Here is a 72089-nt window from a genome sequence, read left to right as displayed (position 1 = left end):
TGTTGCTGCTGCTGTGCACTTGCCCTTTGCACTGCTGCTGCTCCCCCTTTCCCTGCTGAGCATCTGCTGCTGTGCACTGCTTCTGCTACTGCTGAAGCCCAAGGCTCAGTTCAGTCCATCACTGTTAGGGTGCCCAAGGCTCAGTTCAGTCCATCTGTAGTCCAAAGGCCCAAAGCCCAGTTCATTCTTATAGAATAAGGCCAAAGCACAAACTCAATCAAGAGCCCAGTGCACTTCAAGGGCCAAGCCTAGTGCACTTCAAGACCAACTGAGCCCAAGCTCAGTTCACTTCATTATCAAACAAGCCTATAATCCAAAGGTACCCTAAGCCCAAAGCCCAAAAGGCTTCATAGTTAACCAACAACAAATTTAGAGCCCAAATAGCTAGAAACTCCAAACACTCCCAATCTCTGTGGATCGACCCGTACTTGCACGAGCTACAACCGACGACCGTGCACTTGCGGTATTACTGTAGGCCCGTTTTCATTTCGCTTCAATTTCACACGCTTTCCCGGGTCCACCAATACAGATATGTCTTTCTCAGTATTTTTTATACAAATATGTATGTATATCAAAAGTACATATACAAATTAATAGTACATATCAATATAAAAGTGTCAATTGAGAACTCACCTAAGATTTTTTGCATTATTGATGTATGTGGAAAGAGTACTCTTTTGTTCATCGTTCATGTCATTATAAAATGGTGATTTAGTCAGTTTCCGGAAATACTTGCGCAATTTAAGCTTTCTCTTTTTGTTTAGCGGTATTGCTTATGCTGCTCCAGCTTTCGGTCCTTTATATGATGGTGAGAACTTACTTCCACTCTCATAAATATCATCTACCTTATTTGCAGGATGGGAACGAGTAACAGGTCTGGTGGATGTTGTTACCTGCTACTTTTCGGGCTTTGAAGCGCGCTTTTTGTTCACTTTTACCATTTTTTGTTTCTGGCTTGGGCTAAACTGTTCCTTCATTTTTAATCAACATAAAAAAATATGTAAATATCTATATTGCATAAAACATAGTTACATCACCTAATCATTTTTGAAAGCATGTAGTGGTATATGATTGTATGGTATAGTGATTTCTAGTGCTATCATACTGATATACATATCAGTATGTAGTGATTTGTATTGTAATATTAACTACACAAAATGAGATTTTTAGTACATATCATTCACCTGTGATGGAACCTCCAAAACATCTTGCGAGGGGACATCCAAAACATCTTGTGATGAAACATCCAAAGGATCCTGTGATGCAACCTCTAAATGACTTTTTGAACTGGTTGTAGGTATGTATTCTTGTTGCTTACCTGTAACTTCACCTGCATCTTTCGGTTCAATGGGTTCTTGTTGCTCAGTTGTTTCTTGTGGAATTTGTAAAGGCCGCAAATCTGTTCCAAACAGATTATCAAATTGTTCCCGTAAGTTAATACCAAAAAGACCATCGTTGTTATCTGGAAGGAGGTCTGCAAACTCTTCGACATAAACACCAATGCCAGAGTTTGCCATTTCTATAAAATCTGGCATAGACAACTTTTCAATGTGTTCCAAACTCGACATCATAGTAAACAAAGGTACATCCAGCAAATGAAACTCTTCCGCCGCCAATCCGGCGTTATACTCTGCAAATTTCTGAAAATTAACTACAACTGAAGCTTCCATTTCTAGCATAGTTGTAAGAAACTCCTTTGCTGCTTCCTGCCTAACTTCAAGTTGATCAACCTGCAAAAATCAATTGAAACTGTCAACAAAAACCTACTTAGCTTGAGTTTTTGCTATGTCTACCACCACAAGAATGTACTATTACATATAAATATGTTCCACTACAAGAATGTACTGTTACATATCAATATGTAATGGTAGATACCACTACATATTGATAAGTAACTGATAGATATTGATATGTAATAGATAGATATTGATATGCTACTTAGACTACGTACTGATATGCTACTTACCTGTGTGTTTTCTTTGCACTTTTTCTCTTGTATCTCTTTGACTTTTTCCTCCAAATTAGATTTAGCCCAATTTTTAACCTCAGAACGCAGAACTTCAACATCATGGAACTTCAATACTGAAGTTGTTGACAATTCAACCTCAGAGGTGGCATTAGCATGAGTTTAATCTTTCGGTGTTGACAAACCAACTCCAGGAATGTTGACATTAGCATATGTTTGATCTTCCGGAGAACCTTGCATTTCGGTCTCAACTATTTGGTCCACAGTCAACTCTTCATTGGGGTTGCTTGGAGTAGGTGTACATCCCAAGCTAACATAATATTCCTGGCTGGCTTCTCTCTGCAAAGGGAAAGCTTTCCGGTAAATATCATGCAACATGAACTCAAGCTTTGAAACGTCAACCGATTCGACCTCTTGTTGCATTGTGTTGAATTCACTCCACTTGGCAGATATTGTACTCCTCAAATCATCGTATTTAATCTTCCAATCTTCTCCCCACAATACTGAATCCTCTTCTTCTTCTTTCTCTTCTTCCTTCTCTTCTTCCTCTTCTTCTTTCTCTTCTTCCGATTCAGAATTGTCATCTAAACAAAAAGCATCATCATTTGCTTCCTGTTGAATCCTTCTTGAAATATGATTAAGGATTTGTCTTTCTTCGTGTGTGATCTCGTCTTTGAAATCAACATGGAACTGGTACAAATCAAATAAATGTAAAAAAACAACTACATATTAGATATTACCGGAAAAAAACATGTCGTAGTTCTTTCTCTATTAGATACACAGGGAGAACTACATATTGATATGCTAATAACTACATATCAATATGTATCACCACAAATTGATATGCTAATAACTACTACATATTCATATGCTAATATGTAGTAGCATATTGATATGCTAATAACTACTACATATTGATATGCTAATAACTACATATCAATATGTCGAACTACATGTACTTATCAATATATATTTTTATTATGACAAAATATGTACGGCAAGTTTACCTGATACTCAGAAAGATCAATATCCTTTAGTAACCCAGCACATATCTTTATATGATTCCACCTAGCCACTCTTGACACATACATTCTTGCAGGTTCTGTCACTATATCCTCGGGTGCCACCAAATGGGTATGCTCCGCAAACCATGGCTGCAAAATATTGATATGAAGTATTAAATATACTATCAAAATGTAGAAAACACATAAAACAAAAACATTTTGAAGTAGAATAAACAAATAAATAGATTCTTACCAACAAATAAATAACACAACCATTTGTGCGTTCTACGGATTCCACATTTTCATTCAGCTCTTTCTATAAATGAGAATGGATGAGGTCAGGCCATGAAATATTCTTAGCCTTCTCAAGATCAAGAACGAAACCAATATATTTTTCAGTCAAAGCGTTTGCATCACTTGTAGCGAAAAATAATTAAGTGCACATATACAGGCAGATAAGCCTAACAAAATCTTCGACATCTTCCTCGTCTTCTTCAGAATCTTCATTTGATTGATCACCCACGCTTTGCAGAGACTCTTCATAAGACTTCTTATTTTTCAGATTAATTGGTGTCAGTTTAAGAATTTTCAAGATTGCCTCACAATCATTGGCCTAGTCTTTATCACCATCTTTCATATCAGCAGGAAAAGTCCTTTTGAAAAAATTTGTTGCACGCCATCCACTTTTTTTATTGACTTGTGTAAGCCTATAATCAAGATATTCCCTATTTGGAATTCTCGGTATCCCATAAATAAGTGCACTTTCTTCTGGTGTGGATACCAGCTCATTCGGTTGGCCATGCCTTTTAAAGACAAATCTAAGCTTGTTTGGATCTTGACCCCTAACGTAACAGCGTAACATTTTCGTCATTACGTCTTCAATCTTCAACCAATGTTCCAACTCAAATCTTGTGTACCAGAACATTAGGAACAGGTTACCGAATGATGCTTCAGAAATCATCTTCACCTGCAACTCACTCAACTCAAGGTTTTCAGTGGACTTCGCAATAGCCTTCTTATTGGTCCTAATAGTCTTCGCAAGTCCCCACAATCCCCTGAAACCGCCACGGTATAAACTTCGTGGTTTTCCAGCTCCTTTCTTACGCTTATTAGCACCTACACAATAACAAGAACCAAAAACTATTACAGTACATATCAATATGGTATATCAAATATGTAGTTACATCATCAAATATGTAGTTGTAATATCTACCAAGTCTTGAAACTACATATTATTAACAGTACATACGAGAATATAAGTATCTACCTCTACATATTGATATGTAATATGTTATGAGAATATAAGTATTTACCTCTACATATTGATATGTAATAGTAGATACCACTACGTATTATTTTAACTACATATCGATCTGTAATAGTACGTATGGCATATGTATCTGCTTTGTATCTGTAATAGTACGTATGGCATATGTAAAAATGTAAAAACACTTAATACCAAAAACAAGCACAACAATGCATCATTACATACTCATAAACATATGTTATTAAGGATACATATTATTCATACGCTTTGTTCTTATATGTCGTTGTACTACATACCTTCTACATTTGATTTCCCCCCTTTTGCTTTTGGTGAAGGAGTAGCATCTCCCAGGGCAAGTGCATTTTTCCCCTTATCTTCCCCTACACCATATCAAATATGTAGTTAATGTATCTACCATGAACATGAAACAACTACATATCAGATACCACAACATACTTGTATTTCTATAACTACATATGAACCACAATTTACGGGGGTCGAGGGGGTATCGCCCCCTCGTTATTAAGAATTATCTTCACTTTTAACATTACAAACCTTCTTTCAGGAGCGCTTTTGCTTTCCCCCTTTTTGCTTTTTCCTTTCCTTTTAGAGAAGGAGTAGCAGCTCTCAGGACAAGTGCTTTGTTCCCCTTTGCTGGTGGTGAAGGAGTAGCAGCCTTTGTCACTGTTTTTCCTTTTGCTTTAGTAGTTGCCGCTGCTGTTTTTCTTTTGTTTTTTGCTTCAGGAGCAGCAACTGCTTTCTTTCCTTTGGTTTTTGTTGTTTTTGTAAACCAAAAGTTTTGTACACATTACATATTACAGGCAGATAATAATATGTAGCACACATATCAATTTGAGATGCTCTCATTACATATCAATAAGTACAAATTGCAGACAACATATTGATATGTAGTACAGATATAAATTGACACGCTTTAATATGTATTAGTTAAGCAGCACTACATTTCAAAATGTATTACACATATCATTTTTTGAGATGATATCATTACATATCAAATAACAGCATTACATTTCAATATGTAATGTGTACTACATATAACTTGTCACTACGAAGTACAAATTGAAGACAACATATTGATATGTAGTACACATATCAATTGACATACTAGATTTTAGTATGTGTAAGTTAAACAACACTACATTTCAATATGTAAGAGTACATATTTCAGGTTTTGGAAATATTGCATGTCAATATAAAGTAAAAATTAGGCTTATGAATTGATTTACCTTCTTTCTGAGGAACCTTAGTCATACTTCTTGTTGTGGGAGATTTAGCAGGGGAGGGTTCTGTTGGTGAATCATCGGAAGATTTCCTTCTTATTTTCACTGGTGAAGGAGATTTAGCAGCAGGTGAGGATTCTGTTGGTGAATCATCTGAAGATTTCTTTCTTCTTTTCGCTGGTGAAGGAGATTTAGCAGCAGGTGAGGATTCTGTTGGTGAATCTTCGACATATTTCCTTCTTCTTTTCGCTGGTGAAGGAGATTTAGCAGCAGGTGAGGTTTCTGTTGGTAAATCTTCGTCGGATTTCCTTCTTCTTTTCGCTGGTGTCGCTGGTGTAGGAGACACTTCAGTAATTTCTTCTATAATCGTCCTCTTAATTTTTTTACTTGTACCCATTTCTTATTCAATTGAATTAGGTCAAGAACTGAAATAGGAGATGAAACTAACCAATTTTGATTTGAAAATGACCTAGATTCTGAGATGAAACTGAGATGAATTGAATTAGGTCTGGTGTAGGATTGAAAACTGTTTTTAAAGGTAACCTAGTAATTTGAACTTCTTTTAAACTTTTTTGGACCAGCCACTAAATAATTTTTCCCACTGGACTAGCCACTAAACCGGGTCGGGTCCAAAAAAATGGCTAGTCCAGTGGGAAAAATCATTTAGTGGCTGGTCCAAAAAAGTTTAAAAGAAGTTCAAATTACTAGGTTACCCTTTAAAAACAGTTTTCAATCCTACACCAGACCTAATTCAATTCATCTCAGTTTCATCTCAGAATCTAGGTCATTTTCAAATCAAAATTGGTCAGTTTCATCTCCTATTTCAGTTCCTGACCTAATTCAATTGAATAATAAATGGGTACAAGTAGGAAATTTAAGATGACGATTACAGAAGAAATTACTGAAGTGTCTCCTACACCAGCGAAAAGAAGAAGGAAATCCGACGAAGATTCACCAACAAAATCCTCACCTGCTGCTAAATCTCCTTCACCAGCGAAAAGAAGAAGGAAATTTTGTCGAAGATTCACCAACAGAATCCTCACCTGCTGCTAAATCTCCTTCACCATCGAAAAGAAGAAGGAAATCTTCAGATGATTCACCAACAGAATCCTCACCTGCTGCTAAATCTCCTTCACCAGTGAAAATAAGAAGGAAATCTTTCGATGATTCACCAACATAACCCTCCCCTGCTAAATCTCCCACAACAAGAAGTATGACTAAGGTTCCTCAGAAAGAAGGTAAATCAATTCAAAAGCCTAATTTTTACTTTATATTGACATGCAATATTTCCAAAACCTGAAATATGTACTCTTACATATTGAAATGTAGTGTTGTTTAACTAACACATACTAAAATCTAGTATGTCAATTGATATGCGTACTACATATCAATATGTTGTCTTCAATTTGTACTTCATAGTGACAAGTTATATGTAGTACACATTACATATTGAAATGTAGTGCTGTTATTTAATATGTAATGATATCATCTCAAAAAATGATATGTGTAGTACATTTTGAAATGTATTGCTGCTTAACTAATACATATTAAAGCGTGTCAATTTATATCTGTACTACATATCAATATGTTGTCTGCAATTTGTACTTATTGATATGTAATGATAGCATCTCAAATTGATATGTGTGCTACATATTATTATCTACCTGTAATATGTAATGTGTACAAAACTTTTGGTTTACAAAAGCAGCAAAAACCAAAGCAAAGAAAGCAGTTGTTGCTCCTGAAGCAAAAGAAAAACAGCAGCGGCAACTACTAAATCAAAAGGAAAAACAGCGACAAAGGCTGCTACTCCTTCACCACCAGCAAAGGGGAACAAAGCACTTGTACTGAGAGCTGCTACTCATTCTCTAAAAGGAAAGGAAAAAACAAAAAGGGGGAAAGCAAAAGCGCTCCTGAAAGAAGGTTTGTAATGTTAAAAGTGAAGATAATTCTTAATAACGAGGGGGCGATGCCCCCTCAACCCCCGTAAATTGTGGTTCATATGTAGTTATCAGTATGTAGTTATAAAAATACCAGTATGTTGTGGTATCTGACATGTAATTGTTTCATGTTCATGGTAGATACATTAACTACATATTTGATATGGTGTAGGGGAAGAGAAGGGGAAGAAAGCACTTTCCCTGAGAGATGCTACTCCTTCACCAAAAGCAAAAGGAGGGAAAGCAAATGTAGAAGGTATGTAGTACAACTACATATAAGAACAAAGCGTATGAATAATATGTATCCTTAATAATATATGTTTGTGAGTATGTAATGATGCATTGTTGTGATTGTTTTTGGTATTAAGTGTTTTTACATTTTTACTGTATCAAAGCAGATACATATGCCATACGTACTATTGCAAATCGATATGTAGTTAAAATAACACATAGTGGTATCTACTATTACATATCAATATGTAGAGGTAAATACTTATATTCTCATAACATATTACATATCAATATGTAGAGGTAGATACTTATATTCTCACATGTACTGTTAATAAAATGTAGTTTCAAGACTTGGTAGATATTACAACTACATATTGATGATGTAACTACATATTTGATATACCATATTGATATGTAATGTAATAGTTTTTGGTTCTTGTTATTGTATAGGTGATAATAAGCGTAAGAAAGGAGATGGAAAACCACGAAGTTCATACCGTGGCGGTTTCAGGGGCTTGTGGGGGCTTGCGAAGACTATTAGGACCACTAAGAAGGCTATTGTGAAGTCCACTGAAAACCTTGAGTTGAGTGAGTTGCAGCTGAAGATGATTTCTGAAGCATCATTCGGTAACCTGTTCCTAATGTTCTGGTACACAAGATTTGAGTTGGAACATTGGTTGAAGATTGAAGATGCAATGACGAAAATGTTACGCTGTTACGTTAGGGGTCAAGATCCAAACAAGCTTAGATTTGTCTTTAAAAGGCATGGCCAACCGAATGAGCTGGTATCCACACCAGAAGAAATTGTACTTATTTATGGGATGCTGAGAATTCCAAATAGGGAATATCTTGTTTATAGGCTTACACAAGTCAATAAAAAAAGTGGATGGCGTGAAACAGAATTTTTCAAAAGGACTTTTCCTGCTGATATGAAAGCTGGTGATAAAGTGACCAGGCCAATGATTGTGAAGGAAATCTTGAAAATCTTTAAACGAACACCAATTAATCTGAAAAAGAAGAAGTCTGATGAAGAGTCTCTGCAAAGCGTGGGTGATCAATCAAATGAAGATTCTGAAGAAAACGAGGAAGATGCCGAAGATCTTGTTAGGCTTATCTGCCTGTATATGTGCACTTCATTATTTTTCGCTACAAGTGATGCAAACGCTTTGACTGAAAAATATATTGGTTTCGTTCTTGATCTTGAAAAGGCTAAGAATATTTCATGGACTGACCTCATCCATTCTCATATAGAGAAAGAGCTGAATGAAAACATGGAATCCGTAGAACGCACAAATGGTTGTGCTATTTTTTTGTTGGTAAGAATCTATTTATTTGTTTATTCTACTTCAAAATGTTTTTGTTTTATGTGTTTTCTACATTTTTATAGTATATCTAATAATGCATATCAATATTTTGCAGCCATGGTTTGCGGAGCATACCCATTTGGTGGAGCCCGAGGATATAGTGACAGAACCTGCAGGAATCGTATGTGCCAAGAGTGGCTAGGTGGAATCATACAAAGATATGTGCTGAGTTCCTAAAGGATATTGATCTTTCTGAGTATCAGGTAAACTTGTCGTACATATTTTGTCATAATAAAAATGTATATTGATAAATACATGTAGTTCGACATGTTGATATGTAGTTATTAGCATATCAATATGTAGTAGTTATTAGCATATCAATATGCTACTACATATTAGCATATCAATATATAGTAGTTATTAGCATACAAATTTGTGGTGATACATATTGATATGTAGTTATTAACATATCAATATGTAGTTCTCCCTGTGTATCTAATAGAGAAAGAATTACGACATTTTTTTTTTGTAATATTTAATATGTAGTTGTTTTTTTACATTTATTTGATTTGTACCAGTTCCATGTTGATTTCAAAGACGAGATCACACACGAAGAAAGACAAATCCTTAATCGTATTTCAAGAAGGATTCAACAGGAAGCAAATGATGATGTTTTTTTGTTTAGATTACAATTCTGAATCGGAAGAAGAGAAAGAAGAAGAGGAAGAAGAGAAGGAAGAAGAGAAAGAAGAAGAGGACTCATTATTGGGGGGAGGATTGGAAGATTAAATACGATGATTTGAGGAGTACAATATCTGCCAAATGGAGTGAATTCAACACAATGCAGTAAGAGGGCGAACCGGTTGACGCTTCAAAGCTTGAGTTCATGTTGCATGATATTTACCGGAAAGCTTTCCCTTTGCAGAGAGAAGCCAGCCAGGAAGATTATATTAGCTTGGGATGTACACCTACTCCAAGCAACCCCAATGAAGAGTTGAATGGGACCAAATAGTTGAGACCGAAATGCAAGGTTCTCCGGAAGATCAAACATATGCTAATGTCAACATTCCTGAAGTTGGTTTGTCAACACCGAAAGATCAAACTCATGTTAATGCCACCTCTAAGGTTGAATTGTCAACAACTTCAGTATTGAAGTTCCATGTTGTTGAAGTTCAGTGTACTGAGGTTAAAAATTGGGCTAAATCTAAATCATTATTTTTAACATATTAATATGTGGGATCAACCGATAGCAAGGAGCACAGAGATGTGGACACGTCTCTTCAAAAATCAGCACTTATGTGGTCATTGTTCTGATGCTTCTGAATTCAGAGTTTAACAATGGTATCACCTTTAGAACTGGTTCACCAGTTTTAGGCGCAGCAGATTGCTTTGCCATTTGTTGTCATTTGCGCTTTAGCAGCTCTTTCTGCAGCTGACTTCTCAAAATTCTCTTGCCTAGATCATATAAAAATCACAATGAAAATTGTTATTAGTAGATTAGGCTTGTTCAAGGAATCTCATATTACAATAAAATCACTGAATTACTTTTTTACTTTAGAACCATTTGAAGATTCATATTAACAAAATTTAGTAACTTGAAAAACTCTGTAAAATTTTTAATTTAAGACCCTAGAAGCAAAAATTGCGATAGTAGATGGAAGTTAATCGAGGATAAAAAAAATAGAAAATAAACCTGGGCAGCTTCGGCAGCTCTTGATCGAGCTTCTTCGGATGCTAACCTCTACTCTTCTCTGTTTCTCCACCAACAAAGCACGAAAAGCAAAATCCCATCTCTTGGAAACTCTTTTTCAGTTTTTTTTTTCAGTTGACTTTAGATTGTATAATGGGAGGACTGACTACGAAAGACCTGTATAAGAATGAATTCGTATTACACCTGTATCTCATGCGGTTGTTTGTTGCAACACGTGTAAGAAGGTGCTCTTTAATTCAACCGCCCATTACATTACATACACACACCCATAACCGGATTTAATTCAACACGTATTTACAAAATCCGATTCTATGAACAATCGGTTTGTACGTGTCTACGCAAAATCCGATTCTCGGACCAATCGGTGCATACATACATATATAGAAAAAATCCGATTCCTTTAATTGATTTATTTGAGAATTTATGTAAACCGATTGTAGAGAAAAAAAATCACATAAAAATTCTTGAGTTTTATAATCGGTCTATGTTTTAAGTATTATAAATCGATTCTTACAATCGGTTTATGTGGACAAGAACATCCATCGATTTTGGACAAATTTTCTCAAAAAAAATATTTTTTCACTTTTTGATGAAGAATCAAGATTAGTTAATTTCTAATTTAATTTGATTAAACATCAATTAATCATCCGATTAAATCTAATTAATCAAAAGATAAATTAGCCATTTTTAAAAATAATTGGATAATGGGTGTTTTTTTTACTTTTCAATGACCATATTTTGTCATGTAATTATAGGGCTCAATTAAGTGGTATAGGCCCCAATTTAGCCAGATAAAAGATGTGCTACCTAGCTGAAAATTTCCGAAGAATAATAAATTACAATATCATGCAAAGAAACAAGCTGTGACAATTATTTTTACACACTATTTCTTGTTTGATTTTTCTGAATGGCTTTGTAAATTAAAACTTAATCGTAGTTCACTAAAATCAGTGATAGAAGGATCATTTTGCTCCATTATTAGTCGAAAGATCATGCGTCATTTTTCTTTTCATGGTCGTCCTGAAGGGGGCCCTCTTTTACGATTGTTTCGTCGATGCCTTGGACAATCTGCTTCCCGGCCTCTGTCTTCTTCGCATGGAGTCCTGCAAATCATTAAAGTTCCCGATTAATGCACCATCCATTAAGTTTATCGGAAAATGGGTCATTTGTCCAAAAAAAATTAAAACCTGGTTTAAATGGACGACTAAAAATTAGTATTAGTGAAATGGACAAAAAAAAAATAGCAAGAATGAAACTGGATTCATCGCGGCTTAAACTTAAAAAATAGCAAGGATGCATCCTGATATAAATTAAAAATAAGAAAAAATATTTGAAATGGGTAGGATGAAACTGGTTACATCCTGGCTATTTTTATTTTTTTGTCCATTTGAACAGTATCTTTTTAATTTTTGTCCATTTAAACAGTATCAAAATGTACAAGTCTTTTTTACCCAAAAATTATTGATTTTGATCTTTTTAACCAATTTTGTGTAAGCGTATCATCAAATAGATCAAAAACTAAGAGAACCTATTAATAGTGTGCCAAATTGATAATCGTCATTGTGGGTGAAATGTAATCAATCTTAGTGAACTAATTTAGGCGTTGTTTGATAAAACAAACGGCCAATTACAGAATGATCATATTTTTTGTAATTCGGTCACAAAATGATCATATTTTTGTAATTCATTTATAAAATGGTCTTTTTCCATCCGATTTAACACTTTTAAATAAAACGGTGTTATCTTTTCCAAATATACCCTCCCTCCAAATACCCTTCCTAGTTAATTAATTGGTTGAAGTGGTGGTGGTGGTGGTGGTCGAAGCTTAGGAATACCTGCTAAACCCCGGAGGGGAAGCGGTGAACCCGTTGGGTGAATGCGGTATAACGATCCTGAATGCGGTGTAACGAATCTGAATGTGGTTTTACGATCCTAAATGCGGTGTAACGATATGTAAGCGGCACCACCACCACCTACAAATAGCACCACCGTCAAAAAAAATTATTAATGAAGACAAAAGTTAAAATTGTGTGTGGAAGGATAATATAAAGGACATATAGATAATTTCATTAACATATTTAACTGTGAGTCACCAATTAACTTCCTTTTTAACGGAAATATGATCATTTTGTTAATAGTTGGTAACAGTAGGATGCTTCTGTGAATCGGGTCCTAATACTAGGATTGTTTTGTACATTTTCCTAAAACAAACAACCAAATTCTAGGATTAGGATAAAAACTTACAGACTCCAAGCGACTTGAGATAAGAGGAGGATCATGCATAATAAGCGAAGTACTTGAGAGATGTTCATCCTTATTTCCTTTCCTGTTAGTTTGGTGGTTGATTGAAACCGGAGACACAATTGGAATGAACCGGTCAACCCGCTTCAAGAAAAGAAAAAAGAATGAACCCGTTTTTTTTAAAACGCCAACCCGTTTTGAAAACAACCCTAGAAGAATTGGGTGATCAGTGTTGTGGTCCTAATTTTACTCCTAATCTTTCGCAGAAAAAAATAAAGCTCAGTCAAAAACCCTAAAAAATGTCTTCTTCTCATTTCTCATCAACACAGTCTCAAAATCCTACATCTCTGGGTATAATCAGAAAATCCCAATGGAGAGTCATCTGCAAAGAGAAAAACGTACATCAATGTGGAGTCTTCCATATGAGATTCAGGTAGATATTTTTATCAGATTACCAGTGATTTCAATCTTAGCTTGTAGATGTGTTTGTAAGATTTGGTGGAATCTACTTTGTGATCCTAATTTTATCAAGAATCACCTTATTCTTACCGGTATCAGCAGCAACCCTAGACTCATTTTTGGTCATTCTCGGTCTAATAAGAACCCTATCATTAACTCCATGGATTACAAATCAATTTCATGTTTCTCAAAGGCGAAACTTGTTTCAATGGATTACCCATTTGAAAATAAGAAAATTAAGGCTATTGTGACTCTCGGATCTTGTGATGGCTTGATTTGCTTAGGAATTTCTAGTGGTGGAATGGGTATTGAGGAGAAAAATTGTATTTGTATTTGGAACCCATTAACTGGTGAATATAGGAATATTAAAGTGTCATTATCTGATTTTCTGGCTGAATCAGAGTATTTTGTTAGGTATGGGTTTGGTTATGATAGCAACATGGATGATTACAAGTTGGTTAAAATTTCAGATAATGAACATCCCGGTTGCTTGAAGATTCAAGTTTATACTTTAGGGACTAAGTCTTGGAGAACTATTCAATGCACTGATCATTACACATTTCCTGGTCAGTTGCACGAAAGGCTTCCTGGGGTGCTCGTCAATGGAGCTCTGCACTGGAAAGGCGGTAGTACCACCTCCACTACCAAAGTAATCTTCCCCAAAGTTATAATTTCTTTTGATATTAACAGTGAGAGACTCAGGGATTTTCCCTTTCCTGGAGAAACTTTGCCACCTTCATCGGATTGGAAAATGTATAAAGAAGTAGGGATGTTGGAAGGCTTCCTTTGGGTAGTGTGTTCTGTCATAAATTCCCGAACGGATGTATGGGTGATGCTAGATTATGGAGTAACAAATTCTTGGACTACAATATTTTCTACTACCCGACTATCAATGACCAGGTATCAATTTTTCAAGCCGATATGGTCATTCAGAAATGGTGACATTCTAGTATATACCCGTGACAGTAACCAATTAAATTTATGTGAGCAAGATAATGGAAAAACTAGAAAGGTTCTACTCCATGGTGTTAATATGAGCAGGTATCCAGAGAGTTGTGTGGAGAGCCTGGTTTCTCTCGATACAGGTACTTACGTGGAGAAAAGGACTACAAATGGAAATAAGAAGAAACTTCAGCAACAGCGATTGAGGTGAAAATATAAAATCTTACACACTAGGTGTTTTTTTTTGGTAATTAGATTATGGGTTCTGCAGTTACTTAGTTAGTAATGTTTTTTTTTTGTTTGAATAAGCACGAATGACTTGTTAGGTTTCTTATGATGTACATTTTATTTCTTATGGTGTTACCCATCTTTGATCTGATTTTGGGCGTACCTTTGTTTTTTAATAAATGACGGAAAAGATTTGCTTTTTTATAAATTCAACGATTGCATCTTCTATTAATTATTGTAAGAAATGAGTGGTCTCTAAAAGTTGATTGAATACAAAGAACACAAAGGGTTCTTCATATACCATTACAAATACTTTTGGGGACCTTAATTGTTAGTGTTTGCATGAGCAAAATTTGAAACAAAGGATCCCTGTAATTATCTTGTGAATAGAGGCATATTCATCCCCTTCGCATTGTTTGATTTGATAATCAGTTAGTAGTTTCCTTAGAGGGATACCTATATGAGGGTGTACGTTGAATGTTATTGGTTCTAACACTGTTAAACTAGAAAGAGATGTTTCCATCACTTGATGTTACATGCTATTCTTTTAGTCCACTTTATTCTTGTGCTGTGCCTACTGTAGTATTCCGCAGTATGATGAGTCAGAACTTATTAGATGAACATGTCTAGGTAAGTAAAAGATGTTAACTGAAAAAGATAGCTAGGCTTGATCTGTTGGTGAAAAAAGATGTTTTGTTAACGTACGAGGTCGAGATGCTAAGAAAAGGGTTATTAGAAGTTCGCTTGCATTGAACAATGCGTCTGGCAGCAAGGTTTCCTGCAAAAGAAGGGAGACAGAAGAAGCAGAAGACCCCAAGTCTAGGGGATTCATTGATCTGTATATGTTCACTTTAATCTGAAATCTAAGATCTGGTAATTGAATTTGCATATGTTCACTTTTACCGGTGATATACTCTTATATTATTTACTTACAGTTAACGCTATTGCTTATTCTTCTCCCTGCTCATTAATGAAACCGTTGAGCGGGCATTGTATTACAATAATTGATAGCAGAAAATTCCCGAACAAAAGCGAAAGAAAATATATTGAAGAAACAAGCTATAACCATTATTTCAAAGCAATTTGTTTAATTTGAATTTTCTAAATGTTAACCCAACTCGGAGTATTCAAATTTGATTTTAGTTCACTAAAACCAGTGACAAGAGGATACTTCTGCTCTCTAAGTCAAAAGTTCGTGCATCATTAATGTTTTCATGGACGTCCTGAAGGCGACCCTTTGAAACCTGGTGGTGGTGACCTTGGGTCATCTGCAAATCGTCCAGTTGGTGGAGCTTCGCTTGGTGATGGTGGTGGCGGTGATGGTAGAAGAGGGTGATCACGAGGATTAACAGTTTGAGGTATAGATGTTGGCGATGTGGGTTGAACAAGAGACAGTGGTAATGGAGTTGAAGTCCTACAAATCAACAAGGTCCATGATTAATGCAATCCCCATTTTTCTTAATCGGGCGTTGTTGGCTAAACAATTTTATCAAAATCTTGGAACAAAATAAAAGCATATGAACTAATTATCTGATGTCAGCGACTTGAGATAAGAGAAGGATCAAGTAAAATAATCGAAACAACTGAGGGAGAAACATCCTCATCTTTTCTCTCGGTAGCTTGGCGTTTGATAGAAACCGGCTTGAAAATCCTAACTAAGAGATGATTTCAAGAAAATATTGGCATCTTATGATGCAAATCTTTGAATACTTGCCAAGTCCAGTGTAACCTTCTCACTTTGTTGCGTTCTTTTGTATAAGTTTGAAAATACAGCTTGGACTCCAGACTAGTGTTAAGAGTTAACACAGAAATAAATGCATCCTGTTAGCTAACCGGAATGATGAGAAAACAAGTGGACTTTTGACCACAAGCCTTTAAAGCGCATTTGACTTTGGGGATAGGTTTTTGACGTTTTGTTACAGAGGACCAGTCGACTACATAACCACCATGCACGCATCACCATAAGTCCATAACCCACCGGAGGAGTGCTGCACCTATCGATTTTTGCTCCCGCAAAATCTCCCGATAAAGGAGTGGATGGTTATGGAAGCCCTTTTTGTATTGGGATTATCAATGGGTGAATATGGGTTCCATGTGTTGTTTGTTGCGGGATTTGAGTCGGGAGAAAGACTCGGTAATCCTATCATTTTCGTAACCCACTGTCAGATTCTTTGGATTTTTTATTTTACCCATTTTGATTTGGTTCTTTTGTCCAAAAGTGAGAAAGTGTTTAGGCAATTTTCGTTCACCAAATCACCAGGATTTTGCTGGTAGTTATTTGAGAATTGAGAGTAGCTGTTAGGTTAATTCAAACTAGTAGAATGCGTTTGCGGGGAACATGTTATTATCCGAGTTGAGTACGCTGAATAAATTAGAAGTTGTCATAGATTCGTTGGTTTTGGGTGAAATCACATCTTTCGCAAAATGGGCTGAGATCTATGGGCCAATTTACTCCATCAAAACAAAAAAAACCTATTTTGAGGCATACTGATTTTTTTCAAGGCATACTGAATAATGCCAAAATAGGATCATTAAATAGAAAACATCATCACCCCTTATCTATTATTTTTTATAATGGCATAACTATTCTCATTTAATTAGTGTTAGTGATTATGTTTAGTTTTAACAATAATGATTAATTAATGTGTTAATGATTAACTAAGTTAAGTTGTTAGTTAGTTGAAAAAAGTCCGATTTTTAAGTAAGAGTGGGGTTTTTGAGTGAGGAAGAAGAAGTGAAAAAAAATTAGGGTTTTTGAGATCTGGGGATTTGAAGCCAAATCCAGAGGACGAATACATTAATGAAAAACCTTCTGCTAATAATACACAGATATACTCGTATACGACGTCTAATCTCTCTTTTTTAGCTCCAAAAATTTGAAATGTTCCAAACTTTTTCGGAGTTCAATACTTGGTTCGGCTGAAATATAAGAGCCGAACTTCTCACGGGAAGAACAATTCGGCTTGTTCGATATAAAGTTCGGCTAATAATCCAAAGCTCGCCTAAAGTATATGCTAAGTTCGGCCTTAAAGAACATAGTTCGACCAATAACTAAAAAAGTTTGAGACACACAAAGTGATGTTCGTCTTAATACCAATACAAGTTAAATCAGCCGAACTGTATTGCATTACAAAACTCTGCCTATTCGGCTGAAAATATTGAGAAGTCGAATGAGCCGAACTTCGTTGAATCCTAAGTTGTAACCTGAGTTCGGCTAAAAATTGAATTACTAATTACAGCCGAACTGATCTTCCACATAGCAAAAAAAAAAAGGCCTAAGTTCGTCTGTTTTTTCGCAAACTTTTGGGCTGAACCAACTTTTGATAATCAAAGAAACCCTATTTTATCGATCAAACTAAGCAATAATTGTCAAAATCTAGATGGATTTTTGTGAAATACCTTCTGATATACATAATCGGGGGGTTCAGTTGCTGAAAATGGAAAAAGAAAAAAAAAAGAAGAAGAAGAAAGAATAAGAAATAAGTGTTGACTGATTCTAGGTTTTGGTTAGTTTTAGTTTAGATTTTTAATTTAATTAAGAGTATTTCAGTAACTTAATTTATTTTCGTTTAAGTTTTTAATTAAATGGAAGGATATTTAAATAATTTAATCTAATTAAAGAGTAACCTAGTAATTTTTGTATGCTTAGACATCCCTTATAAAGATACCCTAGATGGCATCATCATTTAGCATGCCTCAAAAATATTGAGTATGCCTCGAAACAGGTTTCAAACAAAAGCTTCTACTATTGTATTTGTAGTCGACAACCATGTTGTCAAACAGGTTTGTCCTTTGTGAAACCTTGGATATCAAGGGATGCTTTTGCATCCACCCCATTTCATTCACCATAAACTATCAAGACTAGTTGGTTTGCAATTTGCGACTTCTTTTCATCTCGATCGGTTGACACATGAATGTCATTGATATCATAATCAAGCTCGAGATTCCCCCTTCTCGTCCTCCCAAAGATTATTTATGATTAACGATTATTCGATTACTTTGATTTTTAATATAATTGAACCGTTCTAAGATATGGTTTCGCTTGCACATGGAGACCACTGCAATATATACCTTCTTATTCCAGTCGAATGAAGATGATTACTGTACAATCTTGCTCTAATCTTTCTTATTTTTGTCATAATGGAGCATGGCAAGTACAACAGTATCCAATTGAAATCCATATATTTTTTTCTTATTTCTTTTGTATCGAGTAGCGATGAATTTTGAATTTAGGTCATTGGTATCATCAATGACTTTATTGTTGTACTCGTTGATGCAAAGGGCGTGTTGTGCGTTCCACAGCTATTTTTAGGCTGAATTTTGGGATCAATTTAAAGTGGCAGGAGGTTTAATTGGTTCAACTCCTAACAACATTGTTTAAGGGTGGAAAGTGAAGTTCCAACGTCCTTTTGTGATCATATGGCATGTTATTCGAGCAACTATTTGTTGCTCCATTTGGAAATACAGAAAACACATTATCTTTGAAGGCGGTGTAGCTGATTTTAAACTGTCGTCGAGCAAGTTAAGATCTAAGCCTTTTTGTGGTGAAGAAATATTGAAAATCTAAAGAATACCAATCTACACTTTGTAATGACCGATTGAGATAGTCTTTTTTTTTTATTTAAGGAAATACTGTTAGTTTTTTTAATTTGATCTATTTTTAAAACTTATACAAAGCCTTTATTTTTTTGACTTAATTTTTTTTCTAATTTTGTGGGCCGGAGATTTTGGTTTTGCGAAGTGCTTTTTCTCGGCTCGGCTGGGTTTGTAAGCTCTTTTGAGCGCACGTTTGCTTAACTCTGACAACCCGCATTATAATTCTTACCGTTGCCGATCAAAATGAAAAATAAAAAGTTATCAATGAAAAAGAAATATCGTGAAGAAACAAGCTATAACAATCATACATAGTCTGACCTTTTTTCTGTATTTTTTTTTTTCCAAATCCTAATATGACTACGTGAATTAAAACTTAATTTTAATTCACTGAAACCCATTGACGAAAGGATCCTTTTGGTCCCTAGGTCAAAAATCCATGCTTCAATTTTGTTCTGATGGACGTCCCGAAGGCAGCCCTCTTAAAGGGCCTGGTGGTGGTGGCCTTGGCTTATCTTCAAATCGGCCTGGTGGTGGGTAGAGAGACCGAGGACGGCGAGGAGGCTGAAAGGTTGGACGAGGTGTTGCCCATGTGGGTTGAACAAGAGATAGTGGTTATGGAGGTGAAGTCCTGAAAATGAATAATAATAAAGTCAAGAATTAGTGCATTTCCCTCTCTTTTTTATCATCCAACAGATAAAAGAGGAACACCAAATTGATAACCATTAATGCGAGTGCAGTTTAATGAATCTTAAATGCTGAACTTAGTAGTGGTAACTAAGCGTTACTAGATAAATAAATGCCTTTACTTATTTTGGTAACATCATGAACAAGAACTTGTATTTGCATATGCACATTAAAGACTTAAAAGGCCAGACAAATAAAACTCCCACATTAAACAGTGAGGAGATCCCCCCTTCCTATTGACCGAAATAGATTTTTTTTAAGTTTTGTGAAGCGAGCGTTTTAGTGAGGACACTTGGCAATATATGATTGGTTTAAAAAAAATAAAAAATAAAATCATGAAAATCTCCGATTAGGAAACTAAATATTTCAAGGAAGTTCCCACACGTTTTGGATTTTATACAGCTTGCAAGGTGATTACTCGTTCGCTACCTATTGACCGAAATAAACCTTTTTTAAGTTTTGTGAAACGAGGGTTTTAGTGAGGATATTTGGCAACATATGATTGGTTTAAAAGGTAAATAGAAAAAGGAAACCAAGTTCAATTTGGAATTTATTAGTGACAATATTTAGGTGAGGACACTTGGTAATATATGATTGATTTAAAAATTACAAACTCAAAAGTAAAACCTAACTTATCGTGTTTGGTATTTCAAGTACCTATCATATTAGGATTTCTTTTTCGGGAAAAAATCCACATATTTTCAGCGAAAATATAAGTAAAATATTCTCCACCTATTTAATGTATTTTTCCCGCCACACCAAATAAAAAGTACATCCCCACGGGGCGGGGCGAAGCCCCGCGCTCACCAAATAAAAAATGCATCTCCACGGAACGGGGCGAAGCCTCGCGCTTACCAAATCAAAAATGCATCTCCACGGGACGGGCCGAAGCTCCGCACACACCAAATCAAAAATGCATTGCCACGGAACGAGACAAGCTTCGCGTACACCAAATCAAAAGTACAACACCGCGCTCACCAAGTTAAAAGAAAAACAAAATGACCGGTGCGTAGCACGTGCACGAATCTAGCCAAAATAAAAGCTTACAAAATCAATCACCTGCAAGCAACTTGAGATAAGAGGAGAGTCAGGCACAATAATCGAAACACTTGAGGGAAAAATATCCCCATCTTTTCCTCGTTGGTCGAAACTCTCAGTAGATGAGCTGAATGGAATATTTCTGTTTTATGATGCAAATCTTTTAAAGACTTGCTGAATACCAGTACTAAAAACAGGCATTGTTAGTATATATAGAGCTGTGAACATACAGTGTTTAAAACTAGCACCAGCAGGAGACCGAAGTCAAGTGTATAAAATCCATGTCTTCTTACTTAGTTGTCATCTTTTTCATAAGTTTGAAAAAAAATGCAGCTTGGACTTTTTGACTAGTAGGCCGGGGATAAGTGTCAAGCCTCTAAAGCGCGTCTGGGAACATATTTCCCGTATACGACCCGCTTTTCAATCGACATAAAACGAGACAAAACGAGACCAAAGTGTAACGATGGTACTTGGCTTGTTTGTTTCTTCACATATGCCATTATAAGTCATCCTCACACATTCCTTACACATCCGTTTTTCTTGATTCACTCTTGCACAAGAGAGTTGGAGAGATTTTCATTAGAGGGAATTGCATCCTCATGTCTTTTTTTTTGCTTATCCCTAAAATATTAATGACGAGTTGGATTATTTACATATTTCAGGAGATTTTTTTTTTTTTGAAGTATTCACATTTGGGAACACTCTCGTAAATCGGGGAATACTCTAGAAAAAAAGCAGGAACATTATGAATTAATTTGAAAATCTCTTATCCAAATAATTACGGTAATGACTAAATTACCTTTGAGTATCCCCAAGTGTATTAAGATTAAATTTTAGACTTTGATTTTATCATTTAGTGTTAGTAGAAGAAGAATTAAGAAGAAGGAATTTGGGATATTTGAGTGATATGAGAGATTCTAGTGAGGAATTTGATGTTAGGGAATCTCATCTCACCAAATTGAAGGTGTTTACATTGATTTTAATGACTCCCAACTGCAACCTTTTGTAGAGAATTTTTCATCCATGAAAAAATCCTAAATCAAACTGTAAGGTGCTTACTTCATATGTGGTTTTTGTGTATTTGATTTTTGCATTTACATAGTCACAGTCGGCATAGTATTCTTCTTTAATACTTGTTTTTGGTTGATGTTTTGATGATAAATGTTCTCGAGATCATGAACTAGTGATTTTTGTTGAGCATAATAATTTGCAGATGACTATTAGGATAAACCTAGATTTATCCGCGAAGTACACCAGATGCGTCTGAGTGCATGATGTATATTTTGACAGGAAATAGGTTTTGACTTGGTGCATAATAATTTTTTTTGTATTCTTATATGCAATAGGTTTTGGCAAGGTGCACCTAAGTGCATAACATATATTCATATATGAAATAAGTTTTGGCCAAGTTGCACCTAGGTGCATAATGCATATTCTTATAGGAAATGAATTTTGGCCAGGTTGCACCTGGGTGCATAATGTATCCTCAGTCAGATTTCAAATTACCTTCTTTTATCGAATTTCATATCAACAATGGATCTTGTTTTGTAGATCTTTTCGAGCCCTTGCATAAAATATAAATTTTATAAAAATCCTACTTATATTTCAGAAGTTAAGACCATTTCGCGATTAATTTTAAATATGAACAAGAAAAAGATAAGATAAATAACAAAATAAAATAGAATTAAATGGACTAAATCTTTTTGCGTCCTTTTTAACCATCTATATTTTAACAGTCAATTATTATTCCCATACTTTATGATTTTGGGAATATGACCAGTTTTCAACTCTGGTTACTTAAGAGACATCTACCTGACAATGGAGATTGTTGGTTGTAGCTAAACAACCTGGCTATTTTTGCGGCCTAGCTATTCTATTTTGGGCTTACTAAAAAGATGATAAGGGGTGTCTAAATTATCTGAAAAACCAAAATTTTCAATCAAAATAAAACAAATAAAAATAAAAACCAAAATCATTTCTATTAATCTTTGATCAAGATCTTCAATCAAAGCATAATTTTTTTTCAATTCAATCAAAATAAAAAACTAAAATCTAATCTCGAGCAACAATATTATTATTATTATTTTTTTAAGTTCTAAAAAAAATAAAATCCGCAGACAAACAATTTGAGTTATTCAGTGAAATCCCTTGAGCCCGTTCATTTTAAGAGAGATTCATTAATAAGTTAACTATGAATATCTGAAATTTTCTCATCAGTTTTTTTTTGAAAATCAACCATATAATCGGTTTTAGGGATGCACATGGGACGGGAACGTACGGCTTTTTGCCTAGCTGAGTACCTGTACCTCCCTATTGACGGTACCTGTACCTTGTACTCGTACCTGTGCAGTATGGGACGGGACGGTACATGTACCTGTTTAACTCGGTACAGGACGGGACGATACCGGTTCTTTACTCGTAGCATATGTAAAATTATAAAAAAAAAAGAGCAAAAAATCTTCTAAGTTCTAAGTTCAAATGAAGTTATGAACCACACCAAAAATTCCAAAACCCTAAAATCAAAAACTAAAAAATTACAATCAGTTTCAAATCTAAAGAAATCAACAAAAACTAAATAGAAATGAACAAAAACTAATTAATTTTCAAAAACCCTAACTATTATTAGATGTTACTCTCTCCGTCCCTAATAAGATGACCTACTTGGTTTTAAACTTTGTCCGATAAATAGATGACATATTTCACTAATTAAGGGATATTTCTAAAACTACCCTTTTAATTGATTATTTTTCTATAAGAAATATGTATAATTTGATAGTCATGTTTATATTCGTTGCATAGGTGTTTTAAAATGCTTTTCAACAGTATAAATTTTATAAAAAACCGTGGTATAGTTTAAGAGATAAATCGTTTCTAAATTTTACTAATTATTGCCCATAAGGGTATAATTGTAAAAAATAGTTAAATATACTCCACTTTCCTCCTTGCCTTAAAATTTGTGCAAACTACAACTAGGTCATCTTATTAGGGACGGAGGGAGTATTACTTATTGCTCGGTACTACGGGACGGGACGGGAATAACCTAGAACCGTTACTTGTACCTACTCTAGGCAAGGTATCGTTTTTAGTACTTGTACCTGTCCCATCTGACCACGGTTCCGGGACGGTACCGGTACGATTCTTGCGGCTCCGGTACGGTTCTACACTTCTACGGGACGGGACGATTCCTGTGCAACCCTAATCGGTTTATATATGCAACGAGTTAGAATCAGTCGATGTTCTTTCCCACATAGACCAATTCTAATTATAGAAAGTACGCAATTTTTCCTAATGAAAGTTTTATACCCAAATTGAAAACGAGTATATTATATTGAGAATGAGTTTGATTTATACTCGACTGAAAATGAGTGCGAATTCATATCCATTACCAAATTGTGTATGAGTACTTCGTACTCATTCTCAAATTGAGAATGAAGTCATGCTCATTTTCAGTTCCAGTATGGATTAAAATTGGCTTTTATATCGAGTTTTTAGTTTGTCCTTCTTTTTTTTCCCTGCTAGATTGGTTCATGTAAATGTCTACATAAAAGCTAATTCTTAGTAGGAAAATATCGGATTTTCTGGTGTACTTTTTAACACATGGAACCGTATTAATGAGCACTTATATAAGCCGATTCTTTTTTATGTATTGTTTGGAATCGGTCTATGTGCATATATCGTTCTTACCAATTCCTACAATCGGATTACGTAGTAACTAATATGCACCAATTCTTGAGTTTCTTCATGCATTAAAACATCAATCCCGAATAGGTATGTCAGTGCATGAACATTCACCGATTCTGGTTTGATTTTTGCCAAAAAAAAAAATCAAAAAATTTCATTTTTTGCTGATGAATTAATGTTAGTTGATTTCACAGTTAACTTGATTAAACATCTATCAATCACCTGAATTAACACTAGTTAATTAGAAATAAATTATCCCTTAAATAAAATATTTGGCTTAGAGGTTTTTCCTTTTACTTCATAGTGTCTTATCTTGTCACGTTGTGACAGGCCCCAAATAGCTAGGCCCCAAAATAGCCACGCTTAACAAGAGTATATCACACCATCCCAGTTAAAAGGAGGTGGTTAAAATACTAATAATTAAGTGGTGGATGCCTTTGCGCCACGCTTCCGTTCGAAAACATCTTTCCCCGACACTGATTTAGTCCACCACCATTTGTGTACATCACACTTCAGTATCAGATGAGGCACCTTCATTTCTACGGCTCTCTTCAAAGAACAGTCTAGATGGTATAAATTTCTGTTTTGTGGAATCATAAACCTGGTCATCCGCTGGTTATCCCACTTTCTCCAGGAAGCCTAGAAAAGCCTGGTTTTCATTCTACACACGACGGGTTAGAAAATGTTGGAATATGAAGTAGCGAGAAAAAGCATATATCCTTCCTTGTTATCAAGGGGAATTGCTGCTAAAAAGAAAGAAAGTTGTACCATGTTCGCTGCTCAACAGAAAAAGAGGAAAACCGTGTTTTTGCTTGAGTACATGATGTGCAGTGACAATAGTTTCATCCAAGAACCAAAGATAACTTGAAGGCAGCAGGCTCAAATAAGTGAACTAGAAGCAAGATGGCATCCCTCAGCAGTTACATCTGCACTTACATATATAGACCAAATCCTTGTTATTACACCTGTTTCTCTTTGCCGGAAATAGATATGAAGAGTAATAACAAGGACCAGTGCCTATAGTGAGGTGCAGGTGCAAATGCAGAAGGTTGCAAATCCTGCCAATTATGGAACTTGAGTACGTGATGGCAATGATCGCGTAGTGACAGTAGTTTCATCCAAGAACCAAAGATGGAACTCGATGAAGGGAGCAGGCTCAAATAAGTGAACTAGGGGAAAGATGACATCCTTACTTACACCAACTCTTTGTTATATATTACACCTGTTTCTCTTTTCCGGAAATAGAGAAATGGAGAGTAATAACAAAGACCAGTGCCTATAGTGAGGTGCAGGTGCAAATGCAGAAGGTTGCCGATCTTGCCAATTATGGAACTTGAAAGGCAGGGTCAAATAAGTGAACTAGAGGCGAGATGGCTGATGGCATCCCTCAGCAGTTGCAGCTGCACTTACACACACCAACTCTTTGTTATTACACCTTGCAAAGAAATAGTATTGGAGAACACTAACAACAAAGACCAGTGCGTATATAGTGAGGTGCAGGTGCAAATGCAGAAGGTTGCCAATCTTGCCAATTATGGAACAACTCGAAGGCAAGGTGTAGGTGCCAATGCAGAAGGTATCCATATATATATATATATATATATATATATATATATATCCCAAATAGTAGTAGACCAGAGAGAGAGAGAGAGAGAAACATAAGAATAGAACCGAAGGGGAAAGGAACAAGTGAATCATGAAATGGATGAGTTATTCCTTGTTATATTTATACCCAAAATATCTATAGTTCCATCAACAAAAATATCTAAAATTAAGTACAACTTTATCACAGAAACAGTGAGTAGCTTCGATTCTGAACACTCATTTCAATCGCCACAGCAACGCCATGCACCACCACCACCAATGCCAGTGGCGGAACTAGACATTGGATATAGGGATGGCTGGAGCTTTTTCCAGGGCTTGCTTAAGAATAAAACTCATAGACCAGTTGTGGCCCAATTTAAAAAAGGCTTTGAAAAAAATGACTTTTTCTCTTGTTAGGGCTGGCTTAAGCTAGCCCTAGTCACAAGGTAGTTCCACCCCTGACCAATGCCACCAACAACAAGAGAAGACTCTGCCTAACTTTACGACAGTGATGGGACGATATAAATTTACATGCTCACGTGATACATTGTCTTAATCACGTGCCATCTTATGCCTGAGCCAATCGCTTATCGACATCTATTGGATCCAGTACTAACGTTCTGCCACTGCAACTACTGAAACGTGTCGCTGTTTGGCTGGTGCATATGAGTTTAAAATCAGTTCACTGAAATCTGGAAAAGTTAGTACTGGTGCTGTTTGGGTCCCAGTACTGAAGTCCTTTCTCATCCTAGACCCTAGTTAGTAATTCGGGGTACGGGGACAAGTTCAGGACGGCATATGTACGGGATTTATTCGGATAGGTCGGGTTCGGTATAAAAGTCGGTCAACTGTTCGTTGTTCGGTAGGTAGTTCGGAACGGCATACGTACGTGTATAATTCGTTTTAGAAATGTGAGTTCGGTATTCAAAATTCGGCTTACATACATAATAAATTGATAAGTATTATGACCTTACATGACTAATTTATATATCGATTTCGTTACCCTGCGGCGAAATATATATATGATATGACTTATTATGTGAAAAAAAAATATTTTAGCATGATTGTGTAACAAGCATGTCGACTGCTAAACAAGAACCAACACAAAAACAATGGTTGGTTGGATGGCAGACATAAATTCTAACATAATATACTATCAAGTACAGTATATACACAAACTAACTCAAAAAACAACACACAGAACAGTGGTTGAGCGCTAGACTTGGGAGCTGGAATCTCTTGTTTGAACTCCATCTCATTTAGTTTTTAGAGTCTTTAACTAAACCATCCCAATTTCAAGCCCGAATTATTCGCGGTTAATTTGGCCACTCCATAAAATCCGCGTACCATAGTCTGGGTTTCAGTAAGGGCAAATTAATAAAGTGTCCTGCTTCAAACCATATAATTAATAAACCGGCCAAACTTTTAAATTCTTTTAGAAACTGGCCTTTCTGTTAGAGTTGACACCTGGGCCCACCAGATCGGTCAGCTGCGTTGAATAAGTCAAACTCGGTAGGAGAATTTACGACTGTGCCCTTGCCCATTTAAAGACCCGTGTGGTGTAATCTCTCACCATACTTTCTCTTTCTCCCTCGTTCTCTTTCTCCCTCGTTCTCTTCTCCCTCGTTCTCTTCTCCCTCGTTCTGAAACTAGGGTTAGGTATTGAAGTTGTTTGAAGCTGATGTTATTGAAGTTGTTTTTGCTGAAGACATAGATGTTAGCAGAAAGACCAGAGTTTATTTGGAAGAAAAGTTATACATATTTAGGGATTCAGAGATAGTGGTGATACAGTGAAGATGAGGTACAAACCGGGATTGAAACAGTCTGAATCAAGGTAAGATTAACGAAACCCGTGACTTAATATATGATGAAAATCATTGTATTGATAGTTAATTAATTTAATTGATCGATTGATTTTTAGGGTTTCTGTTTTTTTTCCTTTGTAATTAGGGTTTATTTGAAACCAAATTTTTATTGTTTAATTGGGGTTTAATTTTCGTGATTGGGTGTTTGATTTTAAGTAATATTGCTTAATTAGGTTTTCATTGGGTTTTCATAGGTTTATATCTGATTTTGTTTCATTTGTGTTGCAGTCAGTTCAAATTTAGGAATATCAGTGTATATGCGGAGCCAAAGAATGAGACTTTGGTATTTCCTGATTGCCATAGAGATGAAACAGACTTGATGACACTTAAGTATATGGTGTATAAGGGTTTGTCTATGGATGTTAAAGAGAAGTTTAATTTATATTGGTTTAAGGAAGAATGTCTGCCACTGCCATTGTTAAACAATGATGATTTTGATAATTTTTGGGAGGATTCTTTTGTAAATGAGGATGGATGTATATGTTTGTGGATGGGGATGAAAGACACAGTGTTTGGGACTCCAAAGACTACACCAAAGAAGAAGACAGTTAGTAAGGGAACCACCCCTAGAAGATCCCCAAGGCTAAATAGTGTGGATAAATCAGTTGAAGGTGCATCAAGAAAGCTGAGTTTCATGGATGTGCCCATGTCCAAACATTCTCAGGCTAGTAGCAGTGGTTGCAGTCAGTCAAAAGCTACAAATGAAGTTAAGTTTGTTGAAGATGTGGACAATATTCAGCTGGAAAACACCAAAGAAGATGAATGTCACCCAATTGAGAATCCAGAAGCTCCTCCAGTATATGACAGTGATGAAGACATTGAGTATGGGTCAGATGAAGAAGAACAAGAAGAGAAGAAGAGAAGAAGAGAAGAAGAAGAAGAAGAAGGAGAAAAAGAAGGCAAAGAAAAAGGTATATTTCATTTATAACTGATTTCATTTATTATAATTTGTAACTTATTATATGGTACTGATGTTGATCTTGAATGTGAAGGTAAGGATGTGGATGAAAGACCTGCTTACATGGATGACTTTGATGATGATTTTGGTCAGTACATGAAGGGTGAGCATGATGTAGATCTTTTCCCTGAAGAAGAAGTTTTTACTCCAGTAGATCCTAGCAAAATGGAGGTAAAAACTAGATTTGCAAATAAGGAAGCATTTAAGAAACATCTCAGGGGTTATTGTGTTCTTAATAAGTGTCAATATATTTTGGATAGAAGTGCTCCCTCTAGAATTAAGGCTGAGTGTAGGTTTAAAACAGAACATGATTGTCCTTGGTTTGTGTATGCTAGCAAGAAAGAGGGTGAGAAGACTTTTGTTCTTAGGAAAGTGAATTTGGAACATAAGTGTGAAGGGGATCCCCAAAATAGGAATAGATCTGCTGATCCTCATTTTGTAAAGGATTTTGTTCTTGATCAGATGAAGAATAAGCCTAAAAAAGTTGTTCCAGACCCTTATAAAATCAAGGAAGACTTCTTAGCTGAAAAGAGAGTAAATATACCATATCAGTGTGCATGGAAGGCTAGGAATCTAGTTTTAGAGTCATTATATGGGAACTATAAAGAAAGTTACAATGAAGTACCAGCATTCTGCAAGATGTTTACAAAATGCAATGATGGGTCTGTTGCTAAGTTCACTTTTGACACAGTGAATAACACCTTTGAAAGCATGACACTCTCATTTGAACCTGCAATGAGGGGTTGGCGAAAAGCATGCAGGGGAGTTATAGGGCTTGATGCCTGCCATCTAACAGGGGAATATGGGGGAGTATTGATGGATGCAACTGCACTTGATGGACATAATGGGTTAGTAATGTTAGGAATTATGGTATGCAGAGCTGAAACAAAGGAAAATTGGATCATTTTTTTGAAGCATTTGAAGGATGCAATATTAGCACATCCAGTGAAAGTGGCTTTCATTTCAGATAGGCAAAAAGGTTTATTGGAAGTTGTTGGTATAGTGTTCCCTGGCCATCACCACAGATACTGTTGGAGGTAACTTTCTTGTCTAACTTTGTTTCTTGTTTCTTTTGTTTGTCAGATCAGATAAAGTCCTTATGTTAATTGCAATGTGTTAAAATGCAGACATTTATACAAAAATTTCAAGAAGGATTACAAGGGTCTTGAATTATATAGTTCTTTATGGAATGCAGCAAAAGCATACAAAGAAAAGCATTTTCAGGTTTGACAGTTCACAACAGTTCTTTGTTATTGGTTTTATGCACTATTTGACAGTCAAGTTAGCTAGTTTTTGATTGGCTGTGCAGGAACATTTTGACAATATTGTGAAACAGAGTGCTGCAGCTGGTGCTTATCTCAGTAGAGAAGATCCTGCTACATGGTCCAGGGCCTTTTTTAACCCTATTCACTGTTGTGAACATATGAACAACAATTTTTCAGAGTCTTTTAACAATATGATCAACAAGATGAGAAATAAACCAATTATAATGATAGGAATAATGTATGCTAACTTAGTGATGGGTACATGGTACAATAGGAGGACTGAATCTGCATCATGGGTAGATGGTAATTTGGTTCCTACTGCTGTTACATTGATTAAGAAAATGTTGGAATTTGTGACTGACTATGGTGTTGACCCTTGTGTGGCTGGAGAGTTATATATGGTGACTGGAGAGTTTACTTCATGAAATTAGGGGTTGTTTTAATCTTAATCTTACCTTGCTGCTGCTACTGCTGCCTGGAGAGTTTACTTCATTTTGGCTCATGTCTTATATATTTTTATTTTTTTGATCTGTTGAGTATGACAAATACTATGGTTCTTCTCTGCAGGGTCTAATTTATATGAATGAAGCTGAATCTGACCGTTACAAATCCAACCGTTACAAATCCGACCGTTGCAATGAGTCACCGAGTTGACTCGATACTGGTTTGGTTACGAACTCAGACGAGAGTTAAGTCGTCTTTTACCTAGCAGGTTAACTGCCACGTAGCCAGTTAACTACCTAAATCCGTTTTTTGAAAAAAACGGGATGGAAAATGTCAATATCGGCCAGTTTATATAAAGATTCAAAAAAACGGCCAGTTTCTTAAATATGGTTCAAAAAGGTGGTTACTTTATTAAAAAGCCCTTTCAGTAATTACTAACTAGGTCCTAGACTCCCAGTACCGTGGTAAACCTCGAGAGTGATCTGGTAAAAAGAAAACTTAACCGTGTTTAAATCTTACGCTGAATGCCATGAAATTATTGGCCCTATTTTTAACTTTCAAATTTTCACTCCATAATTTTCTCACGGATTTTCTACAATCAATCGAGAATTATTATTTTTCTTATATTTGTTGTTTTAATGAACCCTTGGGGTGTCTAGCATTTTCGTTAATGAGTTTGCATTTTATGATATTGATCACCGATGGTAAGAGTGTTATATGAGATCACACTTACTGTTTTGCATGTGTTAGAACTACTACAAACATATGACCAGACAAGGTCAGCTTTCCATACCTGCTCGTTAAATGAAGACAAGAATATCTCAAAATTAACCGTAATGGATAAGATGTTAGTGAGATGGTAAAGAAAACAGTTGACGCAAATTAATGTGAAAAGATGTAGCATGTCCCGACCTCTACTATGCAGAAGCAATTTTTTTTTTTTTTAAGCATAATAATATTACATTAGGAAAAGGGGAAACAAAAGGTTGAAAGTTTATTGGAAAAATAAAAGCTGAGAGAATTAAACTGCTTAAAATATAATCAGCTAGCCCAAGCTAAGCTCAATACCCGGATAAACTCCAACCAAACACAACGGGAAATCTCTAGTTCAATATCAGATCTCTGAGCCGACAACTGTTTAGTACAATGGTTGAGGCACCCATTTTCTTTAATAGTGTGGACAGGAGGTAGGGGGATCGATTCCCATTAGGGAAGGTTGGATCCCCTATTTTCACCAATTTCCTCTATGGATAGAGCTGAGATTGGAACTTGTTGGTGGGATGGCGGTTGGGATAGCAGTGGGGCTAGTCCAGCTTGCTAGGTTTGTTCAGGGGACGGGCCGAACTGTGCCATTTAAAAAAAATAAAAAAACCAGATCTCTGAAATTCATAAATCTAAACCAAGAATGTAGTGCTCCCCATTGGTAAATTAATCTCTTGATTTCAACTATCATCATCTCTTTTTCTCCGTCTCTTTTCTTTGCCATTGGTCTCCGATTTCTTTCTCCCCAAATGGCCCAACATACTATAAAAGGAAGCATTACCATACCTTTTTGGCTAATTTTTTTACAAGAATTGGTGTGCTAGAGCAGAAATTGATCTTTGATTTCATTTCGGTGACTCCAAGAGGTATCCATTGAATGTGAGAAATAATTCCAAATTCCTTTTGAGAATCTGGAATGAATCAAACTACTCTCTTAACTTTGTATCACCTTTGTTTGAGTTTTGCTATTTTAAGTTTAGAAATTTAGTCTAAAACGAATCTTTACAAGTTTGAGAATCAAACCTTTTTTTATCACTATCACAACTACATCAAAGGGATTTATAAGTTAAATAAGGATCATTGCAACATCATTTGAAAGAGTCCCTACTAGCAGAAATGTGTGGACAATCCTTAATCAAAGGAATGGATGTTCTTGGGTGGTAGCATTGTCTAAGCATCAATGTGGTCGTAGGTTTTGGGATGTCACTAATATTCCTTATGAACATGCAATTAATGCTTCATTTTATAGCAAAAATGTTGACTGAAAAGAGTAAGTTGCTTTAGCTTTGTCTTTAACAATTTTTTGATTCAACAATCATGTGAACAGTATCTTTAACAGCTCTGTCTTTGTCTTTGTTGCTTCAAATTTATCTCTAATCAACATTGTTGTTTTCTCGTTGTTTTTTTGAAGGTTACTTGATGAATATCGTTTTGTAGACAAGTGCATAGAAACATATGTTGTAACGGTTCGTCCAATAGATAATGTATATAATTATGAGCTTCAAAAGATAACATTGAACATAAAGTTGCACCAGAACTCAAAAGGAAGACCAAGGATATAGACGAAGCTAGAGGTGGAAATAGTTAAAAGAAGCAGTGTAAATTATGTACTGAACTTGGGCACAACAAAAGAGGTTGTCCTAGAAAGGCTGAATTTTGAGCTGCACAAGGCAATAAATTTTTCCTTTAGTGTAAATTATATTTTTTATCTTTTGTTTTGTCATTGTCTTTACCTATATCTTGTTTTTGACTAACTTTAATAATATTGTTTTTTAACAGGTGGTGAACCACATGTGAAGAGGAATTTAGCTATGGATTTTGAAGAGTATCTAAATGAACAACAAAATAGTGGTAGAGGTGGCAGAACATGTGGCAACAGAGGTGACAGAAGAGGTAGCAGGACAGGTGGCAGTGAAGGTAGCATGATTTGTGGAAGGTGAGATGAGTACTTGCACTTTGGGGATGTACAACCACCAGTTGCATTGGCTCCACCTACAACACCAGTTTGGGTCCCTCATAGAAGATATTTCATAAGAGGAAGAGGTTGATGGGCTGGTTGGACTCCAGGTAATATAAGTGGGGGTAAAGGTGGAAAAAGAGGTTCATGGTATGGTATTAAAATCAATAGAAGAAGAGGGTGCATATCTGGTGTAAGGATTCCACGTGACGATGCAGTTCTAAGGGCTCAAAGGGATCATGGGTCTCCAAGGATCCCTACAACTTTACACTATATTTCATTTTTCAGGTGTTAGTATTTTAAGTCCTTTTCATATAATAACTTGTGTTATTATGTTATTATTCATTAGGCTTTTGCACCTGTTGTTGTGCAAGAACACATCTTTGAAATAAAATCCAGTTAGAAAAAGAAATCCAATGATAGATAAGCTTCCCATGAGCATCATGGCATAGGTCAAAGGAAAGAAGGAGGCAATCCCTCCATCTTTCACATATCTTGCTCATCCGACATCGCATGAATGACTTCTTGCTGCTATGCAAGAACCACATCATGTCGATGTGCAAGAACCAATTCATGTTGCTATGCAAGAACCAAATCTAGATGTAGTGCCTATTAAAGGTTTAGATGGTTGTTTGATGAAAAGAACATATGATGATGATAGTACTAGAGGTGGTGATGTTGGAACCAGGGGTGGTGATGGTCTTAAAACCAGAGGTGGTGTTAGAAACATGGGTGGTGGTGTACAAAAGAAAAGAAAAAGACTCACTCCTGAGCATGTGATGTTTGCGCTACTACTACCTAAACTTGAGTCTGACCATGTGGCTGAACCTAAGCATGAGTCTGTATTGACTTCACCACCAAGGAGGAGCAGAATGATTCAAATGGATATAGGTAATGCCCTCAATTGATCTTACTGAAGAATGATCATTTATGATTTAAGTTCAAATTTTCATACTTTTGGACCACTGCAGTTGTTTTTATTTACATTTCCGTAGGTTTTGAACAATGTATGCAGTTGCTTTATGAACTACTTTATGACGATATCTAGGTTTTCATTTTTATGAACAATGTAGACCTAAGTTTTTAAACTTGTTTGGAACCTCAATCTATAGTTCCAAAGTTATTATCTTTAAAAACTGTGTGTGTGTGTGAATGGATTGTTAATGTATAATTTAATGTTGCCTGTTAGTTTAGAAACAATAAACTATAAAAAATTACTTAGAGCAACAGTTTCATTAGTACTTAGAATAACTTACTAGAACATCATCATAGGTATTACAACTTGCTAGGTTCATACATCTTCCAACACTTTCTTATATTTTTAAAGAAACTTAACATTTTTACATGTATGACATAAGTAGTATCTGTTGGCAATAGATTTTGGTATGGTAGATGTGAGCAGCTTCATCTTACCATCAAAGTATCGATATGGTATTGTAAGAGGTTGATTTTGCAGTTATAACTTATAAGCCATGTGATCAGATTCCTCACATGAATGACAGTACAAATGTTTTTTTTATATAAATCTTGTCATCACCAGTCATAGTGGGTGGAATAAGTGCTAGAATGCCTTGGTGTGAAGCTACATAAGCATCTAACCAGATGAAAATTCCACAGAAGTTGCACTTCATATAAGGTTGGATTTTTTTTTTCCTTTTACAACCTTTTCTAAGAAAATGGTAGCCCTTGCAGTTGGTTAGAGATTTGCACTGCAACTGCTTTACTTCCCTGCACCAACCATGAGAACTTCTTAGGATTAAAGATACTTGTTCATTTTGGCTATGTTTGTCATAGATATATCCCGTAAAGTTGATCTTTTGGGCTCTTAAGAGTGGGCATGTCTAATTATGGTCTGTGTAATATCTACATTGTATGTTTATGCTTAGAAGTCTTGCTAGTATTGTTTGGGCAGTCCATTCCAATATTTATGCTCTTTTATTGATTTACCTAGGATTAAGGTCAATGCCCGCGAAAACCTTGTCGCAGCGAGCCTTCCAAATATACTAGATAGTGATGATAATGTTGTTTTCCATCCATTGATCTTGGGAGCTATTCCAACATGTAGGATTAGTGTGCAATTGGAGAATTTAGTTACTCACAGAAGATGGGTAGATATTTGGTGGGAAAGGACTGTTGGATGAAGCAAACCATACCCTTCAGGAAAAAAGACAAGTGAAGAACATATGCTCCAATTTTTTTTCCGTGTTGAGAGAAAATAACACATGTGTTAGGTATATTGGCTAATAGTAATCGAAAGCATGTTCTGAACACATTCAAAAGAAAATAGCTTATTTTAGGTGAAACATCCGTCTGCCATATTATGTCTCATTGTGTAGGTCCATTTGGTTCCATTCTTTTGATGTCATTGTACAATTTCTCAGTGATAATTTTCTAAGACTATTGGGTTCCACTTTGGAGTATCCTTGGATAATGGTGATTGATAGGGTCAATTATAGAGTTAAGAAGAGGTAAGTTCCAACCGAGAATGTCTTGATTTATCAGGTTCTTCATTAGGTGTCTAGTGAAGTGGGAGTTGTTTGAAGGTGATGTTACTTGAATTATTGGGATCCACCAGTCTTCCCATATGTGGATTGAATCTTCACTTTCTACTTCCCAAATGCAATGTGGGTTAATATGTGATATCCCTTTTGAAGGCATTGCCAAATCCAAGAACCTTTTTTTGGAATGTTTCTATCAAAAGGATGCCTACACTAGCTATAATATTTTGGCTCTAAGGATAAATGCCCAATGAGAATCCGAGTTGGTGATTAGGTATCACGTGAATCTACCTATTTAGGAAAAGTTGTTTGTGAGAGGATCTCAGAAGCCTAGTCCTCCTAGATGAGTGGGTTTGTTCAAAGCTTCACAAGTCCTTTACTACCTTCCTTTTTTCCCCATCAGAAATCCTGTTGGATAAAAGTAAGTCTTGTTATCCAATTTTGAAGTCGGATTTTGACTCTAATAATCGTAGATTCGAAGCTCTTCACTTTAGCATTTCCAATGAACATAAGAGGCCCAAGATAATAACCAGAAGTTTGGAATTTCTGAACCTTTAAGATTCTCATGATCATTTTTCCAAATTTGTTTGTCATTGAATTATCGAAAATGATTCATGACTTTTAGAAGTTTATCATCTTCCCAAAGGCATTACTAATTTTTTTTTATAATATCTAGCAAATTCCTAACTTCAAACGAGGTTCTTTTAGTGAAAATAAGACAATCATCAGCAAAGAGCATGTGGGTGATTGTGACGTTGTCCTTGGTAACCTTAATACCTCTACTTTTTCTATCCAGTTTCGCATATTTGAGAAGCCAGGAGAGATCCTTCATATAGAGGGAACAATGGATACCCTTGCCGAAGACCTCTAAAATGAGTAGAGAAAGGACCAGGTGTAAGGACCCTCAAGCTCGTCAACGCTATTAGACTAGTCAAGAGGCGATTTAGCCGCTTATGATTCAATTAGTTTAACACGAACGTTAATTAATAGGAACTAATCTAACAACGATATATATACGTGACTAGTGTCGTTGGATATATCTCGAAAAGTTAAGCAGAATGGACTACTCGAACGTGTAATTCGGACATCAGATGAAGGAGATATCATCAGATTTGTTTGAAGGAAAAAATAATTATTTTGCATCTAGACCGAGTGGCTGCCCCTATCAATTTTGTGGGTGCCTTAATAAGTTTTGGTCAGCCTTATCCGCGAGCTCAGCCGAGAGGATAAACTCGCTCTCTTTCTCTATTCTTCTTCCGCTTCTTCTCCTTTCCCTGTTCTTCTTCCTCTGCGAATTTGAGAGTTGGTTTGAGAGAGAGATAATCGATGAGTTAGAACAGATGAATTAGAAGATGTTGCTGATGGTGATGAAGAGATGAGAGTGGTGTTGATTCGTGGTTAGCGATTGAGGGAGTTAGGGTTTCTGTGAGATGAAGTTATGGAGAAATTGATTGATTAAAAAAAGATTCGAGTAGTTGGTGATGAATAACAAAGGGGTTAGTGTTTAATTGAAGTTCTGAAGATGATTCAGTGATGAATTTGTAAGCTAGGGTTTCATGAGAATAACTCTGAGAAGATTTAGAAAGTGAAGATGATGCTATAAATAGATGATTAGAAGTGGGTTTAGTCGATTGAGAAACGGGTGAAGTTAATTAGATGTTGGAGATGTTCTGAGGAAGAATTGGGGTTCATGTGTTCTTCCCCAAATTGAGATTAGGGTTTCTCGGTAATCAAAGATGGAATTGAATTGTTGGGGTGTTTAGTTTTAAAATGAGTTACTGAATCAAGTTAAAGTAAGAAGAAGAGTTTAATTTCAAATGCTGAAGTGGAATCGTATTGAGGTAATTGTGTTGCTCTGTCAGTTTAGTAAAGTTATAATTCATGTTGTTGGGTTTGTATGATTATGAATGAAACTGAGATTGGGATGAGTTTAGAGTGAAGTTGTGGGTGTATCTTAAGTTGATATTTGAGTTAGTGATTGTGGAATTGAGATAATGAATGTAATCTATGAATAGTCAGGGCTGTTAATGATGTTCTGAACTGAACTGATTATTGGTAATATGGGGAGTGATTAGATTGTTGTGACTGAGTACAAGAGTTGATATGAATTGGTCTGGTGGAGATGTGATATGAAGTGCAGGTGTTGTGTTGGCGGTGAACTGCAAATTGCAGGTAGAGATGTAAAGTATAATGGGAGTAGTTCTAGTTGAAGCTTGACATTGTTGGTGTTGTTCTAGTAATGACAGAATTGGAACTGAAACTAAAGTTAATGTGGCAGTATTATTGAAGTTGCAGTTGCAGTTCAACTATATGTGGTGGTGCAGGTTCTGTCATATGGATGAAATAATGGAATTCTTAAATACTGAAGATGTGCAGAATAAAGTGTTGATGTTATGGTTGTAGTTAGTGGTAGGTTTTAGTGGAATCTTGTTGTTGCAGGAGAGATGCTAGTGGAGAACAAGGATGTTGGAGTTAGACTTGAGCTGAGATGGGTAGTGAGTGTATGGTGTAAGAAGAATGAGATCGTAAAGATGTTGAAAGAATGTTGCAGCTACTGCATTTGCAGGTAGGCTTAGCTTGCATTTGTATTTGAACTTCAAAGTTTGTTTTATGAATGAATATACTCCCTCCGTCCCACTCCTAAGTGACCTATTTGATTTTAGATTTTGTCCCAATGATAAGTGATCTATATCATTAAACAATGAGATGTTCCGGAATTATCCTTTTAGTTAATTATAAAGAATATACGAAATATGCATAATTTGATAGGCATGTTTATATTCGTTACGTAGGTGTTTTAAAATGCTTTTCAATGGTATGAAGTTTGCGGACATCCGTGGAGTATTTTGAGAGGTAAACCATTTCTAAATTTCGATAGTTATTATTCATAAGGGTATAATTGTAAAAAATGCTTAAAAGTAATATTTTCCTTGCTTGCCTTAAAAATTGTGCAAATTTCAAATAGGTCACTTAGGAGTGGGACGGAGGGAGTATAATTTTAGTTTGGTAGATTTGAAAATGTAAGAAGTAGAGTTGAAGTTGTCTGCAGTAGAAGTATACCTGTTAGTCATCCCAGTCAGTTTAGCTGACTTAATGTGTCTGACTGAGTTAACTCAGTTACTAGGCCTGACCAGACTTGACTCAGTGGACCTTGATCGACTTGACCCTTTGACTAGACTTAGACGTTGACTGTTAATTGACTCCTTCTGACCAAACGTGAACCATTAGTGACCGTTAGTTGACCAGACAGACAAGGCGTTTGATTAATGGACTTGTTTAGTAGACTTGGGCTTAGGACTAGATTTCCTAGTTTGATGTTTGAACCTCGTATGGTCTGAATTAGCTTTCGGTTCCTTCTATAAAGTTGTGGATGTTCATGAGACTTAGCTAATGGATTATTGAATCAATCTAATTCAATTAGTAAACCTTAGCTATGCTAAAGATAGAGAATGAAAAGGTCTAAAGTCATAAATAGGCCTGTCAATATTTGTCCGATATCCGGTATCCGTTTCCGAGTATTCGAGATCCTATAGGATTTTATCCGTTTTATCGGATATCGGATATCAGATCGGATATTTTATCGGATATTTCTTCCTTAACATATCGGAAACGGATTAGACCCCATCCGAAATGTTAATATCCGATATCCGATAGTATAGGAACTTATTTGTAATTTATCCTAATTTCGAGTGTAGTATCGGATATTATCGGATATTGTCGGATAAATATCCCATAAGTGTCAATTATGAAAATGTTTTACAAGGGTTTTTAAACTTTTTTGTTATAACCGGATACTATCGGATATCCGACAGCTTAGCCTATCGGAATCGATATCTGATTTTGATATCCTATAGGATATTATCGAATATCGAATATCCGGTAGTGCTTAACATGTCGGATATCGGATTTCTAAATATCCGGCGGATATTCTTCCATTGACAGGCCTAGTCATAAATGGGCTTGGAACCATTAGTTAGACTTGTATGATTCTTGTTTGAGCCATTTTGGCTAGTTTCTTAGAGTTCTTGTGTGATTAACAGTTAGTTACTAACAACAATCGATTCAAAGGATGAACCAGTGGATCGTGGATCTCAAGGTAGGCGAGGCTTGTCATCAAAAGAGGTGGGAATCGATAACGAACTCTCTTGTATTCATTATTGTTTTACAAATCAATCTTGGTGTTGTGAAATTCATGCATATCTTTGCGTGCTCTGTGTGGTATGAGATGTGTGCCGACACAATATCAGTATTCTATGGCTAGGGCGATACACCGCAATATTACACGGCTAGGGCGATACACAACAGTATTATTCTTCCTTTATATATTCAGTATTCTATGGATAGGGCGATACACTACAATATTACCTATTCTGTGTGGAGTTCGCATCAATATTACTCTTCCCTTATGTGCGGAAACACACATCTCATACATGGATGCTTACTGTTATTTATGGATGTCTTTGAAGAAGTTTTTACTTTGTGTTTTACTGTCTTTCCGAGTATTAACGACTTTCGATAAAATCTGCATTGTCTTCGAATCACATTAATGTTTACATGAAAGCTAGTTGTTATTCCTGCGGGGCACCCCTTTCAGGGATGATGTGCTCACCCATTCCCACTTTCAGTTTCAGAGACAGATCAGGGTTGCGCAGTGGAAGCTTTGTGGCGTTGAGTCTTCTGCTATGTTTATTATGTTGTATATTCTATTTGCAAACCAAATGACAATTGTATATGTATCATTTGAGAGGAATTATTATTTATATATTTCTGAATGGGGCTAGTTTTTGGGTTAAGTTTTGTAACAGTTTTCTTAATTGAATGTTTAAGTAAATGTTTTAGATTTTTAGTGCCTCTTATTTAGTTAATCTCTCGGATTAGTCAGCTGCTAGCTTTAGGGACGCTACACCAGGGACCCCGTTATACATGACAACAATATAAAGGATATTGAAACACTCGTAAATCATTGCGCACCAATCTTCTAAAAATCCAATATTTCCTAAAATGCTCTTGAGGTAAGTCCAACTTACCCTATCAAATGCCTTTTCATATCTAGCCCAATCCCTAGGGTGTCGTCCTTACCTTTATTTTTCGTTTTTTTTTTTCTTTATTGAATGCATGACTTCTCGGGCAAGGATATTATCATAATTTTCCTATTCTTCATGAAGGCTAATTGGAACAAAAAGATGATTTTGGACATCACAGATCATAACCTATTAGCCAGAAGTTTTGAAATAATCTTGTAGGTTATTGGATTACAAATGCTAATATGATAACTCATCAGGACTTAAAGGGTTTAAAACTTTTGGAATGAGTTCTAGAAAGGTTAAGTTCATTTCCCTAGACAAGTGCTTAGTTCCAAAGAAATGATGTACCATAACTACAATACCATGACCTACTATATGCCATTTGATGCTGAAAGAATCTCACATTAAACCCATCTGGCCTAGGCGCCTTGTCACTAGATATTTCCTTAACTACCATGTATATTTCCTCTGCTAAGAGGATGGTTGCTATTCTATCATTCTCAATTCACTACTGTCTTTGTACGTCATATAGTAAGCATATTTGCAATCCGAGTAAAGAGGGAAGTCAATAAATGAGAGGGTGTCCCTTTGTTTGTCGTTAATATTAATAAAGTATCCTTGGTAGAGGTAATCATGTTTCTTCTCCTATTTCGTAGAATGCTAGTATGAAAGAGCTTTGTGTTCCGGTCCCCAAATCTAAGATGATTTTTCTTAGCATATTTCAATCTTCCTTACTTCGCTTCCGCATTGACCTGAAAGGATGCACTGATCTTGTTCGTGCAAGGGTGTATTAGTCAGGCCCATGTCATGCTTGTCTTGCATCGTCCTTGTGACGATTTAATTTGTGTCGCGTAGATTCATAATGTTAATTAGTCATAAACATGCTTATATATATTAGACTGGATATGAGGATCGTGCATGATAATAAGGCTTGTTAGTACGCCATAATCTCGATTTGTATGAGATTAATATGAGCTCGTGACTCTTGATGCGTGATTGAGAACGTTCTTTGATATTACTAGTGGGCCTATCAGAACATGAGTAAGAGCTAATTATGAGGCTCACATGGCGAGATTCGTGAAATCTCATCCCTTAAATTTTTATGGTAGGGCTTGAAACTCTAGATTTGCTTTATATAACAGAGTGTCAGTTGCGCTTGAGTCGCTCTTATGCCCATGGAGTCAGCTGTGGACATGTCCGTGAGAGAGGAAATGAGATATGAAATAACACTTTTCCCTTTGTTTTTTCATCACAAAATCACAATTTACAAATGTGATATAGTTTTCTTAATCACAAAAAAAGGCTGAATATGGTTGGGGTATGTCCTTTTATAAAAAGAGAACCTATGATATTAAGAAAGATCTTTCTAACCAACTTATTTGATTTTATGTGCTTTCTTAATAGGAAAAAAAAAGAGAATTCAAAACATTTTTAATAGTTATTTTATGTTCTTTCCAAATTAAAAGGTATCTCCAATGAAGTATGAAAACTCTAAAATATGGATGACAAGACATAAGAATAGCTAAAGTAATCACTGAATATAATGGTATCACACACACATATATAAAGAAATTTTCAGTGAAAAATTACGTACGTGAGTCTCTAGAAACCCAAATGCTCTTTTAATTTTTCATGTAAAATTTCTAAATTCATGTTTGGCTTAACATTTGATCAGAGTCTTTTGAACGAAAACTTAGTCAAATAACCTATTTATTTAGATTATAACGTGTCATCCAATTTCTTATTAGAATCCCATACACCAAATGAAAATGCTCTAAGATATTAAGATATAATAGAACGGTGATTTTGTGTACACATATCAATTTTTAAATTAATGCCTTTATATAAACTTGTTTGTAGCTTGTAGAATGATTTTGAAGGCACCGTTTTGCAAAATGCTAGAGGACTATGTCATCTATGGTGGCAGGATAAGGTTTATCATAATTGTCAATTAATGTAATACCACCCTTCACTTGTGTAAATTACTTTTGCACCCTTACATCATACAAAATCTGATTTACTTCAAAATAAGTGTGTTTCTTTTCTCTTCTATGCATTTTGTTTTCCAGCAAAAGGGGATTAGGTGATGGAGCCCACCTTCTCCTGGTCAGGTGTGGGGTAAAGTTCCACATCAAATTTTTACTTAAAAGAGGCTGGATTATCCCATCGACTCATTACAATCGGTTAGGTAAAAATATCAAGAAACCCAGCTGATCCTAAATGTATCATCATTATTGAATATTATCATCCATAATCGGCTAGGTAAAAAAGCCCAATCCATTGCAAATGTATTTTTTATAATTAAAAATCATTATCCACAATAGGCATCGTCGAAGAATAAAAAACATGTACTTCTATACCATTCACTTTTTTTTCTTCATAAAATCAGAGTTTCCATGATAGAACTGATTTAAAATCTAAAAGGTTACAGAGATACATATCAAATTACAGACATCAAAGATATTACTATTCTCCAAGTTTTGGCCGAATTCTCAACAGAATCAACCATTCCAGCCATACCCAAAGACCCTGGTGACGATAATAGTAGAAAATCAATGCTATGAGGCCATATATATTTTAACCAAAACAATTTTGCACCACCACAAATTTGCAGCAGTGGGATCTTTGAACGATCCAGCCTGGGAAAAAAAATCAGGTTCCTTAAGATCTCGTAAAGAGAAGTAACAATAACAAGGATAACAACATCGGCCTTTTGAGTAACAACAGTAACAAGAGTAGCATAGGTCTTATGAGTCTTGGTGAAACGGTCGGAGTTTTAGTGAATCAGTCTGATTGGTAAGGAGTTTTGGTTGATCAGTGTGATTTTGTTAATGAATTAACTTATGGGCTTGTTGATGATGTTGTTGATGGAATTAAATCTCTAGTTTCTAGTTTGGTTTTTGTTGATGTTGATGTCGCTTCCATCGAAAAATGAAGTTTTTCTTCCGGTGAAAAAGGAATCACCCCCTTGATTGGAAGCATCATTACCACAAACAATTACTTACTAGTAGATACATATTACAATAAAAAAATCAGAACAAACACTCAAACTGAAATCCTAGGTCTACAACAGAAAGAAAAAAATAACGAAAAACAAAAATCAAAGATGCAAACAAACTAAATCTAGAACAGGTAGAGAGATACTAGCAAGAAGTAGAGACGTTTACGAGGCTGCTTTGCCAAAGGAGCATATTGTTTCAAGCGTAGGAAGTTTTCGTTTCTTTAAAGGTTTTTAGAAGAGAGATGTTTTTAAAGTCGATATCACCATTTACGAATGAATAAATTCACAATTATAACCTTACCAAAGACATATATGTATATATTTACAGGAAGTATTTATATGACATTTCAATCTTATTTCGATTTAATAATTCCACAATGAGATCATTAGATGCACCCTAACATACTGTTAATTAACTCCTTATCCAATCAAAAGTCACCAAAATCCTTCAATTTTACAGTAAGAAAAATAAAACCCTAAACATAACCAACCTTCCTTGGCCATTGACTCTTTCTTGGATCATTTGCTCATCAGTTAGTTGCTAACCCGCCAAAATCTCTCCCTCAAAAACAGAGCAAAATCAGTCTGTCCGACTTTCCACCCGTCACCACCATCATCAAACAACATATCTACAACACCAACACGGTGTACGGTAGAAAGCGTCATCGCCTGCTCAAAAAGTAGGCGTTGTACGCATTCCACCACCACCACCGCAACCACCAAACCTTAACATCGTTTCTCCCTCTTAAACAATGGGGAAGAAACAACAACAACCACCACCACCACAACCCCCACCGTCTACATTATCATCATCATCAGATGATATTGAATATGGTAGACCTCTTCCACCTCCACCACCTCATCTCGTTATGAATTCTCATCAACAACAACAACATCATAATCATAATAATCCCCAGCTTCATATTTGTCCACCATCACAAAAATCTTGGTTTCCGTGGCTGGTTCCGCTCATTTTCATGGTTGATGTTGCAGCTTTTATTTACTCTTTGTATGTGAATGATTGTCCTTCAACTAGCAATGATTGTATTCTCCCTGGTTTGGGTAGATTCGCTTTTCAGCCTTTCTCTCAGAATCCCCTTTTTGGGCCTTCCACCACCACGTAAATTCTCTATCCCTCTCTAATGAATTGTCTGTAATTAGGTTTCTGTACATTTTTGTTCTATGTGATTAGGGTATAAATGTTTAAATGCATGTGGAGATTAGAGATAATTTTTGTGTAAAATTTCATTTTAATGTGCGAAAATTGTTTAATTGTGGATCATAGAAGGGTAGGTAGGTGCAATTTGGTGAGCATTGAATGGTAAGTGCCTGGTTCTGAATTGCAATGGTGTTGTTATCGCAAGGTTTTGCAGGAACAGTCTAATTGTCCAATTTTTTTAAAAATGGATTGGTATGTTACTTCAATGGGTTTCGTTATGCTATAGTTCATATTGCAATTGAACTCTCAGTGCTGTGGTTGAGTTGTTACTGACCACCAGATACTAGATGAGGAAAGCATCAATGTCAATGAACTTAGAGGAAGAGGCTGGTAAATTATCTTATGTTGTACCTTTTGCAGGCTTGAAAAATTGGGAGCCCTTGAGTGGAAATTAGTGGTGAATGAAGGTCAATCATGGCGCCTTATCAGTTGCATTTGGCTTCATGCTGGAGTTGTACATTTAGTTGCTAATATGATGAGTCTTTTATTCGTTGGCGTTCGCCTTGAACAAGAGTTTGGATTTTGTAAGAATCAAGTATATATGAACTACTCATTTTGAGATTCCAAACATTTATGTATCATTCAGATTCAAATGATTATCTTAATGTTTGATTTTGCAGTGAAAATTGGGCTCTTGTTTGTTCTTTCTGGATTTGGTGGGAGCTTGTTATCTTCTCTTAATCTGAGGTCAACCATATCCGTTGGAGCATCGGGTGCACTTTTCGGACTCTTAGGAGCCATGCTTTCTGAACTCATCACCAATTGGACAATCTACGCAAATAAGGTGCACTTTTAATTGTTTCCTAAAATCATCTTAGTTAGGTTGATCTATCAAGTTTTATGCAATTTCATTTTTACATTTACATATATACCTGTTTTGTTTCCTTTTTGCAGTGTGCAGCACTTTTCACCTTAATATTTGTAATTGCCATCAATTTGGCTGTTAGTCTTCTCCCTCAAGTTGATGCCTCTGCCCATATTGGAGGATTTCTTTCGGGTTTTCTCCTCGGATTTGTCCTCTTAATTCGTCCACAATTTGGATATGTGAGTCGCAAGTACGTTCCTGCTGGTTATGACAAGAACCTTTTGAAGCCAAGGCACAAGTGCTATCAATATGTTTTGGGTGTTCTTGCCTTTGTCCTCTTAATAGCTGGGTAAAGTATTAGACACACTTCATAATATTATCATAAGATGATATTTGGCATTGAGATGGCAATGCAGGCCTTACATCCTCTAAATCATCCATTATGTCTCTTCCATCTCTAATGTATTATATATACCCATGGTAACCAATTCTGCAGATATGTTGCTGGCCTGGTAATTCTATTCACTGGGAAAGTTCCTGATATTTATGTACCACTCCCCACTATTAATCAGCAGTTGTAGGTAAACCATTTGTATTATCGACTCCCCCCTGTGAATACAAGTATCTTAGGATACTGAACTTGATCAACATATTGTTTGAGTTTCCTGCATTGTTTTTCTCTATAGGTACTTACTCTATCTGAGTGTTGCTAAGCCAAGGAAAACAAAGACCAAGTATCTGGAAGCTTACAGGTTCATCAGTATGAAAGTTGCAAAGATCCGAAATACAGTTTTGACATTTAACTTAAAGGATCAATACCTATCCAGATAACGGAAATAGTTAAAGCTCAAGTGCTTTGTGTGGATTACTTTATAATGCATGTAACTGATTGTTGTATAAGTATTATTATTCATACTCTGTCTCTAATGTTTAGCTTGTTGAGTACTTACCATCCTGAATCTTTTAATGAAATTATTCACCATCTCCCTTTTGGGGAATTTTGTTCACTGAGATCAATTGATTTCATCATGTGTCAAGATTCAAAAACCAGAATGCTTGAGTATGTTTATTGGCGTATTTTTTAATAATAATGCTTTGCAGGATGCAAGCTTATAGTTGCATTAGCGGTACAGGTTTCCTTCCAAAGCACTTGGAAGAATGGTGAGGATTTATTACAAATCCTGTACAATTGTCGGAGCAGGGAATTGAGTGTCAGTCTGTCAATTCTGTCATGATGTAATACTTAGTAATAGGAATAGCACGAAGGTATAAGAGCCACAGCAATTTATTTTTCTTGTTCGTGGTTATCCAGATAAGATTGGGCACAAGGTTAACCATAAAATCTGATCACTTAGATGATATTGAGGCGACAGGCTGTGGACAGTGAAGGTCCTCTTTTCTCTAGAAACTCTTTGGTGATTGCATTTAACTGTATATCCTAATTGTGCAGGTTCTTTTCAGTATAAAGTTCATATCGAAGTGCTGATGCAAAGGTTAAGTTTTTTTTTTTTGTTTGTTTTTAATCATAGACAAGTCTCGAATTTCATTTGTGTAATCAACTTGGTGAATTTTCCAAGCCTTACAGGAACTTTGCTAAGAGTATCAAGCGTTGATCCACTCAGAACAGAGTCAGTTAATGCCTTGAGGTAAGTGACTTTGATGATTCTATATTCACGACTTAAGTCTTGGCTATAAATTGCACACCATACTGCTACGTTTACTCGGTGGTTTCATTGGTTCATTGGTCTCAGCAATGCGTAGAACAAAAATTATTAGCCTAAGATCTACTTGTTGATGCATTCTCTTTGGGAAAGAAAACCGGCGTTACCTGCCCAGTCAGAAAATTTCTACTCCCAGGTAAAGTTGAAAAATATCTGTAGTGACAAAAATATGCATCTATTTTAATTTTATCAATATTAAGCTAAAGTGGTCCAACTTTTTGCAAATATGTTCTTGAAGATAAGACAAAACAATGCATCTTTTATTATTTTTTCTTGACTCTTTAACAATTGCTAAAAGAGAATAACTTCCCCAACAAACAAATGAAGGGTATTGATGATGCTATGCAACATCATCTTCCAATGAAGTGATGAAACACATAAAAAACAAGTTTGAATTCAAATATGAAGCTTAATTATATTTCTGCTGCATCTACTTATATAAATGATGGTAATCACTTCTCTTCTTCAGTTCAAATTCTTCTCAAACCATGTTGATGCTTTTAACATTCTCTATCTTTCTAAATCAAGCATCTGTAAGCGCTTTTGATCCTATAAGCTTCTCTTTCCCGTCTTTTAATTCTAATAGTTGTGATGAAGGTGGAGACCTCATCTGTTCAGGTTCTGCTGTGGCTGGTGATGGATATTTGGATATCACCCCAAGGGCTCTAGATAATGGCAGCTTAAATTCCGTGCCAACAAATACTGTTGGTCGTGTTCTGTATAAGTATCCTGTTCTTGCCTGGCCGGCAGGTTTCTCCACTACCTTTGATGTTAGGATATCGACGAACCCAAATGCAACAGGTTTCGGTGAGGGAATGACATTTATCATGGCACCTGACAGCAGTCCTTCGCCAGCCAACAGCCATGGGTCGTTTTTAGGTCTCCTCAATCGAAGTACTGAAGGTGAAAATAAAGATAAAGCATGTTTTTGGAAATTAAGAATACTGAATTCATAACTCGAATCAAGTGTGTAATTTTGAAAAAGCTGTTCTCATACTGCCAACCGATCACATTTTTCTTTGGTTTCTCTTGTTTTCAAGTTGTTGAGGTGTATATTTTGTTGTCTTGTTGGTCATTTTCATGCCCAGGAATTTTATAGGTTTTTTATGCAGATTGTTCATTTTATGCTTAAATTCCTTCACTGCAGGTAGCACAATTCAGCAACTAGCTGTGGAATTGGACACTTTCCAGAACAATGAGTTTGACCCTGACGACAACCATGTTGGGATAGACACAGTGAGCATAAAATCTGTTGTGACATCCAGTCTCAACAACATTGGTGTGAATCTCAAAAGTGGAAGATGGGTAAAGGTTAAGATCGACTATGATGGGTGGGGGGAGAAACTCCAAATTTCAGTGGCATATGCTGGCTCCCTTCTAGTGTCTGTTCTCAGTCTTTCAATTAAAATGTCAAAAACAGTTCCAAATTGGGTTTATGTGGGATTTACAGGCTCCACTGGACTTGTGTCAGAGTCGCATCAGATTCTTAACTGGGTTTTCACTTCGTTCCCATTACCAAATTATCCTACAATTCATGATCCTAACAGCAATCACAAGATAAAAGATATTCTTGTAATAATCTTTCCTGTCCTGACTGGTGTGTTGCTGTTGGCCATATGCACGTATGGAGTGGTAAAAACTTGCCGGCCAAAATGCGTGGATAACTCAAAGGAAGAAGACATCGAGAGTAGGTCTCGGGTTGCTGCGAATGGCCCCAAGATTTTTAGTTTTAAGGAACTGTCAAAGGCCACAAATAACTTCAGCAAAGAGAACTTAGTGGGGGCTGGAGGCTTTGGGAGTGTTTATCGTGGCATCATATCGGACTCGCACTCCACCGTAGCTGTCAAGAAGATATCAGCAGCTTCAAAACAAGGTTTGCTATAATTTTTGCTTGGGTTCTGTTGGATAGCATGACAACTCTTGCATAATTAACTAGGAAGGTTTACAATATTGAACCTGCATGTTCATGTATATTACAGAAACCAAATGAAAGTACTCAGATTGTAACTTATAATACCTTTAAAAATCATTACAGGTGAACGGGAATATTTGGCAGAGATATGCACTATTGGACGCCTAAGGCACATAAATCTCGTCCAACTTCTAGGTTGGTGTCATGAACATCATCAGCTCCTCCTTGTCTACGAGTTCATGCCTAACGGTAGCCTTGACCGCTTCATCTGCAATGGCTCCCTGGACTGGCACACTAGATACAAGATCTTAACAGGGTTGGCATCCGCATTATTGTATCTCCACAAAGAGTGTGGTAGTGCTGTTGTTCATCGTGACGTTAAGCCAAACAACGTGATGTTGGATTCCGAGTATAATGCCCATTTGGGTGACTTTGGGTTAGCAAGGTTACTCCCAGATGAAGCTTCATTAACAACAAATGTTGCTGGCACTCTAGGATATTTAGCACCAGAATGCGGTTATACTGGCAAAGCTACACTAGAATGTGATGTCTTCAGCTTCGGAATTGTCGTACTTGAAGTTTTGTGTGGAAGGAGATGTATCAGTACAATGGAAGAAAAAAGCTTAGTCGATCACGTATGGGGTCTCCATGGAAAAGGTGAATTGTTGCAGTGTGTGGATCCAAAGCTTAAAAACAACTTCAATCAAGATGAAATGTTGACTGGTTTATCTATTGGCCTCGCGTGTTCACATCCAGACCCATCTTCACGGCCTAGTGTTCGGAAAGTCGTTCAGCTTTTCGTGAACCCAAATGAACCTCTAATGGATTTGCCAAAGTTTCGATCTAACTCTGGTTATCTGCCTAGCAGCTCTGTTTCTTCTGTCTCTACAACAAACCTTTTGGGGTTAAGCATTGCCTCTAGTTCATGCTCGTCTATGACAGTTCAGGAAGAAGCAGTCGTCCAGTATGGCAGGTGATGTAAAGTATACATACCTCAAATTTACCAAGTCCTATCATAGTGTTGTTTCTACGGTTACATTTTGTTTTCTGCAATTTGTGTGTTATGATGATTCTTGAGTGAAGCATAAATTTTTGAAAGTAAAAAGGAACTTAGGTGTGTGTAAATAGATTTGCAGAAAGTTATCTTCAATAGTACATAATATTTTATCTCACCAGTTAGCACTATTACCATTTGTTACCTGCAGCTAAGATTTTTTTTTTCTTGTGTTTTCTGAATAAAAATTCTTGTAATTTCCAATCCTGAGTCCTGAGATGGCGAACTCTGACCTCAACTGCTAGACAATATCAGATAGGATGTCCTGTAATCGAAATTGAAGGGCATCTTATTTTTTGGCATTACAGGAAGAGGATCTGCCGTCCGGTGTCCTTAAGATGCCATAATGTGGCATCATTTTGAAGTTTTAAATTGGCCTAATCAATATCAGTTGGTTCAGAATTCTAAGATGACATAGTTCCAATAAATAATTGATGTTAGCAAGAATTGGTTTGTCTTAAATTCTGTTGTTCTGGACAGAATATATTCCTCCTGCAAGGGTCTATTTAAGTTGTGATATCTGACAGAGAGATAAGAGAACCGAACAAGAGAGTGGGAGAGATGGAAGTGGGAAACAGATATGTGACAGTGAAGAATCAGTTAGAGAGAGATGAAGAACCAAAAGAGTCAGATTTTGAATTCAAGACTAGTACCATTTCACTTGCATCATTGAACTGTGACGAAGTTACAGTTCAGAATCTTTATGTATCAATTGATCCATACCAAATCAATAGAATGAAGAAGCAAAGTTCTTCTCATAAAGCCATTTTAACTTCGCTTTTGCTCTTTCTCCCGGCCAAGTATGTAAATTTATTTTGATTTTTGTTTTCGCTTTTATTTATTGCTTTTTGAATCTAGAAGCCGGATGATTTGTAATGTGGGAATTTGCATGTTGCAGGCAATCGATGCTTATGGTGTTGGGAGGGTTGTGGCATCTACAAACTCTAGATTTGAAAAAGATGATTTGGTTGCAGGACTACTAGGGTGGGAACAATACAGCTCAATACAAGGAGAATTCAAGCTAAGCTTTCTAAGGAAGTTAGAAACCACAATGGATCTCCCACTGTCTTACCAAGTTGGAGTCCTAGGTACTTTGATTCCCAAGAAATTTTCGTTTAGCGTGAAGACGATTATTACGGGTTGAGAGTGATCTGGATGATAGGAAAACATCACATCAGTTGGCCTTAAACCATTCATTTCTAGTACACATTCTTGGCCTCTAGTCTCAGATGCAAGTCAAAAAAAACTAGCACCTATTTTCTTAAACTGAATTATGTGTTCGTTTGACAAATGCTGGTAAAATTCTTGATGCAGGATTAAGTGGGTTAACAGCTTATGGTGGATTCTACAAGGTTGGTAGGCCTAAAAAAGGAGACAAAGTTTTTGTTTCTGCAGCTTCTGGATCAGTAGGAAATCTAGTGGGACAATATGCCAAATTATCTGGTTGCTATGTCGTTGGTTCTGCAGGAAACAAGCAAAAGGTAATTGTTGTCATCTGCCTGCACAATTTAAGGTCCATGATTTATGGCTGTATAATGTTTGACATTGGTTAAATTTTGCAGGTAGAAATGCTTAAAGATAAACTCGGTTTTGATGATGCATTCAATTATAAGGATGAATCTGATCTTACTTCAACACTTCAGAGGTTACAATTCTCTCTTAAGAATTAGGCATTTCGAGTTTGTCCTTGAACTTTAAAACGCGTACTGATGCCCTTATTTTGAACTTGTTTCCAACAGGTACTTCCCAGACGGCATAGACATATACTTCGATAATGTAGGTTCAGAGATGTTAGAAGCTGCCATTGTGAACATGAATGCATTTGGTAGAGTGGTTGTATGTGGTGTGATGTCTGAATACACTGATGAAACAAAGCAAGCTGCACCGAACATGATGGATGTAATATACAAGCGCCTATCTATTCAGGGATTCTTAGCTGCTAACCATATGAAGGATTATGCTGAATTCACATCAGTTACATCCGCTAACATACGTAATGCTAAATTACATGTCTTGGAAGATGTCTCAGTTGGTCTTGAGAGTATTCCTTCTGCTTTTGTTGGAATTTTTCGTGGCGACAACATTGGAAAAAAGATGGTTCAAATTGTTTAAAGGACTTGGATAGAGCACGGAATGTATTGGTTAGTTCATTGCTTAGCAAACAGCTACCAAGCAATGTCCTCAAATGTTGCATAAGTTCCTTATGTTAAATTTAGTTTTTATGGTGTGAAAATTTCAGAAATCCCACTATAGAGATTAGGCACCTCAGAGATGATGATGATTATGTTGGGGTAGGTACCGACCCTAATAACTCGTCATAAGCCCATGGATAGAACTCAACTCTAAAACCGGTTTAAAAATTAAAGGGATCCCATTGACTTATAAACTACCCAATTAAGCCTCATCTAACCAATGTGGGACTAAGGTACCAACATCCCACCACGATTCCAGACCCAACGTCCTCGTTGACCTACTCTATCGACACTGGCGCGGCGGTAGTCCTTTCCTTATGGCGGCTCCACTCGACTACCAATATTCAATGTGGTGGCAACTACGCCCATACATAGGAGCAGTCACACCTTAATCCAGCCTATAGGTCACCCCTTCCGTGGAGCGGGCCTGTGTCGTGGTGGTTGGCTCTGATACCAAATGTTATGGTACCGACCCTAACTCGTCATAAGACCATTGGTAAAACTCAACTCTAAAACCGATCTACAAGTTAAGGGATCCGATTGACTTATGAACTACCCAATTAAACTACCTCATCTAACCAAATCTAAACCAGACTGCACCTATAAATTTAATTATAAATAATACTCAATGGAATGAGGAACTCATAACTGAGCTCTTCAATAATGAAACTGCAAGTCAGATTCGAAATACAGAAATCCATATGAACCAGGAGGATAAAGTAATCTGGCTACTAACCAGAGATGGAAACTTCACTGTAAGAACCTTATACAAGGAACTGATAACAAACAGAAATAACCACAATGGAGGGAACAAAAACTGGAATGCCATTTGGAAACTGAACACAATTCCCTCAGTAAGGCAATTTATCTTGAAGGCTGCTCATAACATCCTTCCAACTGGAGCCAAAGTGGGGAAATACCTCAACTACAGTGAAGAAATTTGCAAAATATGCAATTGCCAAAGGGAGACTCTAACCCATCTCAGGAGGCTTTTAATTAGGCAGCAGAACTGGGGAGAGAATTTAGGTTGAATCGTACTCTTGCAACCTTATAAAGCTGACGAGAAAACTCCATGCTGAGAAGATGCACAGGAGATTCCAACTCAAGGATGAAGCAGTTACGTATTTTGAAATTGCTGTGTGGAGTACCACAAACTCCAACCAAAACTATCTAGCTTTAAATTTAGCAAATTATATTTCAAGTTGTAATATTAATAGACAATGGAATGACCTGAGATCCAAAACTTACTATAACAAATCACGGGAGATTTGGCAGTAAACAATGGGGAAACAGAAGTGACAAATCGAACCGATGAAACTCAAAACAATATGTATGAGAATAATGGTCCAAAAATGTTATTGTAGAAGCTCCTAGCTAGCTTCAGATTGTGTTTTCTTATAAAAAAAAAGCCCGGGGGTGGTATATGTCCTATCGTTGTGGGTACCATTTGGAGACGTCTTGTCTCCAAAGTTGATGCTTCTCATGTTGGTAAGAAAATGGAGAGTTATCTTGGTGACTTTCAGTTTGGTGTGGGGGTGCCTTGGAGGTGAGTCGATTCTTCACGATGTTAACAGGCTTCTTGGGGATAAGAGTGATTCAACGTCTACGTCAATGCTCTTGGTTTATTTCTCTAATTCCTTCAATCTTGTTAGCAGATCTGCTATGATTAGAGAGGTAAGGAAACATTGTCCTTCTATCTCTAAATGGGTAGAGTTTTGCTATGCAGCTCCTGCTAGATTATATTATATGGACAAAACTCTTTCGTCTGCTCAGGGAGTATAACAAGGGGACCCGCTTGGCCCCATGTTATTTGCTTTAACTCTACACCCCTTGATACATAGAATTGCAGATTCATGTTCCTTGGATTTATAAGCATGGTATTTAGATGATGGGACCTTGATTGGTGACACGTTGATAGTGGACAAAGCCTTGGACATTATTCAGCAAGAAGGTGTTTCTTTGGGTTTGCATCTTAATGTCTCGAAGACCGAGTTTTTTTGGCCTACAGTTGACACAAGAGGTTTGGTTGCAGACGTTTTCCCGCCTCGTATATGCCGGCCTGTGGAGGGAGTTTTTTTGGGAGGACATATTAGCCTGAACCCTCAGTTTTGCAAGAATATGGTGGTTAACATAGTACATAATTTAGAACACGGCCTTGATCGATGCTATACAGAAGCTCAAAGATCCACAGGGCGAGCTTTTGTTGCTGAGAAATTGTTCTTGTGTCTCTAGGTTATACTTTGCTATGCGAACGACTAAGCCCGAGTACTTGGGTGAGGAACATGTGATTTTTGATAATCATCTCAAACAGTTTCTTAGACATCTGGTTACAGGTGATAGACCGGGCTTTGATCTCCTTTAGCAAAGGCTCGCGACACTTCCCATCAAGTATATGGTGGCCTAGGGGTGTATACCATGGAGGATACCATGCAATATTGCTATTTGGAATCTTGTTTCCAGACGAAGGCTCAATATGAGAATATTTTAAGGCATTCTGGTGTGTCTAATTTGAGCCCAAGTTTTGAGTATGCGCTTACCTTATAAAAACAGGTATGTGGTAATGTAACTTCTTCATTGTGTATTGATGATATTACCCTCTATTATATGATTTCTTTAACAGTCAAGTACTTCGATGCAGTGAAGGAAGATTTACCTAACCGGTTTGTTATGACCGAGCGTGTTTCATCCTGTTGCATAACAATATGATCAAGCATGGGCAAGACTATTTGTTGCCCATTCCGATTGACGGGCTTAATCAAAAACTTGGGCCTCGAGATTTTAGAGCTATCTTGCGCTATAAACTTGGGATCCCTCTTTTCGAAGAAGGAGACACATGCTCCAGTTGTGGCAGAGAGATGGATATTTTTGTGGATCATGCCTTGCACTGCTCGCATGGAGTTGATCTCAAGTATAAACATGACTTGGTTCGGGACACCATTGCCGACATTTGTTATCGTGCGGGTGTCCCTGCTAGGAAATAAGTGGATTTGGGTTTCATGTCAGTTACTGGCTTGTCTTTGAGACCTGCTGATATATTAGTGTACAACTGGAACAATGGGCATGATGTGTGTATGGATATCACGGTTGTTTCTCCTTTCACGGGTGGTGGTGTGCTCACCTTTGTTCCTGGTAAGGCAGTTGATGATGTTGTCGCTCGGAAAAGAACCAAATATTTAGATAAATGTACAACTCAGGGTTTTGGTCTTGGCGTGTTGGCTTTTTCTACTTTAGGGGAGTTGGGTAGTGATATTGTGGAGTTTCTGACAAGATTGCACAACTATATGGCTAGATATGACATGGCCCGACACTTAAGCGCAACAATTGCACATTACTGAGAATGTAGCTTGGCAGATGGAGTTGCATATGCCGATGATGCAGCGCCAACATGGATGAGACAAGAAAGGTTACTTAGCAAATGAAATACGACGCGATAGTGTTGCATATCCTTACTGAGAGTTATCCCAGCTCAAAGAAAGAGTAATAGATGGAATACAAAGTCATGGGATGACTTTGGCATCATTTCAAGCATTGGCCAGAGCTTAGACGATGCATGTGCAACAGTGGCGTTGCCAAATGCGCCATTGGTAATTATTGCTCGCCAATAAGGATGCAAGTGATGCATATGAAGCATGAAGTTGAATTAAGCAAGTCAAGACTCAGTTGGCATGATATTTGGGTGTTGGCATCCAAATAATCTAAGTGCATGATCGGAATGAATAAAGCGCAACCATTGCTGAATACTTGGCAGAAGTGCAAGTTGGATGAAGCGTAATCATTGCCAGATACTTGGCTTTGGCATAGCCTAACAGTCTAGAACAAGTGCGGCGCCATTCTACACGCCATCACTACATTTAGTAGTTAAAAAGCGAACTGTGGCGGTTAGGGAACCGCCCATGGACATATGGTTGTTCATGGGGCGTGCAAGAGAGTTGCATACGGATTGGCCATGGTTCTTGGCATTATAAATAGCCAGAGAACCCTTACAAATGAAGTTCTTCAATAGTTCAAGTGTTGAGGAACCACATTGCAGTAGAGAGTGAATTCAGCGTTAAGCTTAGAGAATAAACTTGTAAGTCCATTGGTTGGACGAGTTTTGTTTCTTCCCCTTAAGCTAATAAAAGTGAGTTTGTTGGCTTATGCATTTGGTCTTGGTTTACTGTTAATCCGATAATACTCCCCAATTTTTGTGAAGCATAAACATGGCAGGAATCCCTTTGTAGTATGAGCTACATTGCTGGTGAAGAGAAATCTAAGTTAAGTTTTTCGTTGCATACTCAAGATAGAGTTGGTTGTTTGCGTAGGTGCAAACTTATAAGGATGAAATACGAGTGGGTGATAAGAGATCACTGAACCATTGTATTTCCGGGTTATACCTTCGCGAAAAATTGCTTGGAACATTTGGAGGTGTGGCAGTTCGGGTATCAGAGCACATATTGCTCTGTTTTGGATTTATTTTGGAAGATTTTCTCTATTTTGCTCGGGTTTAGTTGTTGAAATTGCTAGAGATAATGGTTGGTAAGAAGAGTTCGTCAAATACCTTGACTGATAGGATTGCTAACTTGGAAGATAGGATTAGTGGATAGGTGCGCCATCCTAATGATGCAAATTATAAAGCAGTGTTTATGGCTCGCACTCTGGCTCTTGATGGGTATGTTGCTGATATGCTGGAGTCAAACCACGAAACAACTAAGAAACATGATGATTTGGAAGGCCAAATCACTACTGTTAAGACCATGTTCACAGGTGCCTTGAAATAGCTTACTTATGAGTTAAGCGTCTTAAGGCGAATGGTGGGTATAATTGGCTCGAATCAAGCTACTGCGGGTGGCAATGGCATTGACTTTACAAAGATTAACGTCCCAAAACCTAAGGCGTTTTCTGGCGCAAGAGATGCGAAGGCATTGGAGAATTTCATGTGGGACATGGACCAATACTTCAAGGCCTCCAGAACCCCAGAAGAACAAAAGGTTACTCTCATTAGCATGTACCTAGAGGGTGATGCGAAATTATGGTGGAGAACTAGAACTGCTGAAGACCTTACTGCTGGTCGTCTAGGTATCCTGACATGGGATGTCATGAAAGAAGAATTGGAGAGTCAATTCTTACCAAGCAATGTTGTTTGGCTAGCCAGGGAGAACTTGCGTTAGCTGAGGCATACCCGTACACCACGGGAATACGTGAAAGAGTTTTTGTCTCTGAAGCTAGATATCCGCGACATGTCTGAGGAAGACAAGTTGTTTAATTTTACATCTGGTTTGCAACAATGGGCTCAGGCCGAAGTGAGAAGTCAGGGTGCCAAAGACCTACCTTCGGCCATTGCAATCGTGGACAACCTTGCTGATTTTAGGTCAGTCAATACCTCAGCTGATGCTAATAGGAAGGGCAAGGATAAGAAGAACCAGAAGTGTAAGGACAAGGAGAATAAGAAAAGTTCTGAGGCCAAGGAGAGAAGCTATCAAAGGGATGATAGTTTGGCTGCGAAGAACAGAGCCGGTGGCTGTTTCTTATGCAAGGGTTCTCACCTTGCGCGTGATTTCCCAAAGAAAGAAAAATTGTCCACAATAGTCACTGAGGGCAGTGGCGACAAAGAAGAAGCTGATCAAGTGGATCATGTTAATCCTATTCAACTATGAAACATAGTATCACAATAGGCATCAACACAGCATGGGCTGAGTAGCGCTGGCCTGGTTTATGTGAAAGTTGAAATTCACAATCATCGACTCTGGGGCATGGCAGATACAGGTGCTTCGCACACTTTTATGAGCTTGTCGATGGCAGAGTACTTGGATTTGGAAGTATATCAGGCTGATCACTGCATGAAGACAATGAATAATATAGCTAAGCCAATCAAGGGGATGTCTGTGGTAAATGATGAAGTAGGAGAATGACGTGGCCAAGTCAGTGAATGGTGATGCATCTCAATGACTTTGAGATGATCCTTGGTAACTACTTTTTCAAGCAAGCAGAGGCAACAATGATGCCTCACCTTGGCGGGATTTTCATACAATGTTCAAGTGCACCTTGTTTCGTGAAAGGTGTAAGGAAAGTTATTCCGGTTGACATGAAGTGTGACAAAGGAAAGACAAGCGAGTTTTCTCCTGTCCGTTCGTTCGAAGAAAGCTTAGCTGGGATTCATGCGAAATTTTGATATCCTATGGATCTTAACATCCCTTGTTCGTCGTGATTAACATATGTATGAAGCAGGGGGCTTGCATTGATGTTTGCAAGTGCCTAAACCTGGACGGTTGCTGAAGTATGGAAACTTTGGCATGTTTTTTGTTTGTTGTTTTTGTTTGAAGTTTAAGTTGGGTGTTGCTAATCTTATGGTCTTAGAAGATGGCACACTAGTTGTTGGTGTATTTGCTTTGGCTAGTTATTTTCTTTCAATAAGGCCGAGTGTTGGACAGTGGTGTAAATGAGAAGGAGTCCCTATGTTTCTTATGTAAGGCTAGTGTAATGAATGAAGGTGGTGTTTAAGCAAAAACCTTGTCTCTTTTTGCTTAATGTAAAACTAGTTCATTGGGGAAGCACTAAGAGTATACTTAGCCAAAGTATGCAATAATAAACGCTGAAAGCAAGGCCAAGCAAGAATTGAAGTTGGTGGCATAGGCGAGTTTGCTGTTAGAAAAGTTACGTAGAAGTGCGACAGTATTTGGCAGTGATAGCATGGAGTAATACAACAAGAATTAAGATGTAAGTCCATCAAGCAAATGAGTTAAGAGTAACTCATAGTTAGGAAGAACATGATGTTGTTTTTCCGCTACATTAAAGCGTAGAAGTTTGAAAGAACAAGTGAGGCCTTGTTAGTTTCAAAGGCGCGTGAAGAGGAACATGGTCTAAAGAGACAGTGTGATGTCACGGGTATCCTAAGCCATGTATAATGTCATGCATTTCAGTCTAATTTGCACAAGAGTGTTGCAAAGTGATTGGAGAACACTTAGTATACAATAAGGCCTGTTGAATTGCAAGAGTGCAATGTCAGTCGGAATTAAAGGGAATAAGCTAAGTTAAGCATATCAAGGTGATATGTTGGATGTTTGGCCTGTACACTTAGGCACGGAATGGCTTGAAGGAAAATTTGTGCGTTGATGCAAGAGGCATAGTGACAAATTTCAATAGCATTTGGGTGTTAAGATGTGAATGAAGTGGAATTGAAGCATAATCGACGACGCGACAGTGAAGCTGGAATTCATAGGCTTAATGGCAAGGCAAGCAAACTAAGTGGTGGCGTAAAGTACTAGGGAGAGAAGTTCTAGCAAGGTTAAAGACCAGACAAAGTTGCTGATTTCTGAGAGTGGCTCAGATGCGTACGATGCCAAGGAAAGTTAAGTAGAGTCTGAACTGATGTTGCATTCAACCAGGACGTTGAATGGATTGGGAGGGGGAGGTCTATGACATGCCCAACTGTTAAGCGCAACAGTTGCGCATTACTGAGAATGTAGCCTGATAGATGGAGCTGCATATGCCGATGATGTAGCGCCAACATGGCTGAGACAAGAAAGGCTACTTAGCAAATGCAATACGACGCGATAGTGTTGCTTATCCTTACTGAGAGTTAGCCTAGCTCAAAGAAAGAGTAATAGATGGAATACAAAGTCATGGGATGACTTTGGCATCGTTCCAAGCATTGGCCAGAGCTTAGACGATGCATGTGCAACAATGGCGTTACCAAATGCGACATTGGTAATTATTGCTCGCCAATAAGGATGCAAGTGATGCATATGAAGCATGAAGTTGAATTAAGCAAGTGAAGACTCAGTTGACATGATATTTGGGTGTTGGCATCCAAATAAGCTAAGTGCATGATCAGAATGAATGAAGCGCAACCATTGCTGAATACTTGGTAAAAGTGAAAGTTGGATGAAGCGTAATCATTGTAAGATACTTGGCGTAGGCCAAGAGTGAGTAAATCACAATCATTGTCGAACATTGGCAGAGCCAAAGTTCAGTGACGCGTAATGATTGTCAGAAATGAGTTCAATCTCTCAGTTGCGAGTGTGTGTGCATCACACGCATGCCAAAGTGAAACAACAAGTTAGAGACTGTTATAAAATGACTTTATAACCAAGTTTGGCATAGCCTAACCGTCTGGAACAAGTGTGGCGCCATTCTACACGCCAGCACTAAAGTTAGTAGTTAAAAAGTGAACTGTGGCGGTTAGGGAACTACCCATGGACAAATGGTTGTTCATGGGGCGTGCAAGAGAGTTTCTCTTGGCATTATAAATAGCCAGAGAACCTTACAAATGAAGTTGTTCAATAATTCAAGTGTTGAGGAACCACATTGCAGTAGAGAGTGAATTTTGCGTTAGGCTTAGAGAATAAGCTTGTAAGTCCATTGGTTGGAATAGTTTTGTATCTTCCCCTTAAGCTAATAAAAGTGAGTTTGTTGGCTTATGCGTTATATCTTGGTTTACTGTTGATCCGATAATACTCCCCAATTTATGTGAAGCATAAACATGGCAGGAACCCCTTTGTAGTACGGGCTACATTGCTGGTGAAGAGAAAATCTAAGTTAAGTCTTCCGTTGCATTCTCAAGATAGAGTTGGTTGTTTGCGTAGGTGCAAACTTATAAGGCTGAAATACGAGTGGGTGATAAAAGATCACTGAACCACTGTATTGCGGGTTATACCTTAGCGAAGAATTGCTTGGAGCATTTGGAGATGTGACACTGTCCATGATGTGAATGTCATGGTGGGAGATTTTTTTTTTCCGTAGGATTGGGGTTGTCATTCAAAAAAGAATTGGAGCCCAGCTTGTTGTCAGGCTTATATCTAACTCTTGTAATTTTTCGTCTCCTGATGAATAAAGAGTTTTTCTTTCTGAAACTGATGATATAATTGTATGGAAAGATGGTAAATCATTATCTGTGTCAGGTTGCTATGCTTCCTTGGACAATTCAGAGAGAATCAATTTTTCTTACAAAATGGTTTGAAACCATAAAGTTCCTATGAAAATATCTTTTTTCATTTGGACTCTTTGTTATAGTGCAGCTCCTACCATGGACAAGTGGAGAAATTCTGTTTCGGTGAATGGTTGCCTTCTTTGTAAAAAAGCAGTTGAGTCGAATGGACACATTTTTCTCCATTGTGAAACTACGAGACGCATTTGGCAGTTTTATCTGGATTGCTTCAACTTACAGTGGGTTTCAAATGATTGTGTTAGGAATACTCTATGAGAATGGAAGGCTAAGAAGAAGAGGAAGGATAAAAATGGAAGTTATGGGATTTAATTCCATTTGCTGCGTGGTGGATTGTCTGGCTAGAGAGGAATCGAAGACTGCACCAAGGAATTTATAGCTCGACTGAGAAGCTTATAGATGATACTAAGGTTTTGCTCTTCAACTGGTTGACAAAGGATAAAGTTTTTCAACACTATTCTCTTGAGATGATCATCCGTAATTGGCATGCCGTTATTGTCTAAACTTTAGTTTTTTGTTTGCTTGTTTACTTTCTTCTTTTCAGCTTTTTGTATATGTTGATCAGTTTGCTCTCATGTTCTTTATGAGAGTATCCTGAGTTTTTAATAAAATTTGTACTTTGTTGTGTCAAAAAATAAATAAAAAATACTAGAAATATGCCAACATATTTTATTTTTTTTTGAAAATAGAAATATATTATAGAAAAAGGAGTTGGCTAATCAATCGGTTCAGTCCCATTAGGAACGAGCTTAAGCAGAGAGAGGTCCCAACAGATTATGATGCCACCATTTCCTCTTCAGTTTCTGCTATAGTGTAGCAAAACTGAACATTAACCTGACCCATCATAGAGCCAGTGGTTGCCAGCTTGCCATTCGTAGTCCATATATCCTAGGCTATCATAGTCCAGTGGTATCTTCTCTTTCTCCATTTTTAAAAATTAAAAAATTCCTCAAAATCGAAGCGCGCGGTAAAATTACTCATATCCCATAAACCACCGCCGCTTAAACCCTAACCAGCAAACTGAGGAGACAGAAGAAGAGGAATTGGTTATTCAGACTGGGCGAAGAGGGTAAGTTAGGTCTAGTTTGTGATTTCTAAGTTATGTTTAGCGAGATTCATGGTTATGTGGGTAAAACCTTTTTTAGGTTTATGATGTGTGTTGAATCTGCATGTTAACTGTTTGATGAAGTTCCTGAGCGAATCCTTTTTTATTTGTTATCATGATTTGTTCCATTTAATTCTCGTGAACTTTGATTGATGTTGTGGTTGATGCAGGTGGAATAGTTGGAATCAATCACATTTATTGCAAAATTGACTAGAACATAATCAAACAAACGGGTCAGTAAATTCAGCTTGTTTTTGTTTGTTACTATTTTTCAAATGGATCATGCTTGTTAATGTATTTGTACTTTTAATGTATGATGCCTCAGTACCAAATGGTCTGGCCAAGTTCGTTTATGATTATTTCATCATTTGTAAATCCACAGAGTTCAGTATTTCATCATATGGATAAATGGTATGATCTAGTTAGAATGAAGAGTAATGTTCAATCTAATGTTAGGATGACACAGAGATTGTCATGGTCATGCTGTTGACTTACATGCGATGAGGGGTTGTAAATGTCAGTAGTTAACTTAGTTTAAAAAAAATATATCAGACTTAATTGGCATGTATGAAAGTGACTTGAGAATGGAAATGCTCAAGCAATAACTTGATATGTTTAGATGTGCATGATTGTTCACTTGTGAAACTTTGCAGGATCCTTCTGTTTGTCTTAGTTCAACTTGTACAATGATTCAGAATTCTTTTAAGTGATGTTATTTGGTTCAAATTGAATTTGTAAAACTGTAGAAATAAAGATCGAAGAAAAAAAATACATTTAGTAGAAGAAGAAAAAAAGAACAGAAAGATCCCTACCTTATCTGGTCATTTTAATTCTCACCCAATCTTTTTCTGTTCTCAGCTGTTCATTTTCATTTACTGTTGAAATTAAGTCTGATGGTGTCACTATGTCAGACCAATGCTAAATAATTTGCAAAATTCATTGAGTCATATGTTTCTCCTCTCTCGGAGCCACAGGCTTCAGCATCTAGCTGTCAACTCTGTGTGTTGCACAGCTTTTTTTTGGCTCTCCTTTATTTTGGTGTCACTGCTTTAAACCTCAAATATTTTGTGCAGAGAGCGATGGCAAACGAAGTAATGGCTGGGGAAGGAAAGAAGAGAAAACGGAAAGATAAGGAGGTGGCAATGTTTGGTAATTACAGACATTACTATGGCTATCGTGTAAGTTCTTTGTTCTTATTTATGAGATTGTGTTCTTAGCATGGCAGTTATTGATTGTAACGTTTAATAAGAAGCATATGCATTACAATGTTTTCAGGTATGTAAAGACATGAAGGCTGATCCACGATTAATGGTGTTGAAGAAGGAATGGTTTGAAGATAAAGATTGTCTTGATATTGGTTGTAATCAGGGATTGATTACTATTGAAATGGGTAAAGTAGCAGTACTGTTATTAAAATGTGGACAGTTGTTTTTATTTACTACAGACATACTTTATAGGGTTTCTGGGTGCTGTTATTACCATTTAGTGCTAATTGTTTACACACGCTTCAGTGGTGAGTACAGTATAGCTTAAATTGGTTAACACGTGAAAAATGGAAAATTGTTTATTCATCTTGCATATACAGATTACAAGGTCCTACATGTAGCTCAACTTACTTCTTTACCACTTCATTTTTTTTTTTTTTTGAAAGGGTTCTTCATATTCAGTTTGTTTTCAGTTGTAGTTGTTAATTCTTGCTCAGGATGTCGAGGTGTTACCTTGTATCATCCAAATTGATTTCTACTTTTGGTTTTGATATGCAGCAAAGACGTTTCACTGTCGAAGTATTCTCGGTGTTGATATTGATGCAAGTAAGCTTTTCAGTAACCTTTTATTTGTAGCATTAATAATAGAAGTAATCTATTAATTCATTTATTTGTATTGTTTACTGGTAATTATAATAGTTCTCAAATGAACTGAAAAGGGATTCATAGGGGTTTCAAAATATCGAAGACTTTAGTTTTATGCCTAATTGGTTGGAAAATATTAAAGATTGTAATGATGTGGAGTCGCTGCAACAATTGATAATTAATACAACCAATCGAGATGTGATATGAATCTAATAATTCTTCACCCCCCATTGTCTTTGAACTCTGTAGGATCTCTGTTGGGCCCTGCTAATTTCTCGTGTTCTCGACTATGGGCAAGGTAGGGTATTGCAGAGGAACACTGTAACAACCTCCGTTTGACTAGTGAATCTTACTTCTGTTATTTATTAGAGCTGGAGTTCGTTTGACAGCAACTGGGTCGTTTCCTTCTTTAGGTCTCATTTTAGCAGTTTTAGAAGCATTAGGCGTAAAAAGACTTGTTTGTAAAGGATGAGCTAACAATTACACTTAGGTTTAAACTGTGAAAGGTTGTGATCCTATACTTTTTTCTTAGTATTTACTATTTAATTTTTTAGTATTCATGATTTTTTGTCCGGATGAGATAATTTATCTGACCTGCTGTAGTAATGACTACTGATGAGTAAAAAAAAAATTAGCTGCATGGTTTACGTTAGTCATGTTGTTTATGAATTTGAGCCGTGCTCTTGCCTTGACAGGTTTGATAGAGAGTGCATACTGGAATTTAAAAAAAGTAGACAAAATGGAAAGTGCTGGTTGCCCATCTCCAGATATCTCTGAACCAGAGCATTCAGAAAGGACACGAGATCTAGAGCGTCGTGATGCAGTCTCTTCTGAAGAGGGAAAACGGGATCATCCAAAAAGTCTGTTGGACATAGTGTCTTTCCAGAACAAAATTTTGTTGATCATTTTCATAAACACTCCGATGATGAGAAGTATGATGCCGTAACTTGGTAAGTCTTTCGTTTCTTATTTTTTTGACATGTCTGTCACAGCTACGCATCTGAGAAGTCTTGTTTGAATTGAGGCCTAACAGCCTGCAAATAGAACTCCACTTAAACTCTTAAGTTTTTGACTTTTTTCTTAGGAACGAGGCTTTCTGTGTATATATTGGGTTAAATACTTTCTTTTCCTTGGCCTCTCATGACTTACGACCATTATGGTTCTCTGAGTTGGATACTGATCTGATTGACATGGACACTGATTAGTTGACTGACTTCAAATAAAGACCCATTCTGCAATTTGCATTCTAAATTGGATTTTCTGGTGCACTGCAGTTTCAGTGTGACAAAATGGATTCATCTGAACTGGGGCGATAAAGGGTTGATTACCTCGTTTCGAAATATCTGGAGACTTCTTAGACCGGTAATTTTTTATTTTCTAGGAGCAGCATGACAAAATTATCTTTCTTCTCTCTAGAAAATAAGTTTGTTTATTTTATTTTGTTGTGAAGGGTGGTATTCTTGTGCTCGAGCCTCAACCATGGAAGTCATACAAGAGCAACTACTTGGTGTCCGAGGTATATTTTTTCTTATATTTCGTGTGTTTCTTATAATTGTCGTATAGAGTATATATCAGACTATCAGTCATTCAGAAAACACACCGACTTTGTGTTAATGCGAACATGTTGCATAATCATGATGCTTAAAATGAATTCTATGATAACATTATAATAAATCCGTATTTTGTTCTGCATCATTATATAATAATATTAGTCATTTTGTTTGGTGCGTACTCATGCGTCTGTAAGGTCATGGGGTATGTATTACATACACAAGGTCACTACTCGCTGCCCAAGTTATATCAAACAGATAGTCCCACATCAGGTCAGCATGAAGTCAAAAAGTAGACTATATCTCTCTAGTAACACCAATGTCTTTTTTCTTAGATGACCCTCCCAGAGGCATGCGAACTAGCTGAGCACCGGGCCTCAACATTATGCCTCATGGAAAGGTTAAATATTTGTGTTTTTCTTATTTAATGTTAATGTAGTAGTGGCCACCCACATCTTTCAATCATCTGAAAAGACGTAGCAGGGGTCTGTAGTTTATGGCATCTCTTTTCAGTTTAGTACCTGAAGGGCTCTTAGCCAGGAACGGCTCTTATATTGCCAAGAAATACAATTATAGGGGTAGACCAAGATTTTTGAACTCTATCGAGTGTTGCGACCAGGTGTATACGCTGATTTTGTTTTTAGGTTTAATACTTGTTTCTGTTTATCCTTTTACTTAAGTTTTTCCTATTCTCTTCTGGATAGTTTTTTTTTTGTCCAGTAAGCTTCTGTTGTGAATGGTGGATGAGAGCTTCTTTTTGGTTGGGCATTTGTGATGTAACGATTCCTTTTGTCGAACAGTAGTCATATTTGCCACTGTTTCCGCTGCTTATTAATGGAATTATGTTTGATATAACAAAAAAAGAAAAAAGAAAGAGTTTGACTTATTGTTTCCTTTCTGTTTATTATTGCAGACTGCAACGTTAAATTACCACAGTATTGTGTTTCATCCATGCTGTTTCCAAGAGATTCTTCTTGACAAGGTAATCAAAGTTTGTTGGTAACTGGACTGAGCAGGGTAAGTGCCCTGTCGGGTGTAATACATGATCCAAGGGCTGACCTTTTGCAACTAGTCTCGCCATTTAGATAGATCCTCAGAAGAAATCATGTCTATTTTAAGTTACTTTAACATATTGGCTTTAATATTTTAGCTTATTTATTATCTTTAACTTTGTTTGCAGATCGGGTTCAGGACAGTAGAGAGCTGTACTTCCAGTTTACCCGGCAGTGCCACTGGATTTAACAGACCGCTCTTTGCCTTCGGCAAGTGAATTTTGATAAACTACTTCAATGGAAGATAGAAAAACTCCAATTCAATCAGAAATTAGAGATAGCTCCAGAAAACAATCCTCTTATATCTGTTATATAGTCAAGTTCTCGCCTTTTATGGGGGTAAAGTTCTTTGAATTCCTGGGCTTATGAAGTAAAATTTACTAACCATATGTACTTGTGTGTATTCTTCTGTAATTTTTGGATGTTGCCAAGAAATGTGATTTAACTTAAAATATCTTTTGCCAAGAAATTCCTGGGGTTGGGTTTTCCCACCTATAACAGCCAGCCCTATCAGGTAATGAAAAGAAAACTGCCGGTTGCCCGGAGAGATCAAGAAGAGTTACGAGGACTAAAGACCCAACCTAAGGACCTGCATTGTCCATTGGCATCCATTGGCAATATTGTGCAAGTATGTCCCCACAAATCATAGAGACATCGACACACTTCCTGTATGACAAATTTTACAACATACAAAGAAGATGACAAGGCAAATATGGAGAAATTTAGGTCAACATTACATTTCCCTAACCGTCGGAATCACGTTTCCGGCGAGAGTAAATTCTTCTTTTGCAGTTCAACCTCTGGATGCCAACATTACATTTCCCCAACCGTCGGAATCATCTTTCCGAGGGGAGGCCTTCCTTCTTCATCGTCCCCATCGGACTTGCTTATAGACAAGTCAGCTGAGTATGCTGTTGGAGGGGAGGGCTTTTTATGCAACACACTCAGGCAGCTGCATAATGGCCCGGCATGAACAAGGGCTCGCACAAAAGATGCCATGCACTTCAGTCCACCACAGATGCAGGATCAGCACCAATAACAACAGCAGCTACACCATCAACAAACTTTCTGACACTCTCAAGGCAAGAGAGGTTGATGTGCTGCATAATGGTGTAGTTCTACTTGGCCATTCCAGCGGGTTTAGCTGCTCTCTCACACTTGAGGATATCCACGCATCCCGTAATTACGCAGTATTTTCATTACTGATCATACAACTATTTGTACTGATCATACCCAAGTGTTCTGTCTGTTTCCCAGCTAATTAAGGCTGATGTATGTAATGCTGTAGCTAAACAATATGTATTTCTTCCTTATAGTCTAAGCAATTGTTTCGAAATGTTGGCAATAATAATGTACAAATAGTTTTTTGGTAGCATTATAGTAGGACAAGAAAATATCCAGAAAATGCCAACTTTATGGCTTTCACTATAAACCTAAGGCCAGTAGAATTTCCAAATTCACCAATGCAAAACATCTGTAACTTTAAGGTTGGGCTTGAATACTGGACTAAAGTTTTCAACAACATGGTTGAGAAACGAGTTTAGCAGCAACAAATCAAGAACGATTTTTCGGGGGACCATGATTTTATTTTGGGTAAAGACATTAGAAGTAAATCTAGGTCACTCCTTATCTAGATATTAATATTAATATCTAAATTACCCTCCTGATTAATTTTGGGTGATGATTAGTTAGTGTTAATAATAGTTAGTGTAATGATTAGTGAGATGATTAAGTTAAAGATAATTAGTGAGATTAAAAAATCAGATGGTTTTTTTTTAAAGAAGTAGAATTATTGAGAGAGTAAAGTTAGAGAAGATGAAGAAGGAAAACATGAAAAACGATGGATTTTACCAACCACAACCGGAGGAAGGATATTTGGGTACCCATGTTGCTTCAAACTTAGATAATGTTGGTTGAATTGCTCCAAACTTTAAAAAAATGAAATTTTTTATGTAGATTTGGGCCAGTTCGGTTACCATATGTCAAGAACATGTAACCGAACACACCTGAAAGTGTAGTTTGGTTACGTTTTCCAAACACGCAGGTTACCGAACTCGCTCGTTAATGGAGGTTTTGGTCGTACAGTGTAATGTTCGGTTACCTAGGATAAAATGGTAGGTAACCGAACTTTGAACTTAACAATTTATTTGGGTACATCTTGTGTGTTCGGTTAGTTCACAAACTTCAACGCAACCAAGTTCCCAACCGAACTGCAGGTTAAAAGTAACCTAGTGTTAGAAGCTCGGTTGGTTCGCAAACTTCAACATATTTTGCGAATCAACCGAACTGAGCTTATATATGCATATATGCAATTAGGCAAACGTTCGGTTACTACGAAATTTATTTCTTGGCGAATTAGGTAGAGTTCGGTTACGAAGTTTCAAAGGTAGAGTTCGGTTACAAAGAAAACTTAACATTTTTGTGAACGAACCGAACTTGTGGACTTCTCATTATTTTCGTAAACTAAAGTTCGGTGATATCCTTATTTTGCGAAGGAACCGAGCTTATGGACTTGTGTTGTTCTAATACAAGAAGTTCGGTTAAACGTATTTTTTTGCGAATCAATCGAACTCTGAATTCGGTTAAGAAAAAATTAATTCGTGATAACCGAACGTTTTCCTGGAAAAAAAAAGACCCTCCATTAAACCTCTCTGCAACTTCCATTTTCAACTCATTTTAATGATTACTTCTCATTTATTCAACAAAAAACGAATGACAAGTAATGGGTTTGTGAGAATATCTTTGTTAATGTTTTAAATATATATATATATATAGTGGTGGTGGTGGTAATCGGTGGTTGGTGCTGGAGATAATCGGAGGTGGTGGTGGTGGTAATCGGCGGTGGTGGGCGGTGGTGGTGGTGGTGGTGGTAATCGGTGGTTGGTGGTGGTGATAATCGGAGGTGGTGGTGGTGGTAATCGGCGATGGTGGGAGGTGGTGGTGGTGGGAGGAGGTGGTGGTTATATATATAGGTGGTTATTGGGTTGGTTTTAAATTAAATTAGGTTAAGGGTAGGTTAGTCATTTCAATGCTTTAGGACACCCCTTATAACTATAGGGAAGATGGCCTAATAAAACCATGGTCCCCTCAAAAAAACCATGGTCCCTAAAAAATCGTTCCAAATCAATATAATCTGGTTCAGGAATTAAGAAGAGGCAACTATGATCCATACTGAAGAGTCAGGGATTGATTGAACTCTCGCCAAGACATCATTGTTTCTATGCCAATCAGATTCAACAATTAACAATATAATCATTATCAGATAGGAAAGCATGCAGTTATAGTGTTATATAATGTCATGCATTCTATATAATTCCAAGGAAAAAAATGTTCATGTTATAACTCAAAGCTTAACACTACATATTTAACAGTAGTTATCATATATTTCAAAACGAAGCTGAACGAAGTTTATAAGGTTAATAATAGACAACCTCCGTCCTTTTCGTACCTTCTTCTCCTAATTCTTTCAATGAAATTAAGGTGTTCTTGTGAGGGACTACATGAAGAATCTGTTCCTTGAGTTCCACAAGCATTTTCGAGGTTGAAGCTTTTGTGTCATAAATGTAGAGACACTTATTAAAGTATGATAAAACACCGTCTGTCTTCGTAATGGCAAACAATATGGTCCCCTCAGTCCTAAACTCATTACTCCAAACCCATGACTGATGTTCTCCTTGCTCTATTTCATCATGATTATCATTCTTCTTTCTCAATAGCCATACGTCATAACATCCCCCGACTCCACTGACATATATCTCAACAGAAAAAAACAAAACCCCATCCAAAACCCCTATTCTTTGCCAATAACCCTCTGATGGCAAAGGAGGTGGTGAAAGATGATCACGAAAAGTTTCTGCAGCCAAATCGAATATCATCACCAATAATGACTTGGATCCCCTCCAGTAAACACATTCATTGGCATAAGTACCTTCTTTCCAAATATCGTTAGATTTCCGATCGAAGGTTCCAAGTTTTCTCCATCCATTCCCACTGCCTAAAGTATATATGTAGACATAATAAAACTTGGTCTTATGAAGTACTTCTACAACTTTGTACTCATCAGTAGAAGAAACATAACCAAATCCACTTGCACAATAAAACTTTCTTTTATGTTCACGATCTATCTTTTCACAATCTATCTCAATTAGAGGAATTTCAACGCATTCCCTAATGATCGTGTTAAATATCAAACAAGGTACTATATAAGATGGAATAGAAAGACAGACCAACCCATTACAGGAACCAACAAACTCTGATCTCTCAAATGGAGGGTTGTATCTAATCCTTCTTCTCACAATGGGTTCTGTTAACTCATTATGATCCTCGTTATACTCCAAGTAATGTAATTTTTGTTGGAACAATTGCTGAATTATGCTTGCAAAACAATCATAAAAAAAAAAACATTGTTATGGCCAAGTCGCGGACTAGGTCGCTTTCTTTAAGACATTTCGGGGCTCTGCCCAAGATTGTGCAAGCAGTTCTTCAGTGGCGCGTCGTCCCTAGGATAAAACAGCCGAGTTCAATCTCTTACACAATCACTCTTGCACGATGGGAGGATGTGAAACTTCTACACTTCATTCTTGCTCAGAAACACTTTTAGAAAAATCAAGGATGATCACACACTTGTTTTTCTTTCTCACAAAAATTCATTTTTCTTTGAAAACCCAAGAGATATAAAAGAGAAACTCTCTCTATAAAAACTGTTTCAACAACTCTTCTAAAAAATCACATTCTAAAAATTCTGATCTTTTATTTTTAAAGCCAAGAATAAATAAATATGGATTAAATGAAAGACATTATTAAGATGTTAATTAGCAT

At 36.8% G+C, this 72089-nt stretch overlaps 4 protein-coding genes, 1 long non-coding RNA gene and 2 pseudogenes across 5 annotated transcripts; all 7 read left to right on the top strand.

Annotated features, from left to right (window-relative positions):
• Nucleotides 1-13125: 13125 nt before the first annotated feature.
• LOC113340817 (F-box/kelch-repeat protein At3g06240-like) lies at nucleotides 13126-14742 on the top strand. The gene has a single exon (XM_026585881.1). It carries the CDS (start codon nucleotides 13276-13278, stop codon nucleotides 14515-14517), a length of 1242 nt encoding a protein of 413 aa, XP_026441666.1. The 5' UTR covers nucleotides 13126-13275; the 3' UTR covers nucleotides 14518-14742.
• A 14113-nt stretch (nucleotides 14743-28855) lies between these two features.
• Nucleotides 28856-29911, top strand: LOC113340958. The gene is made up of 3 exons (XM_026586004.1): nucleotides 28856-28893; nucleotides 28975-29788; nucleotides 29908-29911. Exons 2-3 carry the CDS (start codon nucleotides 29004-29006, stop codon nucleotides 29909-29911), a joined length of 789 nt encoding a protein of 262 aa, XP_026441789.1. The 5' UTR covers nucleotides 28856-28893; nucleotides 28975-29003.
• A 7191-nt stretch (nucleotides 29912-37102) lies between these two features.
• On the top strand, nucleotides 37103-40647 carry LOC113341087. The gene is made up of 3 exons (XR_003355773.1): nucleotides 37103-38432; nucleotides 38659-38719; nucleotides 40492-40647. It is a non-coding gene; the product is annotated as an uncharacterized LOC113341087 (long non-coding RNA).
• Nucleotides 40648-44427: 3780 nt separating this feature from the next.
• Nucleotides 44428-46922, top strand: LOC113340934 (RHOMBOID-like protein 5). The gene is made up of 6 exons (XM_026585986.1): nucleotides 44428-45011; nucleotides 45471-45634; nucleotides 45731-45894; nucleotides 46005-46264; nucleotides 46412-46496; nucleotides 46602-46922. The coding sequence occupies exons 1-5, from the start codon at nucleotides 44644-44646 to the stop codon at nucleotides 46494-46496; spliced, it is 1041 nt and encodes a 346-aa protein (XP_026441771.1). The 5' UTR covers nucleotides 44428-44643; the 3' UTR covers nucleotides 46602-46922.
• Nucleotides 46923-47783: 861 nt separating this feature from the next.
• Nucleotides 47784-51038, top strand: LOC113340932 (L-type lectin-domain containing receptor kinase IX.1-like). Its single transcript, XM_026585985.1, has 4 exons — nucleotides 47784-48539; nucleotides 48784-49509; nucleotides 49672-50521; nucleotides 50911-51038. The coding sequence occupies exons 1-4, from the start codon at nucleotides 48125-48127 to the stop codon at nucleotides 50963-50965; spliced, it is 2046 nt and encodes a 681-aa protein (XP_026441770.1). The 5' UTR covers nucleotides 47784-48124; the 3' UTR covers nucleotides 50966-51038.
• A 99-nt stretch (nucleotides 51039-51137) lies between these two features.
• Nucleotides 51138-52828, top strand: LOC113340933 (annotated as a pseudogene).
• A 9722-nt stretch (nucleotides 52829-62550) lies between these two features.
• LOC113340813 lies at nucleotides 62551-67627 on the top strand (annotated as a pseudogene).
• Nucleotides 67628-72089: the final 4462 nt, after the last annotated feature.

The sequence above is a fragment of the Papaver somniferum genome, unplaced genomic scaffold (genome assembly GCF_003573695.1).
Source record: "Papaver somniferum cultivar HN1 unplaced genomic scaffold, ASM357369v1 unplaced-scaffold_24, whole genome shotgun sequence".
In the NCBI taxonomy this organism is placed as follows: Eukaryota; Viridiplantae; Streptophyta; class Magnoliopsida; order Ranunculales; family Papaveraceae; genus Papaver; species Papaver somniferum.
Note: the sequence above shows the minus strand (reverse complement) of the source record. Positions and strands in the feature narration are given on the sequence as shown.

What these genes read in the sequence shown, in the direction of transcription:
- LOC113340817 (XM_026585881.1), top strand. Translation starts at nt 13,276, where the DNA reads ATGGAGAGTCATCTGCAAAGAGAAAAACGTACATCAATGTGGAGTCTT.
- LOC113340958 (XM_026586004.1), top strand. Translation starts at nt 29,004, where the DNA reads ATGGATGACTTTGATGATGATTTTGGTCAGTACATGAAGGGTGAGCAT.
- LOC113340934 (XM_026585986.1), top strand. Translation starts at nt 44,644, where the DNA reads ATGGGGAAGAAACAACAACAACCACCACCACCACAACCCCCACCGTCT. An exon ending in GGACAATCTACGCAAATAAG is followed by an intron (nt 45,895 to 46,004) that starts GTGCACTTTTAA and finishes TCCTTTTTGCAG; the next exon opens with TGTGCAGCACTTTTCACCTT. An exon ending in TTTGTCCTCTTAATAGCTGG is followed by an intron (nt 46,265 to 46,411) that starts GTAAAGTATTAG and finishes CCAATTCTGCAG; the next exon opens with ATATGTTGCTGGCCTGGTAA.
- LOC113340932 (XM_026585985.1), top strand. Translation starts at nt 48,125, where the DNA reads ATGTTGATGCTTTTAACATTCTCTATCTTTCTAAATCAAGCATCTGTA. An exon ending in CCTCAATCGAAGTACTGAAG is followed by an intron (nt 48,540 to 48,783) that starts GTGAAAATAAAG and finishes CCTTCACTGCAG; the next exon opens with GTAGCACAATTCAGCAACTA. An exon ending in GCAGTCGTCCAGTATGGCAG is followed by an intron (nt 50,522 to 50,910) that starts GTGATGTAAAGT and finishes TTGGCATTACAG; the next exon opens with GAAGAGGATCTGCCGTCCGG.